At 49.5% G+C, this 61,187-nt stretch overlaps 1 protein-coding gene and 1 long non-coding RNA gene across 4 annotated transcripts; both read left to right on the top strand.

Annotated features, from left to right (window-relative positions):
- Nucleotides 1-1,845: 1,845 nt before the first annotated feature.
- On the top strand, nt 1,846-25,294 carry LOC116596196. Of its 3 annotated transcripts, none has more exons than XR_004288051.1 (3): nt 1,846-2,353; nt 2,882-3,157; nt 25,257-25,294. It is a non-coding gene; the product is annotated as an uncharacterized LOC116596196 (long non-coding RNA). The 3 variants fall into 3 exon arrangements; XR_004288053.1 differs by having other exon boundaries at nt 2,745-3,157; XR_004288052.1 differs by lacking the exon at nt 25,257-25,294 and adding an exon at nt 3,821-4,448 and having other exon boundaries at nt 2,882-3,148.
- A 29,372-nt stretch (nt 25,295-54,666) lies between these two features.
- On the top strand, nt 54,667-57,077 carry KCNF1 (potassium voltage-gated channel modifier subfamily F member 1). Its single transcript, XM_032353312.1, has one exon. The coding sequence runs from the start codon at nt 55,292-55,294 to the stop codon at nt 56,774-56,776; it is 1,485 nt and encodes a 494-aa protein (XP_032209203.1). The 5' UTR covers nt 54,667-55,291; the 3' UTR covers nt 56,777-57,077.
- Nucleotides 57,078-61,187: the final 4,110 nt, after the last annotated feature.

The following is a 61,187-nucleotide window of genomic DNA, read 5'->3' as shown; positions in this document are numbered from 1 at the left end:
ACTTCAAGGCCCAAACTCCTTATCTTATAGGAAAAGGGTGCTCAGGGGATCCCTGGATGTGCACCCCTTCTCCCAAGGTTGTGCTTTAATAAAGGGCAAACCCCACGTCAGAGTCGAGTGCCCCTGACCCCGGAGCCGGGCTGGAATGTAGTGCAGTACTTTTCTCTTCCTTTTCAAACAGGACGGGTTCTGGACCCCAAGGATAGACCGCGGTACAGAAGAGGTTTACGGTGTGCCTGAGGCCCTGGGCTCTGGGCAGGCTCTGTCCCAGAGCAGCCAGGCGATGGGATGGGGGCACCCACGGCTGAGTCTTGAAGGATGGATTGACTGGCTCTGCCCCAATTGGGTGGGCATTCTGGGCTCTCCCAGCAGAGGGCGCAGCATGAGCAAAGGCCCTGGGTCTAACCATAGTTCTGCGCAGGGGAGCTGTAAGAAATTCAGTGTTTCTGGAGTTCTGGGAGCCGGCTAGGGTGGGGGCGGGGAGACGGGCTGGATGAGGGGTGCTCACAAGCCATGCTAGGGAGGGTGGACCGCGTCTTTGGGGTCACGGATAGAGGGAGGGTGTCATTGATTGTTCACCCCAGGACGCCTTGGAGAGTGAAGAGGGGCTTAAAAATAATGATCAGGAGTTAATTGCTCTGAGGCAAGCGTGAACCACGATCGTGGCATACCCCCTGTCACGGCGAGCCCCTGAAGCATTTGAAGCCGGGAGTGACGCAGTCCCGTCTGCACTTTGGAAAGGTCGCTGGCTGTGCGGCCCGGACGGCTCAGCGCTGTTCATCGGCAGAGGTAAGACGTGCGCGACATAAAGCACTCAGGCGGCAAAAAAGAGAACATCGTGGCGAGGCAGTCTCCCCCGGCCCTGTCAGAAGCAATCCCTGGCCTGGGCAGGAGTGTCTCGTTCCAGAGGGAAGGTGACTGTAAGAGCAGGTGTGTCCGTGTCTCCCCTTTGGCACAGTGGTCGCCCTTGGTCCTGTTCTACCCTTGGCTTTTTTTAATCAATAGGCCACGGAAGTCATTCTGCCTCAGTGCCAACAGAGCTGCTTCCGTCTCTTTAAAATGCTCCGTGGATCCAGCATATCGCATTCGACCCGTGCCCTGTGGATGGACGTGGAGGAGGTTTCCGATTTTGGGCTGTTGTAAACGATGCTGGGACTCGTGTCCTCGTACAGAGCAACGTGTGCCGAGAATGAACCGCCCGTGATGGGATCACTGAGTCCGAGGGCGTAGATGCATTTATGATTTTAATAGATGTTGCCAAATCGTCCCTCACCGGAGGGGAGCTCATCGTGTGCACACATCCCGGGGCCCGAGGACGCGAACTGCAGCGAGAACGGGTTGAGTCCCCGGCGACTGGGCGCGGTGGGTCGTCTGAAGGGAGGTGGGGAGTGTGACCGGATGATTGTTGCAAGTGCGAGGGAGAGACATGAGGGTCTCATGTGCGGCCGTCATGGTGGGGGAGGCGGGAAGCAGTGGTTTGGGGAAACACATGAAGAGGTAGAGTCCCCCGACCCAGGTGATGGAGGTGTGTGTGAGGACAACTTCTGCTTCTCTACCTTGTGTGACTGGGAGGTGCAGGGGAGGGAGGTCGCTTCAGAGCAGCTGAGGGCATCCAGGTGGAAACATCCAGAAGAAGTTGGATGCATGGGCCGGAGGCTAGGGAAGAGCCCTAGGGCAAGCCCCAGTAGGGCTGATGGGACAGTCTGGGCCAGCGTGCTCGGGGACCCAGCATCTGAGGGAAGAGCGAGCCAGGGGCCTGGATGCAGTGGCTGCGGGAGGGCCTCCCTCTGGGCCCCCGCTCGGCACTCGTAGGTCGTGAGAACAAAGGCCTCCCTGTTGCTGTCTGGGTCCCTCCCTGTCTCATCTTATGCAGGCCCTGGTCGGGGAGCCTGGGGCTCTGCCCTATGTAAGGGGTGGGCTGCAGGAGAGGCTCATGGATGGAGGAAAGGGGCACAAGGAATATTCTGGAGGCCCAAGACATCAACTCCCGAATCTGGAGGCAACAGGTCTGGCAAGGCAGGGACTCGAAAGTGTCCATTAGAGCAATTAGGAGATCACGAGTGCCCTTAGCGGAGCTGGTTTCAAGCAGAGGCTGGGATTCTTTGAACCCATAATAGAAAGTCAGTGTGTTTACTCATTGGTTGTATCCTAGCAACAGCGTGTTCTCAACCGGGCTAAGTGTTCTAGAAAGCAAGACCAAATTATACAAGAACACAGCGTTCTAGAATGTCTGCATGGGCTTGTCAGCCAATTTCCTCCTTAGAGGGACGCAGGAGATGGGTAAAAACTACCCTCCTTCCCTCCGAATTTCCAGGTAGTCCGCGACCGGCATTTAGTACACGAATAGTACACGGTAAGGGCTTTGCCTGGGTCATCTCCCGGAATTCCAAGTTAACCTGAGGGGGAACGGAAGAGCGGGAAAACGAGCTGTGACTTGGACTTTGCCACCTTTAAGATCAAATGTCACTTCAGCCTTTGTTGTGGGGTCACTGCTGTCCCCGACAAGACTGGCGATGCCTTCCTTCCCTCTCCCTGCGGATCCTCCCATGCGGGGGCGTCCGATTTGACCCATAGCTCACTTCCAGCAGCTTTGAGGGAAGCACGGAAAATACGGATGGCCACGTGACCTCCAAGGCTGCCATTTCCCCGTTGGGCACCACCTCCCAGCCCCTTGCATGGCTCAGGGAGATCATTTGCTTACCTGATGTAGGCAATCTGTTCTCTTCATACCTGTCTTTCCACAGATGGATGGGGAGCGGGTCTGGGAGGCAGAAGCTGGTCTCAGGTGTGTCTTTGTGTAATTCCCTGCCATGGGTAAGGACCCAGGGACTGCTGTGGGCCAGGCTCAGGAGATGAGCAAGGTCTGGTCTCTTCCTCTGAGGTCCCGTGGTTGAGTGCAGGACAGAACCTAGTACACAGATTCCTTGGAGGAAATGCAATGAACCGAAGAGAAACCAGCGTGAGGGGCACCTAACCCAGCACCGAGCAATCTGCAGAGACTTCCTGGAGGAGGCAACACCTGAGCGGGGTCTCATCAACGCGAGGAAGAGTCAGCCTGGTGGAACGTGTGGAAGGATGCTTTGAGCTTTGAGGCAGCCTCTGTGAAACCCGCAGGCGTGGGCTTGCCTGGCAATGCTGGGGCCCAGAGGTGAGACAGGTAGTTTCCTGGCATTGTGCCCACCCCAGGGCAGCCCTGGCAATGCTGTGGAATCAAGAACAACTTGATGGGGACAAGGTCTTTCTTCAGGCAATGCGGGGTGAAGTGCAATGTCACTGTTGCTCTTCTCTTCCCTTGGGATCACAGACCGTAGCCACCGAGCCTGGGTGTGGGGTGAGCACCGAGGGGGTGCAGTCCGCCCGGCCCTGCAGGACCTCGTTCTTACAGAACCGGTCCCACGTGCAAGGCGGAGGGATGACGGCTGCCCCTCTGGCTCTCTTGAGTGTTGCTCAAAATAACATGAAATGGTCTTAGGTGGGGTCGAGCCTCAGGTCTTTCTCACTCGTTCCTTTGTTTTTGTGGTTATGCCTTTGGTTTGTCCAACTTGCTGTTGAGACTGGGAAGCCTGTGGTCATGGAGGTCCTTGTTTCTGAGTGCCCGGGGGAGTGCCCCTGGGCATTTGGCCCAGGAAAAACCACCTGAGTGGCTGGCTTGGTTTTCCGGTTCGGGATGTAGTATGTTTATTTACTGCAGTGATTTGTGAAGTTAGAAATAGTTATTGAAGACACTTCACGAGACAGACAAGGACAAAGGAGAATGTAACTCTCATGTTCCTGATACCCCAAATGAACAGATATTAACAAGTTTTTGTGTTTACTTCAGACCTTTCGGTTTGCTTGTTTTACGGAAATAAAACAAGGCAGATGAAACTGAAGACTTTTCTACTTCATCTCTCCTTGGAGGAAGCCGCCGTTGTGAGTTTGAGAGGCCGCCATGGACGATTTCCTGATTTGTAGGGTCTGCTTCCTTGAGCAATGTGCAATATCATGGAGTGTGTCTAGAAATTTTACGTGTAATTCGTTGACCGTGTTTGCAACTTGCTTTTCCCTCAAACCTTCCATATCTTTGAGGTCTGTGGATGCAGTTGCATATAGGAGCAGTTGGTTTATTTTACCTGCTGTCAACGTGTTAGCTGATGTTTCTCTATTTTTGGTCCTAGGAATCTCTGTCCTGATTTCATAACCGAGTACATGCCCATTAGCTTTCCCTCAGGCATTATCTTTCTACTTTACCTGTGTTTTTCTTTGCTCCGATTTCAAAGAAAAATAGATTTTCAACATTAGAACAGTTCTAAGCTCATAGCAAAGTTGAGGGGATGGTACAGAGATTTTTCAGACACACCCCCGTGCCCACACGTGCACACCCTCCCCCTTATCAACACCCCCCCGACCAGAGGGGACATTTGACACAATCGAGGAATCTGTGTTGACATACCGTCCTCATCCAATGTCCATAATTTGTTTTTTTTTAAAGATATTATTTATTTATTTGACAGACAGAGATCACAAGTAGGCAGAGAGGCAGGCAGAGAGAGAGGGGGAAGCAGGCTCCCTGCCAAGCAGAGACCCTGATTGGGGGCTCAATCCCAGGACCCTGAGAACACCCACTGAGCCACCTAGGCGTCCTCCCCAATGTCCATCATTTACAGTTCACTCTCGGCGGTGTACATCTGTGGGTCTGAACAAATGTATAATAGCACGTCTCTGACATTAGAGCATCATACAGAATAATTTTTACTGCCCTAAAAATCCTCCATGCTCTGCCTGTTCACCCCTTCCTCCCCCTAATCCCTGGCCATCGCTGATCTTTATGCTGTCTCCATTGTTTTGCCTTTTCCAGAACGTCACATGGTGGGAATCACGTAATGCGTTATCTGCTCAGATTGGCTTCTTTAAGTAACATGCATTTAAGTTTCCAGCACAGCTGTTAATGACTTGATCGCTTATTTGCTTTTTGTGCTGAATACTATCCCCTTGTCTGAACGTACTGCAGTTCATTCATTTCGAGAGAGGACATTTTGGCTGCCTCCAACCCTGGGCGATTAGGAATAAAACTGCTGTAAATATCTGTGTGCAGGGTTTTGTGTGGACATGTTTTCAACTCATTTGGGTAAATACCAAGGAATGCACTTGGGTCACATTATAAGACTATGTCAGGGGGCACTGGGCTGGCTCCGATGGGGGCACGTGTGACTCTTAATCCTAGGGTTATGAGTTCAAGTCTCATATTGATAAAATAACAATAATAATGATAATGATAATAATAATGATAAGTAACAATAATAATAAAAATAATGTGTTTAGTTGGTAAGAAACTGCCAAACCGTCTTCCAATGCCCTGATTTTTACATCTATCCACTCTTCACGTTTTTTGGATGCTGGAACGTTATCTCAGATCTTTTTTGGAATGAGGCAGGGGAGAGATGCGAGGAAGCAAGTACGTGAAATCTTATTTCTATCCAGGCTTGGCCGCCGGGGACTCAGGCCAGACCTCTGAGAGGGACTGAAAGAGAAGGCTGGTTTTGAGGTGGGTGCGTCCAGCTCAGACTGCCAGAAAGTGGGTCCCGTCTGCAGACTCCTGTAATGTCCTAGGCTGAGCCCCGAGGACGCAGGGCTAGAGGGAGGCTGCAGACGGGAGGGTTCGGCCAGCGGACACAGGTGTCAGCTGTTCTGTGCCCTGATGCACAGACCCTACGTCTGCTGTCCGTTTTGCTCAGACAGCAGCTCACTGCTGGCTGGGAGGGCACACCGCCCTCTCTCGCTCCTGGTCAGGCCCCCCCCCCGGGTCCAGCCAAGGCTCAGGCGCCAGTGCTGGAACTCAAAGCCGAGACAGAGCACCCGCCGACCCCTCAGTTGACGAGAAGCCTGTTGTTCCCTGGGACGGTCGCAGCCCTTGGGTCCTGCCTCTTTCCAAGTCCTCCAGGCCAGCCCCACCAACGGGTCTCCCCAGAAGTGGTCCTGAAGCGAGTTCCAGAGCACCCTGACGTCCTCTTTCCTGCCATCTTGCTGATGGAACTCTCTGTTCCTTCTCCAGTCCCTTCTCTGCCCCCCCCTCAGAGGAGGGCCCGAGGGCATGGCAGCGTCCTGACCCTGACCCCCAGCTGGGACCCCTTTTCCTACAGCTTGCGGCCACCCTCCCTGTTCCCTCGTTCCCTCACCAGAGGGCGCTCTCCTTAGCACCTGGCAGGGGCCACCAAAGGGTGGGGACACTTAAGAGGGCCTCAGGGCCTGGAGCAGGCCTCTGGTAGGGACTTGGAAAGGAGGATGAATTGAAATAATGGCAACCTGTAAACGTCCAGCCTGTTTTAATATGCAGCTTAAAAAAAATCTTTTCTGGGGCGCCTGGGTGGCTCAGTGGGTTAAGCCGCTGCCTTCGGCTCGGGTCGTGATCTCAGAGTCCTGGGATCGAGTCCCACATCGGGCTCTCTGCTCAGCAGGGAGCCTGCTTCCTCCTCTCTGCCTGCCTCTCTGCCTGCTTGTGATCTCTGTCTGTCAAATAAATAAATAAAATCTTTAAAAAAAAAAAAAAATCTTTTCTTTGCTGTGCTAGAAGGATGGGACGTAATTACCTCCTGCTTTAACCTAGGAGATGAAGCGCTCTCTGTCCCGGAAGAAAGAGGAGCCAATACTGCCGTTGCTCTGGGCTTTAAGGGCCACTAAGAGCTGCTGGCAAAGAGCAAGGTTTTCTTTGCGGGGAGGAGGTGCAGGCTGGCGTCGAGGCCTATGGGAGGTGAGAGGTCTGGTGGTTAGAGGACGAGCCAGACACTCTGGCAGGACCCTCTGAGCTGGTCCCGGGCAGTCACCCAAGACTGGAGATACGCTGAGTGGGCCAGGGAAGCCCCACGTCGAGGGGCCTTGTTGCATTCCTACAGGGGCCTCCAGGGATGAGAAAACCTTCCATGGCCCGCACCTGGGCCCCCTGGCAGCCCCTCCGTTTGGTGCTGGATGGTCTCTATGCCCTGTGTGCAGTGCCCATGGGAGCCGCACTCTGGATGGGGGACCAGGCTGGCTCTGTCTGTCTGGTTCTCAGTCAGGGACCTCCTGATGGCCGGGACGCCGCTGTGTCTGTGAGCGTGTGTGCACCTGTGCCGCACTGAGCGCGCTCCGGTTCCTTGATGTGGGCCAACCACCATCGCCCCTGTGACGCACAGTGTATCAGACGCGACGCTGTGCCTGGGGGCAGCTCACCCCTTCACGGGCACCAGCGGAGGCTTCAAGGGCCGTGCTCACCTGCCTCACCTGTCACGCAGCCAACAGCAAAGCAATAGATCTCGCTCTCGGCAGAATGTGGAGATTAAAGGTTTAACGGCAACTTCCTGATAGCTTTTGGGGACCTCCACGGCCTTTGGCTTAGGATCATTCTCCTCTGTCCTCTGGATGAGCAAGTTCTGGAACCAAGATAAGAGAGCTGCCAGAAAGTTTTATTTGAAATGAGAAATTTAAACACTTTTAATATATTCCGTGAAGGTATTTGAAATGGTAATAGTAATTAAAATACGGGGGGTTCACCGTGTGGCAGCTATGGTTTTAAGCACGATAGCAGAGTTGGCTCATTCCGTCTCCTAGCCGCTGCAGGCCGTGGGAGCCCGACAGGGCCAGCGAACTGTTGGTTTTCTTCCTTAAACAGCGACACCTCCACACTCATAGCCTATGGCTTAGGATGTCCGGAAATGGCATTCCTCATGCACATTTGCGACCCTTTCTGCATAAAGTCATTCTCAGAACCCAGAGAACGTTGACATGTTCTGCAAACAGCCAGGGAGCATTTCTGACCCCGCCTGAGAAGCTTCCCCACCCCTGTATTAGCTTCTTCTTTCAGGCTCACTGGGGGCTGAGTAGGACATAACTCATAGGCAGTCACCTCCAACTCCGGTGGCTAATCTGGGTGAGAATTATCCTGCCGGAAGCTCTTGGCACATTGTCCGGAGAGCCTGGAAAGGAGCTGGGAGAGGCACAAGTCCCACAGGGTGGGAGGTTGTGGCCCTGGGATGGGCAGAACCCCCTGCCTGCCCTGGGCTCAGACCCCAGCCTGGCCGCCACACCGGTGTGGTCCCCACGTGAGAGCGACACGATAATTTATGGCTGTCCTGGATTCTCAGGAGAATAATAAGAGTCAAACTTATGAATCATATTTTGTAAATAAAGTGCCAATGTCAGGAGTGTTACTGTCTTTACTTTCAGTCCCGTGGAGTTGTGTCTCTGGCGTGGTGGAGTCAGGGAAGTTGGATGATGCCTATTTTGATTTTCTAAAACTTTTTGTTATGGTAATTTTCAATACAAATGAAAGTAGATGGAATAGATTGCCAACCTCAACGATTAACAACATCGGGCTGGATTAGTTTTGTTTCATCCATTCCCTGTAAAAAAAAAAAACTTTATGGAGCTATAATTTATATACAAATAATGAACTAAAAAGTGCCTTTCCGGGAATTTAGACGCCCCTGTACCCATCACCACACTGAGATACTTAACATTTCATCACTTTCCAAAGTTGTCCTGGGCCCCTTTCAAGCCAACTGCCCCTCCCCCCGTAGCTCCGGGTCTACAGCAGACCCTCCGCGGGACACACGCATCTTCCTACGGAGGCAGGGACTGCAGGCAGAGTAAGGTCTTGTTCTCAGCGGGAATAGAGAGATGGAAGCATGTTTATCCATAGACATAACATACATATAAACACATAGAACATAAAATTTGCCGTTATAACCATTAAAAAAAAATTCTTTTTTTTTTTTGAGAGAGAGCGAGAGCAAGCTAGCAGGGGGAGGAGCAGAGGGAGAGGGACAACCACACAAGCGGACTCCACGCTGAGCACAGAGCCCGACGTGGAGCGTGACGTGGGGCTCGATCTCACGACTCTGGGATCATGACCAGAGGTGACATCAAGAGTCGAACACTTAACCGACTGAGCCACCCAGGCGCCTATGTTATAACCATTTTTAAGTGTACAGTTCAGGGCATTAAGGCCACTGACATCATTGCACAGCCATGACCATCTATTCCTAGAACTGTTCCATCATCCCAACTGGAACAGTGACTCCCCATTTCCCCTCCATGCTGGCCACCATGTTGTAGCAGGTGCCAGAGTTGCCTTCCTTTGTAAGTCTGGTGACACTCCATATTTTGTGTATCCCGCCATCTGTCAACGGACACTTGGGTTGCTTTGGATATTGTGAAGAATGCTCCTATGAACGTGGGCGTCCCAATATCTTTTGGGGTCCTGGATTTCCATACTTCTGGGTGTGAACTCAAAAGCAGACTTGCTAGATTAAACTGGTAATTCTGGGGCGCCTGGGTGGCTCAGTGGGTTAATGCCTCTGCCTTCGGCTCAGGTCATGATCCCAGGGTCCTGGGATCGAGCCCCGCATCGGGCTCTCTGCTCAGCCAGGAGCCTGCTTCCTCCTCTCTCTGCCTGCCTCTCTGCTTACTTGTGATCTCTCTCTGTCAAATAAATAAATAAAATCTTTAAAAAAATAAATAAATAAATAAATAAATAAACTGGTAATTCTATGACTTATTCAATTCTATGATTCTATATTTCATTTCATTTATTCACCATAGTCTTGTCCAGAGCCGCTGTAGCATTTCACATTTCCACCAGCAAGGCACAGGAGTTCCAGTTGCTCCCTACCCTTGCCAGCACTTGCTCCTTCCTGGACCCACACCCCCACTCTGATAGCTGTCCTGATGAGTGTGAAGTGGTACCTCATAGTGGCTTTGATTTGCATTTTTCTGATGAATAAGGACGCTGAGCATCCCTTCATGGGCTTATTGGTCATTTGTATACTTCGGAGAGCTGTCTCCTTCCTCTTCTTTTTAAAGAATGTTTTCTTATTATTGAAAGTAATTTTGACCAATTCTTTCTTTATCTAAAGTATATTTATTATTATGCCCTTTTACATGTTTCATCCCCTTCTTCCAGATAATTCTGCTTCAGGAGGTATATAATGTTTGACTGTCTTTATTTTGGAGCAGGTGTCTTCTTTGGGAATCTGGTTACTTCAGGACCCCATAACGATGTCAAACAAAGGTCAGGCTGGCATGGATCCCAGAGTCTCATGGGGGAGGGGGATGGAACAGAAGGGATGAGGACATGCCACCCCAAATTTGCTACTTTAACATAAGAATTATTCTGAGCTGAAGGCATTTGGGTTCCTGAAATCCCTAATCTGCCTAAAGCAGTCTTCACCAAAGAAGTCAGTTGTCATGAAGCCCCTTCCAGGAGCATCTCCAGTCAACTCTCGGAGTTGACACCAGGCCCAGACAGACTGTCACAAACTGTCCTATCTTCGTCTCTTTTCCTGAGGGCCCATTTATCTTTCCCCAAAGTCATGCACTTTCTCTAAAAAAGGGGAGATTTCTTTCTCCCTGTCCCTTTCCCCTAAATTAGGTATACAGACCCCAAGTTCTAATCCCCACTTTGAGTTACTTGTCTCTGGGTAAGTGTGATGCCCAAGCTTACAAACTTCTGTTGCTTTTCCTCTTATTAATCTGCCTTTTGTCTGATGCATGGGCCCAGTCAGGGAGAAGGAAAAGAAGATTCCCTTCTCCATGCAACCCAGGGCGTCTGAGGCCCAGATTCCAGAGAATCCCTCCTGGTTGTGGTCTCCCTCCCTGAAACTACTCTGGTAAGGGATGTTTCTCTGGTTCTCAGTGTCTTGGAAGGAGCCAGACTCTCCAGGTCCCTGTGCTGGGGGTTGTTGGGGGTGAAGAGGGAGGATGAGTGGTCTGCCTTCCCTGGTTGGTCTCAAATCCTCCCCACAGCAGGGGTCATGCCGTGCCTAGTGCCCTGACTGCTCCACAGACACGAGCAGCAGTGGTCTGGCCTGACGCTCCAACAGTGACTGTGCTAAGGTTCAAGATGGCGCCCAGAGCAGAACTCCAAGTGCCCTACCCACCCTCTCTACTGTCTTCCATCATCCAAGGCCAGTCTTACTCTGAACTTAATGTAACTGTGTGATTCTTCTCTCTTCATTAACATGACTTCATTTTTCCAGGAGTCTTCAGCCCAGCCTGATTATTGTTATAGAAGTTTCCATAAAGACTCATCAGCTTCTCTGGGGCACCTGGGTGGCTCAGTGGGTAAAAGCCTCTGCCTTTGGCTCAGGTCATGATCCCAGGGTCCTGGGATCGAGCCCCACGTTGGGCTACCTGCTCCACAGGGAGCCTGCTTCCTCTTCTCTCTCTCTCTGCCTGCCTCTCTGCCTACTTGCGATCTTTGTCTGTCAAATAAATAAAATCTTTAAAAAAAAAAGACTCATCAGCTTTTCAATGGAAAGCATCAAGAAACCCTTTGCGCCCTAAGGTTCTTTGAGTTCATTGCTCAGAATCCTTCCTTTCTGTTTCCATCAAACCGGACTGTCCAGCCATGGCCCCACCCAATCCTGATGAAGCTTTCCCCCATCGGAACGACTGCCTTAAATCAAACTTCCAGTTCTCAGTGAATTCTGATGGGGGTGTCTCCTGTCTGAGCCATTGCCAGACCTCTGGGAGGGGATGTTCCTGTTTACCATGGGAAGCAAGGAACTCCGCCGAGTTTTCTCAGCAGGTCGTGTGAGTCCTGCTCGGGAGGCACCGGGCACTGCTTAAGCCAGTCTTTGGTTTTTCCAGCTCTTTTTCATCTCCTCGCTCTTCTTCCTTCCTCTGATCCGTGTTTCTCTCGCTCTGTCATTTCTCCAGGTTGATTTTAGGGGAGGACGCATCAGGCCCCTGGGCGGGACTTCCCTTCCAATCACATTAAAGGGAACTCGCATTGTTACCTTGTAGACTTTTGGAGACAGCATGCCAATTTCAGAGGCTGTCCGCTGCCAGGATCCAGGTTTGTTTAACCCAGCCCCCCAGTTACAGTTTATATTTTCCCATGATTGACCCTGAAATCCAACTGATCTTGATAGGCATTTCAGCTTCAATCCGGAGGGAAGTTTGCTAGTTGTGTGATTAAAACACAATGGTGATCTAATAATGGAGTCATAATGCCAGCTTAATTATTCCTGCTTTTTTGTGACTATTTTAAACATGTAAAGTCTGTAGGCAGAGAATAATTATATACCCATAGATGTTTCAGCGCTTTAAAAATTTCTTATTTTCTAATGCTAGGTATCTGGTTAGTGTAATGGGCATTTTTATTCATATACAATAAAAAAGTTAAGTGTTTATAAAAATTAAATATGGTATCGAAGTCAGGACTGTTTCAACTTATAATTATTGACTGCGACAGCACTAGCAGCTCCAGCCCTGCTAACCCTCCCATCTTCACGTGGTTGCCCCTGGTACTAGGGAAAAGACAGCAGGGTAAAAAGATGACACTCGGGATCTGAAGCCACCTGGACCCAAATTCAAGTCCCAGCTGTGTCACTTACTAGGTCTGATGTTGATCAAGACCGTGACCTTCCTGATTCCCGATCTCCTCAGATGTAAATGAAAATATTTGTGTCTAATAAGATAGTCAGGAGGATGCTTGCTCTTGTTGTTTGCTTGACTGGAATGGATGTCCTGTGACATTGTCGAGGATGATTTACCAAACTCCATGCCACCGAGGGCTTGGACGTCATTCCTTATGGAGTTTATCTCATAATGCATATGGCTGAACAGATCCTTCAAAACAGAAGGAGGGGCATTTGCTCATGAAAAATTACCACGATGGGGAGACGTTGGTGGAAACTGAGTATGGAGAAGATCAGCTCCTGCTGATGTCCTTAAAAACAGAGAATGTGTCCTTAGCCCAGAAGGAAGGGCACAGACTGACTGCAGGCTGGGTGTTAACATGGGAAGGGTCCATGTGTGTCTGGCCAAAGGAGAAGCTTGACAGACAAGCCTAGAACAGCAGGGGTGAGGGAGGCAGGTCTGGTTGGAGGAAGGGAGCTTTGGCCTAGGGCTCCCTCCTCATAGGTCTGTCCCATGGAAGAGGTAGGGGGCCAAGCAGCCACCTCCTTAGTACTGGTGTGTCTCCCTCCTTGGCTCTGGGTTTGCCCACACCATCCAACCCCCTTGCCCTTGGGCTTTTTGTGCAGTGCCGTCCTTTGCTGTGACACGGTTTGCAGGGGGCCACATTCACAGCCTCCGAAGTGGGTGTGCGCAAGATGACTCACTGAGGAGTGGGGACAAATATTAGAACTCCCATTTATATTTATATTTCATCTTGTTCTAACATGCTATTTTCAGTTCACTTGTTAGAGCGCACATAATGTGGTACTTTAATCATAGTCACCATTTATAAAATCTATAAAAGAAAAAAATCTATATAAAAGAAATACGTACATTTACCGAGGGTACACATTTATCGCAGGGCGGCCCATCAGAAAAATTGGGTGATCGCTGCTCTTGATGGCCTGATCCCTGTCATTCTATTTTGAGCTGCAGAGTCACGCTCTGAAATGCTTTCTCATCTTCCCAATCAGCCTCACAAGGACTTGGGGATCAGCTGTTGAGTGATGAGTAAGTTGGAGCTTCTGAGTCTACGAAGTTGAGAACTGGTCTTTCTCTCCCTGGTAAGCCTTGGGCTCTCTGAGCCTTAGCTTTCAAATCCATCAAGTGTCAGAACAGTCGCCATCTTGTCGGCCTCCTGGGGTGTTGTAAAGACAGCTCGTATCCCATCATCTTGAATCTGAAGAATGCCAAAGCCAGGAGCACTGAAAGTAGTAAGAAAAGAGTCAGATTACTCTCAAAGGAATGACAGTTGATATGAAGAGATGTCTTCTCCTTTTCTATCTTTTCTCCTTTTCTTTCTTCTTCTCCTTCCTTCCTTTTACAGATGGTTTATTTAGAATTCACCAGCTGTGCTCTGTTTTGATATGATCCCCCCCAGCCTTGTTGGCCACATCCAGAGCTACAGCCCAGGGAACAATTCCAGTACCTTCTTCTCTCCATTGGGCCACATGAGGGTATGGTCTAGGCCACATGAGCATCGAAGAGCTTCTTTATAGCTAATCTGATCTGCTTTTTATTGGCCTTGACATCTATCCACCTGTCAGGGCACTGCTGTTCTTCATCTTCATGGCTGATGATGAGCTCAGGGGAAAGGTGACGATGGCACGGGGGTCAAGTGGATTATTTGGGTGCCTTCCTCTGAGGATATTTGGGTTGCTTTCAGAGTTGCAGTGTCTTGGGCTGTGGGAATGTAGAACGTGAGGGGCATGAGACAAGCTCTCTCCCTCATCCTTCATCTTTGTTTGTGGCTGTGGACACCTTTTCTGTACTGCCTATTTGCCTCCAAAGCCTTTGCATTGACCTCAGTTTGGCGAAGTGTAAAGGGGGTTTCATGATTTGCTTTTGGCACTATTTGTAAGACGGCAATATAGCAAACTTCTTAATAATAACGATGGAAGTCAGAAAGTGAAGTACGTTCCATGTCCTGGGAGGTATAATCGACAGTCTAGAATTTTACCTGCAGAAAATTTGTTCTACAAGAATAAGGGTAACGAAGATATGTCAAGACAGCAGAGTTTTTCCCAAATACCACCTCACTGAAGGAAGCTTTAAAGGCAGAAGGACCAACCTAATGGAAGGATGAAGAAGCTGACAAACATATGATTAATCTAACAAGCTGCGATTATGCTGAAACATCAACAAGAACAAAAATTGCTAATCTGTGGAGATTAAACAAGTAAGATAGAATGAACATACCAGAAATCTTAGCACTTCAAATTGTAAAGTTCTTCTTTGTTGGGAAGGAAGATAAAATTTATTAAGTATGCATGTAGGTTACCTACTGTAGGTTACCAAACCGGTAAAGGGACTAAGTGGGATAAGGATAAAACACCACCTTAACTAATCCATATAAAGGCAAAGAAGAAGGAAAATAAAAAATGCAGAAAAAAGCATGGACAGACTATGGTAAGGAAAGAAATCCAAATATATCAGAGATCACAATACATGTAAATGGACTAACATTCCATTCAAAAGATAAAATTTAGACTGGACAGAAAAACAAAGATGGCTTTCTGCTGTTTATAAGACACATCTAAAATATAAGGGCTGGGATTTGCTTCAGAATAGGTAGATGAGTGGTTAGGTGTAGATAAACCGATGGCAGTGTGGGCAGCATGAGAGTGGACATTTATCGTTGCTGGGACTATAATGAGTGTAAGAGATATATTATACGATTCTATCTATTCTTGTACATGTATGGACTCTCTAATAAAAAGCAAATGCAAATATCAAACAAAACAGACAAACCATAAGCATATAGAATTGTTAGAAGTCAAGTATAGAAAAATATAAGGCAAATATTAATCAAAAGTAGATGTAGTTATAAACTTGGGCACCTGGGTGGCTCAGTTGATAAGCATCTGACTTCTGCTCAGGTCATGATCTCAGCCCTGTGTGGGGCTCCCTGCTGAGTGGGGAGTCTGGCTTGTCCCGCCCCCTCTGCTCACCCCCTTCCCCGCCCGTGCTCATGCTCTCTCTCTCTCTTTCAAATACATAAAATATTTTTTAAAAAGTAGGTCTGCATGATAATGAAAACACTCAATTCATCATAAAGTTATAAGAATTCTAAACTTGCATTTACCTAGTAATATAGCCTTGAAATATATAAAGCAAAAGTTCATTTAAGAAAATAACTATAAGAGGAAATTGACAAATCCCATCAAATTGGGAGAATTTAAATACAATTTTTCACTAATCCAGAGGGAAAACAAATAAAAAATTCAGTTTAGATACAGAAAATTTGAAAAATATATTTAATAAGCATTGATGAGGTACATATATCAATATATAGAACATCTTAACCCATGAATGAATGACATTCTTTCCTTTTAGTCTAAAATTTTAAAAAAAGGTTTTATACTATGGGAAATTTGTAATGTGTATGGAAGTGGAGATAATAGTCGGATAAAGTCCCAGGTGTACATCAGCAACTTAAATGATCTATTAGCACGTGAAACAAGGCACGCCTGTTTCACCCACTCCCCCCTCCTCTATCCTGGATTATCTTTTAAGCAAATTCCAGACATCACACAGTTTTACCCATAAGCATCTCAGTATGTATCTTTAAAAGATAGAGACATTCCTGCATCTCCCTTTCCCACTCCCCCTGCTTTTGCTCTCTCTCTCTGTCAAATTAAAAAAAAAGATACATTCTAAAAACAGAATCGTAATACCACGCTCACACCTAAAAACAGATGTTAACAATGAATCCTTAATATACATTCAGACTTCATATTTCTCCAATTCTTATATATACACTTCGTTTGAATCATGAACTGGCTCGTTAGCCTGTCTCTTGTGTCTCTTGTAATCTGTAGATTCTTCTCCATGTTTTTAAATTTTCATTTTCCTCTGCAATTTCTTTGTTGAAAAAAACTGGGTTGTTTATTGTTGACTGTGTCCATTATGTGTCCATGGTGTCATTTAATGTGTCCTGTTCTCTGTTCTTCCTGTACATTTTGGATTCTATCTAAAGACTTGATCGATTTTAGATTGCGTTTTTTTTTTTTTTTTTTTTTTTTTTTTTTAGGGGAGTCTGCTTCAGAGGGTGTTTGTAAGTTCTTTAACCAAGAGGAGTGAAATAACTGGTTCTTTATCTTTTGGGAATGTCAGCAAGTGTTAGCGATCATTAATGATAACCATGAATCCCTCAGGCATTGTAACAGGGTGACAGTCTAATTCTATAACTCCTTCATTTAAGCTAGACTATTAAAGATCTTTTTTAAAAGATTTTATTTGCTTGTCAGAGAGAGAGCACAAGCAGGGGGAGCTGCAGGCAGAGGCAGAGGGTGAAGCAGGCTCCCTGCTGAGCAAGGAGCCCAACACAGGACTTGATCCCAGGGCCCCAGGATCATGACCTGAGTCAAAGGCAGATGCTTAACTGACTGAGCCACCCAGGCATCCCTAAGCTAGATTATTGATGCCAAAATAATCATGTCCTTATCAACTCGTGTGTTACCCAGAGATATAGTTTGTAGAGAAAGAAGGGACAAAGTCAAATGCACTTTAATATTCAAACAGCCAGTTAAAATATTATAAATATCATTTACAATATCATAAATAAAATTAAATTCATAGAAATAAATTTAGAAGTATGTAATACCAAGGTTGAGAAAATGATACAATTTTTACAGAGAAACATTAAAAAATAAATGGCAAAATATGTCAGGTTCATGGATACAAAATTTCCAGAATCGTACAGGCGTTAATTCTTTCTAAGCCATTGCACACATTCAGTTCTATGGGACTCTAAGCACCAATGTTTTTGTACGTAGAATTTGACAAGTTGGTCCCAAAAATGTACCGAGAAGAGCAATTTGCCAAGTTTAATTAAAATACTCCAGAAGAAGAAGGTGGGGACTAGCCCTGAAAGATAATGGTAATTAGTGAAAAGTTGCAGTGATGGTGCGGCACTGGGGCAGGGGTGTGAAAACAAACCAATGGAATAAAATGATTGAAATTGACCAGGCATACATAGAAACTTGATTTATGACAAAACAAAGCGGTATAAGCTAGTGGGGGAAATGTACTTATCATTAATATTGCTGAGATACGAATAACCACATAGAAAGAAAAACACTAAATAGGATCCTTCCTTATGCCATTTATGAATATCAATCCCAGGCCAATTAAAGACCAGGCTCCAAACGTCAAAATTATAAAACTTTAAGAAGATAATATTGTGTTCATCTTTACGACCTAAAGTTAAGGAAGAAGCTCTTGGATGAGGTACAAAGGATTATGGGTCACAAAGGTAAAGATGGAGAAATATGATAATATTAAAATGAAGAATTCTTGTTCGTTAATGAGATATGAAGAGAATTCATGAATCTGTTTACTGCTGATGTAAATGGGCACATTACTTGAAAAACACAATGTGGCCTGACCTGGCAAAGCTGAGGGCGCCCGCGGGGGGGGGGGGGGGGGGTAGGGTGCTGCGCGGCAAGCCCTGAACTCCTGGGAGTCTATTCTAATGGAAATCTTACCAAGGATGCTCAGAGCCACACTGTTCCTGCTGGCATCAAATTGGAAACAACCAAAGGGTTCACTGGCGGGAGAAGGGATGAGAGAGGTTTTGGGGTATTCACACAATGGAATGCTAAATAAAAGAGGGAGTAGAAGAATGAGTCGGTACCATTTCTTTTATGTGAAGTTCAAAAACATGCAAAACTAAATACCTTTCCAGGGATGCAAACACAGCGAGACTATGAAGCACAGCAAGGAAATGTAGGCACAATTCATGAGAGCGGTGCTGGGACATGGTGGGGGTGGGGAGGGCGGAGGGCGGGGCGGGTGCCGGGGCCGCAAGGATGCTGCCATGTTCTGGTCCACACCTGGGCTGTGGGTGTAAGGGCGCCTGGAGCAAGTGGTGGTCTTTGCACCCTACGCGCTGGTTATAAAGATCTGTACCTATTTATATCTACCTATATTTCTACATCTACCCAGTAGACACCCTGCTTCAAACCCTTTGGGTTTCCAGGGGAGCATAATTGTTGCACCTCCTTGGGAGCCCTGCGTGCACCTGAGAGCTGCTCCATGTGTTTGTGATCGTTAACCAGGTGTCCTATATACAATCCCGACTCCAGCACTCCGTGTCTGTGGACGCTGGCCAGCTGGAGTGGGGCTGGGCTGGCGCAAAGGACCACGAGAAAGAGGGAGGCAGAAAGCGAGCTCCTTGGAGGGCACCCTGCTCCTTCCAGGGTGACTTCAGGAGGAGGGCGTCATCTGCGTCCTTTAAGAGCTCATCTGGACCATTCCGTCTAGGGGTAGTTTGGGCAGACCAGCACCAGGTTCTGCCTAGCCCTGGGAGGACGCCTCGTCTGACAAAGAGATCACCAGATACAAGCTTTGTCGGGGTTGGGGGGGAGCTAGGAATGGAACACAGAAAGTCGATGCGCCACTATCCTGTCTTACCTATGGTTGTCAAGGTTACCAGAGCCTCGGGTTTCTTAGTAACCACTCCTCCCAAAATAGCCTCCATTGGTGCCAGCCGGCGAACTGCATCCTGTCTCCCAGTCATATTTTACATGGTTCTGAGGAGACAAGGAGGCCCCTTGGCACAGAGTAAGGTTAGAGATAAGGTTACACGGAGCCTACACAGCTGTTGCCCATTCGATCTTTACCGTGGTGGAGCGAAGCCTTATAATCCCCAGTTTTCAGAGGAGAAAACAGGCTCGGATGACTCACAAGACTCAGAACGGAACAGAAAAATCTAGATTTTTCTGAGGCCGTTGACGCTGCCTCTCGTGAGATGTTTGGTCACACCACAGGAGAGGTCGTGTTGGACCAGCAGTCCACTCTGAAGGTTGAGTAGGTCAGGCTGAGGTTTTGCCTTAGTGACTGATACGGCCACTGTCCCCCACCTTTCTTCCTTGCCAACAAAACCCCTATTTTGTTCCCATGTGAGGGGCTCTATGCTCTGGGGAACCCTCCCTCCCCCGCTCCCGGGAGTGCAGCTTGACTCTCTGTGACCACGATTCTATTCCTCTTGTTGGGATTGTTTAAATGTGAAACGTGGCCCCATCTTGGCCAGTGGAGGTGGGTTGCATCTGCCCTGGGAAGTGATTCTGGGAAAGAGGTTTCTCTCAAAAAAAGAAATTCCCAGGGGGAAGTGCCCCTCCTGGAGGACGAGCCCATTTGCATGTGGAAGAGCCTCTTTGTGGCCGCAGGGAAGGGCATTGCTGATGATGACCAAGCAGGAGAGTGGAAAGCCTTTGGGTCCCACTCTGCGCTCCCTCTATCTTGTCGCGTCTTGCTGGCTCCCCTTGGACTGCACTTTGGCTTTTGGCTCCCAGGCAGAGATCTCTGCGGGTGGGGGTTCCAGTTGCACCCGCCTGTGTGCTCCCCGGGGGGGCTGGGCATTTGTCCCGTAAATGCCCCCTCCCCCACTCCAGTCTTTACCTGGTAGAAGATGTTGGGGGGGGGGCTCGAGGTGTCTGGACCTCATGTGTGGGGGGCTCCTTGGTGACTGCAGAAGGTCCTTGGCTTGGGTCCTCCTTACGGTTAATGCACAAGTATTGTCTTTACTCAACATTCTAGCAGGTAGGTTTTTTTTTTTTTTTTAAGATTTTATTTATTTATTTGACAGAGAGAAATCACAAGTAGATGGAGAGGCAGGCAGAGAGAGAGAGAGGGAAGCAGGCTCCCTGCTGAGCAGAGAGCCCGATGCGGGACTCGATCCCAGGACCCTGAGATCACGACCTGAGCCGAAGGCAGCGGCTTAACCCACTGAGCCACCCAGGCGCCCCTAGCAGGTAGGTTTTATTTGGAAACTCCTTCCATAAAAAATCCTTCACAGTCTAGGCAAGGACCACCGTGACAATTCGGAGGGAGTTTAGTTAATCTGCAGAGAATGAGAATTCTCAACAAGGACTACCGCCTCACTCACCCATTCTACCTTTATGGGTTCCTGGATTGTTGAACGTCTGGTGTGTGCTAAGCATTGAGCCCCAAAGGAAACTTACACAAAAAGGAGTTCAGATGTGGCTCTCCGGCCCCACCCCTATCCCCAGAGCGCCCAGGCCCGCAGAGGGAGCTCTGCCAGGTAGCTCTAGGCCATGCGTGCCGAGAGAGGGTCCCTGGCGCTGTGCTCTAGCAGCGTGTGGAGGGCGGGGAGAGGCTGGCGGGCGGGTTGAGTTGGAAGGGAATGAGACTGCAAGAGGTGGAGAGCAGATGGGCTTGCGGGGTTTTTGTCGGAAGTAGTGGGAAGGGGAGGGTGAGCATGTCCTCCAATGCCAGGCGGAAGCTTTGGGACCTTGTTTGGAAGACACTGAGGGGTGGAGTTGGGAGAGAGATGTTACTGTGGAGACTGTGGTTTGATGGGGGGGATTGAGGGAGGCAGGCAGGAGGCGGTGGTCATCCCTGGGACAGCTCCTGGAAGTCAAGCAGGTGCCACTTGGAGGGAAGGGAGGACGCATCCGTCACCCAGGGGAGGTAGAGGTGGGGGCACCGAGCTGGGAAACATGGATCCTAGACCTGGTTTGGCCTCTCGGTTGATGTCGCCTTGGTCAAGTCATGCCTCCTCTTTGGGTTCCTGTTTTCTCAATGCAAACAAAGGGGGACCCACCCCCTGGGATCTCTGTGGTTCTTGGGCTCTCTATGCGTGATGCACCTGTGTAGGAATCTGAGCTGCTCGTGGTTGCAGACCGGATGTAGGGGCGGGAGGAGGAAGGTCTCCTGGCTCCTGTCCTTCACTATTCAGGAGGTGGTGGCCCTTTCCTTCGCTGTAGGAAGAAAGCAGGAGAGAAGCGTCACAGGACAGCTGCGTCTCTGTAAGGAAGGGCAGGGGCGGCTTGGGAGGAGCAGGCATTAGAACCCACAAGGATTTAGAACTCAAGCATGCACCTGTCCATCATGGCTTGTTTTTCTAGCTCTCCTTTAATTTTTTTTGCTTGATTCCCAAGCATGTATCAGAGTTAATGAAGCAATTCTATTATTAAACCACATAGAAATTTAGAAGACAATGTACTTGGGTTTGAATGGAATAATTAGATGTGGGGGGGGGGGAAACATCAGTAAGAGAATTACTTGTAAATCTCACATATTACCCCTTTGTACCACATCCATGAAAAAAATAGGATCACTTAAAAAACTCAGAAACAAGCTATTTTGTGAGTTTTGGTAAAAAGCAAAAGCATTTCTATTTCCGGTGAAATGCTTTACAAAGCACTTCAAAATGTAGATCTGAAACTCCATTTCTGGTTTGACATCTATGGAGAAGGCTAGAATCACTTTTCACTTTTGAAGAAGCATGTGATGATGTTGAAAGCCATCAGGATTTTCTCTGGCAGAACCCGTACCTGCTAAGATGCCAGGGCACCATTCTTCTTTGCTGTGAATCATCAGACATAGTTTAAATTATATTTTTGTTGATGGAGAGGTGGAGGCTTTAGGATATGGGGGGATGTGGCAGAGACTGTGTAGGGGGGTGTCAGCCAGGCAGTCTAGAGAAAGCCTGAGGAGCCTGTCCAGTGTGAACTTGGGGTCCCTGTCCTATTTCCTGCTGGGGACAAGCAAGCAACCTTGACCTTGGCGTTGACCCACATTGGCCGAGTTCATCGATTGACAGGGCTCATTCTCAGGCATCACTTCCCTGGTTTCAGATTCCTTTCAGAAACAGGTGCAAATAGTTTCCTTCAAAGGGCACACTTAGCTCACACTCTCAGAATGCGGGCAAATTTGTGTGCAGCCCCAAGCTTGTATGGACCCTGCCAAGTTAGACATACATGTGTGTAAATGGGATGTCGGCTGTGGCACGGGGAGCAGTTTTGAAGGGTGGAAAGTGCACTGGATGTGGAGCCGGGAAGTCTGAGTTCAAAGCATGGCTTGGTCTCTTACTGGTTACTTGACCTTGGGCAAGTTAATCAGCCTCTCTGAAGCTTATTTTTCTCTTCTGTAGAAAGGAGCTCGTCACAGCACCTTCCTCTCAAGGGTATTGTGAGGCCTACATAGGATGAGCGTCGGGGAGGCATTTTGTGAGTGATGAAGCATCCCCAAAACCCTCAGACTTGGGGTTCATCAGCAAACCTGGCATGTCCCCAGAAGGGTGTGATCAGAGCATCAGAGGACCCGGAAATCATGTCACATGTTTAGGGTGACAGAGCCTGGCATCATGCCTTCCACTCTCAGGGCCTGCTTTGCTGAGCACAACTTAGCGGTGATGTGACAAGGGTCAGGTACCCTCCAGGGGACTTGCCCGAGCCATCCCTGGGACTTAGCCCTGACCTGCGCCTGGCCCATGGCCTCCATCAGTGACACCTGGACCATGGAGTTGGGTGGCAGTCTCTAGGACCGAGGTCAACAAGAGAGAGGGAAAATGCCCGTCTCCCCCCTCTCCCTCCTCCTCCTCCTCATTTTTGTGTTATTTCTCTCGGCTGGCAAAGTATTCAAAGAGCTCTAATTATTTAGTTGTCAGCTTGCATGTAATTGTTTGCCCATAAATTGATTCACTTAACAAAATTTATTCAAATGTACTTCTTTGCATTGTACTTAAATTGAGAACATTTAGCAAAGGGCGGCTGAGGCGGCGCCGTGGGGACTGTGGTTTTCCTGTCGGAATGCTGGGGGTGGAGTTCAAGGACGGCTGTCATCAGCAAGTCAGGGCCCCCCCACCCTAACCCCAGTTTCCTTTGCGGGAAATTGGGGTGGTGGCAACTCCTTCCTCAGTGCTCTGGCTCAGATCCCGTGGGGTGGATGTGGCTATGAGGGATCCCTGGCAGAGCAGATGCCCTCTAGGGAGAACAGCCCACTCCGGAGCGGTGACAAGGGCCAGGCCTTTATAAGACGGGATCTTCCAACTGGGAAGAATTGCTTTAGGGGATTCTGGAAGCTTCTTGGGGAGTCTTGGTTGACCACGAATTCTTTATAAGGAAATTAAGCCAGCAGGTCCTGGCCCTAAGACAACTCTCAGTTCCTCTAGAAAATCTATGATGGCCCCAGGGCGATATGAAACCAATTTTCTCCCTAAAATACAGAACAGTGGGGAAAGGAGTCCTTACGCGTTCCTTGGTGTTTGAAAGATCTTTTTTTGTTCCGCTTGGGTGGCCGTAAAAAATACCCTAGACACAGACAGAGGGACTTAAGCAATGCAGGTGAGCTTTTTCGCAGATGCAGCTCAGGAGGCCGTCGTGGCCGGGTTCTGGTGAGGGCCCCCAGCTGGCGGGTGGCCGGCCACCTTCTTGCTGTGTTCTCACCGGGTCTGGCCTCCCCTCCTCTTTCTGTGAGGGCGTGGGTCCTGTCCCCTCAGGCGCCGCCCTCATGACCTCATTTACCTTAATCACCTCCTTGGAGGCCCCGATTCTAATACCGTCATGTTGGTGGAAGGGCGGTGACATGTAAATTTGGGGGGACACAAGTGGGTCCACAGCAAAACTCAGGTGTGGAACGGGCAGAAGTTGCCGGGGCGGTGGGGGGGTGCGGGTAGCAGTCAGGCCGACCTGGGTTCGAATCCTGCCGCAGAGGGATGCGGGCAAGTGATCACCTCTCCCAGCCTACATCCTCTTCTGTGAGGTGGGACGGCGCGGCCACAGCACCCAGGGCCTGTGTAAGGCTCAGTCCAGGGGGCGAGTGGGAAGCACTGGCAACAACAGCTGGCGCCCCCCCATCTCCAGGGACCTCCAACTCCTTCCTGTTCTGCCCTCCCAGGAGATTCCAGCCCTCGGTGCCTTGTGCTTTCGATGATGAAGAGGTTGAGCTGCCTTTAGGGTCTGCTTTAGCTCCTTGGTCCTGGAAGTGTGTCATCTTGAGACCAGAGCACCGTGCAGAGGAGGGGCTCTGTGTGCCCCAGGGAGGGTAATAACACCTAGCTCTCGAGGTTCTTCCTGTGAACTAGGATCCCCTATGGGGAAAGACCTAATTCAGCCCTTGGCCAGTGGCAGATGATGAACCTTGCACTATGGCTCCAGGTGAGGCCTGAGTCAGGAGGATTCACTGAGCACTTACTATGTGCCAGGCCCTAGGGGTACAGCCTGGTCCCTGCTCTTATGGGCCTTGGAGTCTCCGGGGAGAAGACCAGCATTAACCAGGTTACAAAGGCTCCTGGCTGCAGTCTTGGGTCCATGTCCACCTGACAGCTGGCATCTCACTGCTGCCCAGCAGACGTCCTCGGGAGGGGCCGGCCCCTGACCCTGAGGGTGATGTGCTCTGGGAGAGGTGCTCTGGGAGGGAGAGCACAGGAATTCCTTCCCTAAGTCCCTGGCGTCTCCTCAAATGCCAGCTCAGCCCGCAGCTATGCACTCCTTCTTAGCCATGTCCTGTTTTGGTGTCCTCTGGGCAGCCCCTCCGAGTGTCCATGAGTCACAGAGCCGCTCCTTAAACTCCCTGGTCCTGGTCACGGAGAAGAGCTTTCCGTTTTTAACAAACAGATTCCAGGGAATGGAGGCGCGGGGCTGTGAGTGTGCCCACGAATGATGGCTGGGGCCGCGCGCCGGGGCTCCGTCCCTCCTGGTCCTCCCTCGCGGTCCCAGCTGTGCCAGGGACTTGCGGGGGGACACGGGCGAACCCTTGCCCGCTGGGTCAGGTGTGGAGGGCGGCATCAGGTGCAAAACTCATGGTGGGGGTTAGGTGGCACGAGGAGGCCCGCTTGGGTTTAAACCGCACCCTGATTTGGCAGCCGTTAGAATGGAGGGACAGAGGTTTGTCCCCTTGACCACCTGCTGTGGTAGATACCTACCTTCGCAGCGGGCTTCATGGAGTAGACCTCTGAGCCTGTCGTCTGGAGAGTTTATCGAAGGCCTTCCTGCATTGTTCTATGACTCTCTTACCAATAATGGACAGTTAGCAACAAACAGATTTTATCCTTTCTTTTTTTCCTAATATTTTATTTATTTATTTGGTAGAGAGAGAGAGACTGAGAAGAAGCAGGGGAGCAGCAGGCAGAGGCAGAGGGAGAAGCAGACTCCGGGCTGGGCAGGGAGCCCGACGTGGGGCCCGATCCCAGGACCCCAGGATCATGACCTGTGCTGAAGGCAGACGCTTAACCGACGAGCCACGCAGGCACCCCAGATTTTTTTCTTTAAAAGAAATATAAAGCCCTGGAACCGGAGAGCTTTTTATTATGACTGTTATTATTTTGGACATTCAGTTGGTTTATCTCTGCAAAGACCTGAACGTAGCTGTTTAGGGCGAGATTGCTAACTGCCCTTCTTCCTTTTGGCAACAGGAGCCCCTGAATTTTAGCCTGGCACATAATGAACCATCACAGACCACATTTCGTGGTCTCCCTTCCAGCTAACTGTGCCTGTACGATTAAGTCTGGCCAACAGGGTCAGAGGAAGTGTTGTATGCCATTTCTGAATTATTTGTCTAAGTACCTCAGTTGCGTGTTCTGCTGACCCTCTTTCTTTCCCCGGGTCGAGATATGGAGGTGACTCTGGAGCCAGTGTCTACCATGTGGACAGTGGTGACAGCACAGGGACGGCAAGGCAACAGGGCGGAAGAAACTTGGATCCCTAAATGACCTCACCGAGCAGAGACACCTGCCAGCCTTTGGCCCACTGCCCATAGTCAGAGTGTTCCGTGAAAGACAAACACATTTCTATATTAAGTCCTTGTATCTGGGGGCCTCTGACATAACGGATTAGCCTAAACCCTAAGTAATATATGTGTGATCTCACAGAAGGTGTGGTTAGGTATCTAATTATCTGTAATATGGTTTCATGCTTTATTCTGTATGGATTTATGTTATTTATTGCTACCCCCAATTTAACATAGATTGCTAAGACTTTTCAGGATTTTATAGCAGACATATGCTAGCCCTTTTGCTTATAATTTTGAATTCCTTTAGATTTTAAAACCAAGTATATGGGAGACAACATTTATGGAAGATATCACTCTTGACAAGCTTGACTTATTTATATCAGGCAGTGACAGTTACGTAATCTGGTGGGTTTCCTTTATGCTTTAACTTCCAGGAAAGTTAGAGTCGTGTCAATTTAATGCTTACTATCAGAAACTTGTATTCACCATAGACTTTCTTTTAATTGTGTTTCTTTCCCTATATATACGTCACATTTGTGTTTTTGGGAAGAGATCCACTGCCCCTATTGTCACACCCCTCAGTGTCTGCCTGTCTGTTCCTCCCCCTGTGCACTACAGAGCTCCTTCTTTCTTGATGACTCAGTGAACATGTTTTTTCTGTGTACCTGTAGCCTTCCATAGGGAGCACACCTCCTGGACTTTTTTTTTTTTTTTTTTTTTTAAGATTTTAAAAATTTATTTGACAGAGAGAAAACGAGAGAGAGAGAGCAAGCAGGGGGAGCAGAGGAGGGAGAAGCAGGCTCCCTGCAACACTGGGGTCATGACCTGAGCTGAAGGCAGACCCTTAACCGACTGAGCCACCCAGGCACCCCTCCTTCTGGACTTCAGTTAGAACTTGGAGCATACTGTATTAGCTTTAGCACCTGGATGTCACTGCTGGAGTGCGAGCCTATTGTGACCCTCCCTGCGGATTGTGCCCCTTACAGGTAAGGGTGGATTTGTCCAAGACCAGTTCCCTATAAGTTGGTCTCTTGCCACGTGTCTCCCTGGAGACACAGTAAACCCAAGAGCTTGAAGCAGTCAATTCTAGAAGATTCCTAAGGTGGCCTGAAGTGGTAATGGGAGGACTTTCAGTCTAGCCCTTGATAACGACATACATAGGAGGTGTTCTTCAAACCACGGACGCTGAGATGGTAGGGCTGAGTTGGAGTCAATCTCCAGCCATGCCATACGGATGTTGGATTCTAACCTCTGATCAGTCTAGTGGAGGAGCCTGTGTCCCAGTAACGATCCAGCTAAAAAGCCTCAGAGCCCAAGGGCAGAGTCCATCCCTCTCTCAGATTCTGATGTCTTGTGCTGCCACTCCATGAGTGCCCTCAGTAAACAGGCTTCAACAGGCCAGGTCTGGTTATTTATCCTGCCTGTGTGACACCCTGGGATCCAGTCTCCCCTTTTCCCTCTTAGTAATAGAGCTGTGTCGGTGTTTGCCCGGGAGGGAATTTCCCCCAGCTACTCTTACAGCCCCTCGGAGCCTATGACTAGGAGTTAGCCAAAGGAGTGTGGACAGAAGTGATATGTGCATTTCCAGATCACATTTTTTTTTTTTTTAATTAGGAAATCACGTGCCTGTCCTCCATCCCCATCCCACCCCCTTTTCCGGACTGGAGTGTGAAGATGACAAAGGAATGAATTTTGATCATGGCAATAAGATAACACCCTTGGGTATGGCAAACAAGACAGGAAGACCTTGAGTGCTGGGAATGTTCTGCTCCCTTGATCTGGATGGTAGTTTCACAGACGTGTACATACATAAAAGATAATTGAGCCACCCTCTGACTATTTCTGAGCTGTATTATACACAAGTTATGCCACAGGAAGTAAAGGAAAGAAGAACCTGGTTCCCTGAATGACCCTGTGGAGTCGAATTTTCCTCTGGGCTGTTGCAAAAGAGAAAAATAAACTCCTTTATGGTTTGGGCCATTGTATTGGGGGAATTTCTGTCCTAGCCATTTAGCATGTACCTTCAGTAATATATTTCTTTTCTTTTCTTCTTCTTCTTCTTCTTCTTCTTTTTTTTTTTAAAGTAGGTTCTGTGTTCAAGGTGGATCCCAATGCGGGGCTCAAACTCACCACCTGGGATCAAGACCTGAGCTGAGATCAAGAGGCTGATGCTTAACTGACTGAACCACCCAGGTGCCCCTTAACTAATATATTTCTTAAGTGTAGGAAGTTTCCATTTTTATTTTGTCCTGTTCTTTTGACAGAGCTTGGTAACTAGAAAGTGCTTGCTATCTGTTTGATGAGTGCCTGTTTTTGTACATGGCTTTTATCCGTTTATGGGGACATCTAGTACAAGTAAACCCAGAATACAGGAAGGGTCACAACATGCCCCTGCCCTGAGGGCTCTGCCCTCCCCCTCCCCTGCTCTGTCCCTGCCCAGACCAGATGCCTTGGAGCTGCTAGTGCAGCTTCTTAGCCCCCTGCTCTCCAGGCCCTCCCTTCCCGCGAGCACTGCTGTAGTATCTTCAGCTTGCTTCTGGAAAGGACAAGGACTTTTGAGAAGAAGGACAGGGGGACAACGTTGTCCCTGGGGGTAGGGGAGGGAGAATGGACATTTTAATCTGGTCTCACCAAAGCCCTGGGTGTGCGTGGGGTGAGGCAGCAGTGGGAGAGGCCAGAGAGGCAAGCAAATGTTTGTGATGCCTCACTTTGACATTGAACCCCTGAAAGAGGAGGGTCAGCCATCCGTCAGTTGACATGGCTGCCAATCATGGGACCTTGTTCATTTATTTGTTCTTAAACTGAACAGGAACCAGGTCATCTGTGGGGTCTGGTGGTGGGCTTGTGGGAGGGAGCACCCTCCCTGGAGGGTCTCCCAGGCTCTGTGGACTCTGCTCGGCCTGTTCTCTGTCATCTCCCTGAGGTACCAGAGATAAATCCTGAAAATCCCCATTTCCCAAAGATCATTTCACGGAGCACTAATTTTTTTTTTTTTTTAAGGAAAAAATTTCTGTGGTAAAATAAATTGAGAAAGTGGGGCTTATGCCCCCCTCCTTGGAAATTCTTGCAGGTTAGCTCATTAAAACCTCTGCGAAGTAAAGAGTATGCTGAATTTCGTGTCTGAGTTTCCCAGGGCTGTCATAACAAAGTACTAAAAACCCTGTGGTTTAAAACAGAAATGTGTTCTCTCCTAGTTCTGGAGGCTGGAGGTCCCAAACGAAGGTGTCAGTGGGGCCACACTCCTTGAGACACCCACGGGGGAGACTCCTCCCTCGCCTCGTCCAGCTTCTATGTGGCCAGCGATCCCTGGCATTCTTTGGCCTGAAGCTGAGCCCCTTAGTCTTTGCCTCCTGCTGTCATGCCATGACTTTCTTCCCCCTCCACATGTCTCTCTCCTCTTCTTATAAGGACACCAGTCATATTGGATTAAGGACCCAGTCTACTCCCGCGTGACCTCATCTTGACTAATTACATCTGCGGTGAGCCTATTTCCAAATAAGGTCACGTTCTGAGGTACTGGGGGTTAGGACGTCCACATATCTTTTGGGGGGACACAACTCACCCCATGACACTTTGTTTAGCTCAGAATTTCCTAAGAACTTATTTTTATTCCTCAGAATTCTTTTCAAAATGCTCCCCGATGATCCGTCTGAGCTGGTGGCGAGAGCAACTCACTTTGGGAAATGCTACCTGGGAAGAACAAGATGGGGGAGCCAACCAAGGGATGAAGTGACCACAGAGGAGACCGCCCAGGGCTGGAAGAGGATTTGGAGTCCTCCCTGAGGCCCTGGATTGGACGGGGGGCAGGGAGGACCACAGGACAGTGAAGCAGGAGTTGGCCTTTCCAGGACCACACCACAGAAGGCTTTCTGGCCTGCCCTGGGGAGGACGGGGCTCTGGGACAAGCCATCCTGGGGCCTGAGGCTGCTTGCCTGGCTAAGACACCACAGCGACCGTGGGGTGCAGGGGAACTTGGGCCCAGTCGTCCATCTCCACTTCAGAACCCGTCAGAGCAAGGGAGCCATAGAAGGGCAGCATCTGGTGTGTCCCCACTGCTGTCACACCTGGGCTCTGCTGCCTCAGGCTCCCAGCGCTGAGATGTGGGTGGCGTTTTCACACCTACTGAGCTAGTTTGTGGAAAGCACCCAAAATAAACCACAGGGTCTATAAACAAGTTTTCTTCCTGCCTATCCACTTTCCCTCAACTGGGCTTGCGAAGATGGACATGGCGCCCACCCCACACTTCTCACTTTGCGGCATCTGGGGAGAAGAAGGAGAATCCAGTTCTCTCTGTGGTAAAAGGACATGGATTCAAGTCCAGGGTTTGCCATGGACCTGCTGTGTGATCTTTGGCACGCATTCTAACTTCATCTTTGCATTTATAAAATGGAAGCAATTACACCAGCCCTGCTTACATCAGGGCTGTGGCTACTAACTATCTCTCCTTCCTTGTCGTTATTCTGTGCCAGGGACTATTATAGAAGCAGTGGTTCTAAAAGTTTCCTGTTGGGTGCGATGTACATAACATGCTATGTGAGCATGTTATCTATATTTATTTATAGCACTATGCAAAAATATGTAGTCATGTATTAATCTCAAGAAAGTAGCATAAATAATGTTCCCTTTCTCTCTCTTAATGACGAACTTTTGCTAAAAAAAAAAAAGAAAACGTTTCCTCGTTATGGTAATAATAAAACATCTTTTAAATCAGGTTTATTGAGATGTAAATGACATAAAATAGAGGTGCGTCATTTTGTGAGATTTGCCAAATGTATATAATCATGCAAACATTGTTTTGATCAGGACAGAGTGTTCACATCCTCTCCAAAGAAGACTGTGTCCCCTTCTGAAGCCCGTCACTCCTTTCTCCCCCAGCCTTAGGGAACTTCAGACTGGGTTTCTGTCCTTAGGGTTTTGCCTTTCTAAATAGCATGTACGTGGAATCATACAGTAGCTCTTCCTGTCTGACTGCTGTCTCTTCACGTAATGTTTTTAAGATTCTTCTGTGTTGTTGACTATGTCAGGGGTTTATGGCCGTGGTATGGATGTGAGCACGATTTGTTTTTCCATTCACTCACTGAAGGACATGTGGGTTATTTCCAGTTTGGAGTTATTACAAAGACAGCTCCGTGAGCATCCTTGTACACCTCTTTCTGTGGACTTCCTTTCCTTTCTTTTGAATAGATACCTAGATGGGGAGTGGCTGGATCGTCCGGTGGGAGTTGTGTTTAACTTTTCGACATGCTGCCAAACTGTTCTCCACAGCGACTACCCACCAGCATGTGTGAGTTCTGATTGCTTTGTGTCTTTCTGAGGACTTGATATTGTCAAGATATATATGTTTAATGATAGCCATTCTAGCAGGTGTGTGCTGACATCTCATTGTAGTTTTCATTTGTATTTTCATAATGACTAGTGATATTGAACATCTTTTCACGGGCTTGTTTACCATCCATATTTCTTCTTCACTGAAGTGTCTGTTCAAATATTTTGCCTAATTTTAAAATTGGCTTGTTTTGTTGAATTTTGAGACTTTAGAAGTATTTTGGATATGGCTTGTGTTTTATTATATGTGTTTTGAAAATATTTTTTTCAGTCTATGATTTTTTTTCATTTTTTAAGTGTCATTCAAGGAGCAGTTTTTAATTTTGAAGAAGTTCGATTTTTTCCTGTTTCAATGATTACTTTTTGTGTCTTATGTAAAATAAAAGCACACAAATATTTACCTAATTTTAGAAGGATTTCCTTTAGTGTTTTCTTATAGTTTTACTGTTTTAGACTTTACCTTTAAGTCTATGATGTATTTTGAGTTAATTTTTGTATATGGTGTGAGGTAGGGGTTGAGATTCTTTTCTTTCCTTCTTTCTTTTTTAAAAAGATTTTGTTTATTTATTTATTTGTCAGAGAGAGAGAGTGCGCGAGCATGCACAAGGCTGGCAGAGTGGCAGGCAGAGGCAGAGAGAGAAGCAGGCTCCTCACCAAGCAAGGATCCTGATGCGGAACTCAATCCCAGGACCCTGGGATCATGACCCCAGCCAAAGGCTTAACCGTCTGAGCCACCCAGGCATCCCATTTCTCTCTCTCTCTCTCTCTTTCTTTCTTTTTGCATAGGGATAACCCATTGTTCTCACACCATTTTTTGAAAAAATTGAATCTCTCTTCACAAATGTTCTTTTCACCTCAGTAAAACATCTCTGCACCATACCTGTTCAGCTCTTTCTCTGCATTCTCTATTTTGTTCCATTGATCTATATGGCTCTTCTTTCATCAGTACCACACTGTCTTAATTACTGTGGCTTTACATTAAATTTTGAAATTCAAATTGTGTGATTCCTCCAGCTTTGTTCTTCTTTCTCAAAATTCTTAGACCACTTTAATTTTTTTCTTTGTAGTTTCCTACAAATTTTTGGTTGATTTCTACAAAAGAGCCTGTTGGGATTTGAATTAGTATTACCTAGAATCTATAGATAGATCAATTTTAGGAGTATTGACATATTAATAAAATTGAGTCTTCTGATCTATGAACATGACACATCTCTCCATTTATTTCAGTCTGTTCTGATTTCACTTAGTGTTTTGTGGTTTTCAGCATATGGAAAACTACATATATTAAAAATTTTATTTTTAAATACTTCATGCTTTTGATCCTAATCTAAATAAATATATTTATTTATATTATAGATGAATATATATTCTTATTTCTGATTATTTAGTGCTGGCACATAGAAATATAATTGACTTTTGTACATTGATCTTGTGACCTGTGATCTTGCTAAACTAGTAGCTTTTGGTGTAGACTCTGTGGTTTTCTGCATGGACGATCCTATCATCTCTAAATAGAGGCAATTTACTTCCTTACCATTGTGTATGTCTTTCTTCTCCTCTACCCTTCTTCATTTTTTCCCCTCATTGCATTGGCTTGGTCTTCTTGAATGTGAGCAGTAGCAGTGAACATCCTCACCTTGTCCTAAGTCCTTGGGAGAAGGCACTCCATCTCTCACCATTAAGTAGGGTGTTGACTTTAGGCTTTTCATAGATACCCTTTATCAGTTTGAGACATCTCTTCAATTCCTAGTTTGCTGATTTATTTATTTTCTCAGATTTTTTTAAAAAAGGCTATTAAAGTATTTATTTATTTATTCATTCATTTTTTAAAGATTTAAATTATTTATTTGACAGAGAGAGAGAACACAAGTAGGCAGAGAGAGAGAGAGGAAAGCAGGCTCCCCGCTGAGCAGAGAGCCAGATGCGAGGCTCGATCCCAGGACCCTGAGATCACAACCTGAGCTGAAGGCAGAGGCTTAACCCACTGAGCCACCCAGGTGCCCCCCCAAATATTTATTTGTTATTTTAATGTTTTTAGAAGCTTGAATTGACTTTATTATGTGATTCCTGAATTGACCAGCATCCCAACCTACCATGTAGAGGAGAACTCATAAGACTTTTTTTAAAAGAGTAGTTTCAAGTTTACAACTAACTTGAGGAGACACTACAAAGATTTTCCCTATACTCTCTGTTCCCACACGTGTTCAGCCTTCCCCATTATCAAGACCACTCACCAGAATAGAATTTTTTTTTCACCAACGAAGAACCTACATGTTGACATGCTGTAATTACCTGAAGTTTCATAGTTTATCTTAGGATTTGCTCTTGGTGTTTCACATTCTATGAGTTTGGGCAAATGTATAGGAATATATATTCATCATTATATCATATAGAGTATTTTCATCCTAAAAATCTTCTATTTTCTGCCAATTCATGTCTCCTGCCTTGCCCTTGGCAACCACCGATCTTTGCAGTGTCTTCATTGTTTTGCCTTTTCCAGAATGTCACACAGTTGGGATGATACAATGTGTGGCCTTTCAGATGGACTTCTTTTACTTAGCAATATACGTTTACGGTCCCTCCCTGTCTTTTCATGGCTTGATAGCTCATTTCTTTTTAATGCTAAATAATATTCCTTTGTCTGTATGAACCACAGTCCTCCACTCACCTACTTAAGAACATCTTGGTTGCTTCCAAGTTTTGATGATTATGAGTAAAAATGCTATAAATATCCACATGCAGGTTTTATGTGGACATGTGTTTTCAACTCCTTTGGGTAAATACCAAGGAACACAATTGCTGGATCATAGGGTAAGAATATATTTAGTTTGTACTACCAAACTGTCTTCCAAAAATAACTGTGCCATTTTGCATTCCCAGCAGCAATGAATACAAATTCCTGTTTCTCTGCATCTTTACCAGCATTTGATGTTGTTCGTGTTTTGGATTTTGGCCTTTCTAATTCGTGTAGTGGTATCTCACTGTGGTTTTAACTTAAAATTCTTTAATGACATATTATGTTGAGAATCTTTTCTTTTGTTTATTTGCCATCTGTGTATCTTCTTTGGTGAGGTGTCTGTTTAGGTCTTTTGCTCACAAGTTTGCATGGACTCCAGCGTTGCTTGGGGGGCACCAGGGAGTTCTTTCAGGCCCAGAAGACCTGGTGTGAGGATGATACACCAGAGGAGGCCTGGGTCTGGGCCTGAAGAGGAGGCTGTGTGGTGTGTGGCCTGCCTGAAGCAGGAACCCATGGGTGCCAGGTTGTGAAGCTTGAGAAAAGGTGTCCACCTTCTCCTTCCTAGGCACCAGATGTGACTCGAGCTGCCTTCACACACAGATGTCCTCCTAGGGAGGATAAGGGGAAAGGGAAGAATCTGAATTTGACTAAATATCCAGAAGAATCAAAATTGAAAATCAGAAGTGATTAGGTGAAGTTAAAGTTGAATTTCTCCCACTGTCATCAACAGAAAAGACTGGGGCCACACTAGCACTTTCAGAGTGAGGGCCACACTCACTCTGAAAGTGCTAGGGATGGATGTCTTCCAGGCTTCTCTCCCAGCCTCTGGCAGCCTCAGATGTTCCTTGCCCTCGAGATGCCTGGTTCCCATCCTCTGTCTTCACAGAGGCCTTTCCTCTCTGTGTGTCTGACAAATTTCCATGTGCTATAAGGTTACCACTTATATTGCAGTAGGGACACCCCAGGGACCTTCATCATCACTTTGTAAAATCTATGAAGATCTATTTCTAAATAAGGTTAGGAAGGTTTAGGAAGTCCTAAATATGGACTGGGGAAGGGGACTTCAACATCCCTTATTTGGGGATTGCATTTGGACCCATAGCACATTGCATGGACTTATGGCTCTCGGGACGCTCACTGAATAATGCTGCCCTGCACATCAGATCATTGGGATTCCAACTACATTTGCACACCCACAGCACACAGCCATCAAAAGAGGCATCTGTGAAAATGTACAAGGAGCTCCGGCCATAGGGAAGTCTGGCACACTCAGGCCCAAGTCCTGGCTTTGCCACATAGCAACTGGGTGGGCTCAGGCAGGTTGTGTTGTCTATCGCACTTGTTTTTATTACTTGGAACATGGAGTAATTCTTTTCTGTCTTAATCTGCTTGGGTTGCTCTCACAAAATACTATATAGACCTAGAGGGCTTAAACAACAGGATTAGTTTTTTCACAGTTGCAGAGCCTGCAAGTCCAAGATCAAGGTGCTGTAGAGATGGTTTCTGCTGAGTGCACTCTCCTTGGTTTGCTGGCTGCCACCTCCTTGCTGTGTCTTGTCGTGGGGAGTGGGTAGGGGAGGAGAGAGAGCAAGCTCTTTGGTGTCTCATCCGATAAGAGCACTAATTCTATTGGATCAGCACCCCACCTTTATGACCTTATTTAACCTTAATTACTTCCTTAGAAGCCCCATCTCCAAAGGTAGCCACACTGGGAGTTAGGACTTCAACATAGGGATCGGAGGTGGGGAGTGGGGAACACAAATATTCAACATAACCTGTCCTCTTCCAGCATTGTTAAAAGGACTAAAGTAGATACTTCAAGTGACTATGAGAGTCTCTTAGGGGCCCAAGGATGGAGAGAGAGTCTCTCAGGAGACTAGGAAAACAGCATTGCCTTCCTTGGATTGTAGAGGCTTATTTCCCTCTCCTGTGACTGGATCTTTGGAGTCGGTGCGCCCATACCCTAAAACATGCGTGGAGATTGCTGAGAAAGGAACAGAGCCACAGAGCCACCAGGAGCTGCAGAAGCTGCTACTGACTTGGGAAATACCAAAAGGACGTTACTTACACCCTTAGTGACATCCACTGCGCGTCTGGGAATGCGTGGCTAAGACACGGGGAGAGTGGAGTGCTTTGGGCAGAAGAACAGAATTTTCAGGGAAGACGTAAGAGATCTTGCCCAATCCCGTCGGGATCTGTTATATCCCCCGTCTTCACTTTGCATCCTCTAGACCTGTATGAAGCTCGTAGCCATCATCTCATGGAAAGGAGAATGGGAATGAATATTTATTGAGGACCTCCTGTGTGCTCAGAGATTTCACACACACGGTCATTTCCAGTTTCAGTTACTTGACGTGGAAGTTTGCTGGTGAGAAATCGGAGGCTTGCGAAGCTGGTGAGCGGCAGAGCTGGGCTTCGAACCTGGGTCCGTCCGACTTCACAGTGCTTTGGAGCCAGCGATCCAGCCGCAGTTTTAAGCAGACTGCTCTACCTTCAGGGTGTCTCTGTGAGGTCCTGGATGGTAGGGATCTCATCAGATTCCTTGACCCCTTCTCAACAGCACCTAGCACAGGACGAGGAGCGTGGTGGGGGGCTCCCAGAAATGTTCAGCGGAGCCATGGTGGATGGGTGATGATTGGGTCAATATCAAAGTACACATCTAGATGCTATATCATTATCCCGCTATGAGAGTCCTGCCAGCAGCCTTTGCCCGCCAAGAGCCCCCACGGCCACATCTGGACCACATACCTAAGTGCTCAGTCTTCTTCCCTTTGGATGTGTGAAAGGTAAGAGGAGGGCTGGAACACTGGCTTTCCTGGTGTCCCTTGAGTGCTGGATCAGAAGCTGCCCCGTCCCAGCTTCCCAGGCCCTGAGTCTGCCCTTGACCAGTCTGACCGCCACGCCCCCCCCCCCCCCATTTTTTCTTGTGCCTACTGGCATCAGAAAGGTGAGTCTGAGGATGTCCAGAAACCCCTTCAGGGACTGATGCGGCTGAGTCAGAGAAGCTCACTCCTCTGCCTTGTCCTGCTTAAAGAGATTCGCGTGTTTGGCTGGTTCTTTGAAAAAGCCTGTGTACCCCAGGAGGTGGGGAACAGAGTGCTCTAGAGCTCAAAGGGCTGATTTTTGCACAAGTCAGACGCTGGGTAAATCAACACCGCTCCCATTTAAAAACCATCAAAGTCAAGGTCTATTTGTTGAGCTGTTTATTTGGTACAGATGGCTGTCAAGGCCACGAAGGAAACGTTTGTGCCTGCTGATGGCTTTCAGAGGCCAATCAGCCTTCCCACCTCTCAGAATGCCCTGGTTTCACCCCTCGTCCTTCCTCGCTGCTCTGTTGCCTTTTCCTTTTCAGCCTTGAACGTTTCTTAGAGCATTGCGGGGCCCAATGGGCTAGTGGGGTGACGGCTTCATTAGAGATGAAGCTGTCTGAGCGATGAGCTCTTCCGTGGGGCTCGTGTTAGTTAACTCTCGCTGTGCAAAGTCGTTTTTCACATATTTACACGCTCCCTTACCCAGAGGACTGTCCTGGCTTGAGGGCAGGCATTGTGTTTTATCAGGCTTCCACTGCCTTGCACACAGTGTCTCGTGAATATTTGTGGTTTGAGGGTGTGTGTGCAAATGAGCACGTGTGCCCGCCTGCGTGTGTGCACACGTGTACGTCTACCGGGATGGAACAGTTAAGGAGCCAACAACCCCAGGAAGGCAGTCAGCAGACGGTTTTAAGGCCCAGCTGCCTGGGGGGTGGTGGGGGTGGTTGATAATGGGAAAAAGTAAACAATTACCATTTAAGGGACTTTTTGTAATGGGGGAACTTTTGGAGAATCAGCCCAGATGTCATTTTGCTTCTAAACCCCCCATCAAGATTCTCACAGTGGCTGCCCAGAGAAGAAAGGTGCCCATTTGTATGGGCGGAGGCTTTCTTTGCAGACATTTATCCAAGGGCGGAAAAAGGGCTGTCGGGGATAAGAAAGTCAGCCAGTGGAAGATGGTACTAGAGGAAGATGCGGAGAAGTCTTACAGCATTTCAGCTCGGGGCACTGAGATATTCCCTGTGGATCTTCCCGAGACAAAGAAGTAGATTTGCGGTTAATGCCAAAAACAGCAGCAAGGAAGAGGAACAGGACATGGCAGACCGGTCAGCGGCGGAGAGAAGAGCTGTAAACTGGGCATCGCTACTTGCGGTGCTACACTGATAGCTCAGCAGGTTCTGCTCATTCTGTGTTGTGGGTTCAGCGTTCCCCAACTGTCCCTATTTCTTTGGTTTCTTTTCTTTTCTTTTTTTTAAAGAATTATTTATTTTAGAAGGAGAGGGAGAGAGAGAGAATTCAAGTAGTCTCCCTGTTGAGCTCATGAACTGAGCCGAAATCAAGAGTTGGACGTTCAACCAGCTCCTAAGTGAGCCCCCCAGGTCTCCCCACCCCCAGCCCTGCCCTTGGTTGGTCTGCATGACACTGTGTTCAGGTGAAAAGAACCTCAGGTATCGCTGACCAGGTAGAGCCCGCGGACATTCACAGGACTTGGGCTCTTGCGCTGGGCCACCCCAGTCCGGCCCACAGGCTGCACCTCGAACCGCTCTGGGTTCCAGAGATACAAGGGGAGCCTGTCCGTTTGCTGAGGATGGGGAGCCACAGTGATGGGGAACCTGAGGCTGGTTCCCGAGTGGCCATGGAGGCTCGAGCATTCTCACTTCCGCTGCCTGCTGAGCTGCAAATTGCTGAACCTGAGGATGTTTCTTTCCCATCAAGGGTGTAATTAACACCTGTCCACGCAGGGGGCGAGAACGGGAGGGGGATTCCGTGTCCGTGGCAAGAGCCGTCGTCAGGAAGTGCTTAGTTCCAGGAAGCACATTTCCTTCCAACTTGGAGGGATTCAGAAGCTGTCCGAGAAAATGAAGAGGCAGGTGGTGTTTATCTGGGCTAATGTCTCTGGGTTTACATGCTTGATTTCAGCATGCGGGCTGACAGCTGCCTGATGAGCCGCGGAAGCTCGCTTGGTAATGGACCCAGAGCCGCGTGTGTGTTAGTGCCAAACCTGGGCACGGCATTCCTCGGAGCTTCCTGTGTACTGTTAAGTTAGTTTTATCTCCAAAGCTATTTCCTACAAAGCAAAACAATGAACAGGTAGCCTTAGGAGCTCTGTGGATGACAAACTATTTCAGGAACTCTGTAGTCTGTTAAACACCCAGTGGTCAAGGAGTTGCAGAGAAAGTCATGGTCATACGGGACACAGTTGCGCACGCCACCGGGTTATCGTCCCAACCTTGAAGTGCCAAGTTGGTCTTACACAGATAGGTTGATGTGGTCAGAAGGATAACATAATGAAGAATGCTGTGTGGCACCTTTGTTTTATTTTTTGGGTTTTCTTTTTTTTAGAGTGAGTGAGCAGGGGCGGGGCAGGGCAGAGGAGGAGAGAGAGAGAAAGAGAGAGAGAGAAACTCAAGCAGGCTCCTGCCCAGTGCAGAGCCCTACATGGGGCTCCTTCTCATGACCTTGAAATCATGACCTGAGCCGAAATCCAGAGTCCGATGCTTAACCGATGGAGGCACCCAGGCGCCCCAGCACCTTTGCACATTCATCAGCTCCTCTGTATCTCACAACATCCTTAGATGGACTTTTTAAATATATATATATATATTTAACAGATTTTATTTATTTATTTGACAGATCACAAGTAGGCAGAGAGGCAGGCAGAGAGAGAGAGAGGGAAGCAGACTCCCCACTGAGCAGAGAGCCCAATGTGGGGCTCAATCCCAGGACCTTGGGATCATGACCTGAGCCGAAGGTAGAGGCTTTAACCCACTGAGCCATCCAGGCGCCCCTTAGATGTACCTTCTATTCTGATCTGTGCAGTTTATAGACTTGTGTACCGATCAGACTGGTTAAATAACTCGGACAGAAGCAGGGAAGGAACAGATAATGAGAGCCACACACTGTCCCGGAGAGCAGTCTCCTATCCTGCTGCCCTGAGCGGTGGTGGTAGGGATGGGGACATGCACCTTACAAGGACACCAGTCATGCTGGATAAGTGTGCAGCATAAATCATAATTCAACTCACAGTAAAATAAGGTCACTTATATTTTTGGTCTTTGCCCCATTCTTGGCATAGAGCTCCTCAAACCCTTAGAATTTTGTAAACGGTGAGAGCAATAAAAGTGTCTTGTTGTGTTAATGGGGTGACTTTGGGAAACTCCTAAGGAGGAGGGTTTGTTGCCAGGGAAACCAACCATGTGATGACGGGGTTGGCACTTTTATCCTCTGGGAGGGAAGAGGGGCTGGTGATTGGGTTCGATCACCAAGGGTCAGTGATTTCATCCATTGTGTCTGTGTAATGAAGCAGCATAAAAACCTAGAAGGGGAGGAAGGGTTTGGAGGGCTTCCGGGTCGAGGAACACATGGAGCCCTAGGAGAGCCATACACCTGGTGATGGCAGGGGGGCTTTCTCATACCTGACCCTGGGCATCTCTTCTGCCTGGCTATTGCTGAGTTATATCCTTTTATTATAATCTGGCAATCTAGGGAGTCAAATGTTTCTCTGAGTTCTGTGAGCTGCTCTAGCAAATGGATTGAACCCAAGGAAGGGGTGGTCGAATCTCTAGTCTTTGGGCTGTTGGTCAGAAGACAGGTGACCCCCAGACCTGCAGCTAGCACCCGAGTGGTCGCTGAGACCGTGGAGCCCTCGCCCCGTGGGGGTGGACGCGCTCCCCAGGTTGCCCCATTCGTGTTGGAATGGAGTCGAATTGTAGGACACCCAGCTTTAGCTCTGTCTAGGAATAGCTCCGCGTTAGCCCAGATTCTCTGGAAAACAGAGCCTGCAGCAAGACTTTCTGGGGAGGGAAGGAGATCCTGTAATTTCAGGGAAGCAAAAGGATGCGGGGAAAGGAAGGGAGACAAGAACGTGGGGAGGTAAACACGAGGTGATGTGAGAGAAGTGCCTTGGAGAGCCATACACCCCGCCGAAGCACCCCCATGAGAAAGGAGCCGATTTCAAAGTCACTTGATAGATCTGAAGAAGCCACGTGAACCACGGCACCACAGAACAATCCATCTCGGTGGGGGGTTTCTAGGGAGGGCAAGGAAGTCATCAGCCAGCCAGTCCGCTCCTGTCTCCCAGGGTTAAATGTACCTTCATGGCTTCTGACTCTTTCCCAGTTCTGGGTCACATCATTGAGCCTAGAACCCACCACCGGGGAAACCACAACTCTGCTCCCTCTGAACCCAGGGGTGGGAGGGGGAGTTAGGTGGGTGTGGCTGGGCCCACAGTGGGCTCAGGCAGTGACTGGGATAGAGGACAAGTCCAGACGGTACGGTATAGGGCTGGCGTCCTGTGGCCATGCCCGTGGCCTCCCTGGGGGAGGTGTGGCTGAGACGGGACGATGGTGGGGAGTAGGGCCCGATTGCAGCCCTACAGTTGGTCTAGAACTAGAGGCTAGGCCAATCTCGAGGGACAGATCTGGACTGATTCGGTCTCTAAATGTCTTGACTAGTTTGAAAAGCCTCCTGCAGGTGGTTAACATCTCACAGTTATTAATCTGTGGGTATTTTGCAAGTGGGGAAGTCCATCCCAGGGGTTATGGGAAACACGAGCTGCACGGTGAGGGCTCAGACCGACCACGCCCCCTGCTTTGCCTCCCGATGAGCGTGCAGGTGCATGGAAGCCACTCGCTCTTTGAAGCAGCCCCCATTCCCCGAGGCCTGTACCCAGTGTCCCAGGGGACAGACAGTCTCTGCCAAGTGCATGCTTGCCTTTCCTGGAGACCGAAGCACAGACCTGTAGTTTTAAAGCCCTAAAGGACAGAGCCGTGATGCCATTGCCCTTATTTGGCTCAAAAGCTGGGTGAAATGAATCTTCCTTAAAAAGATCAGGGACCTGGCAATTCCTCAGCTCCATGGAGGCCCGGGAGCTGCGCCACTCTGGTCCCCGGCCAGCAAGGGCTGTGGCTGCAGCTGTCCGCTCTTTCCCGGGCCCGCTGCCGCTATGGAGAACCACTTCAGCCCAGGGCGTCCCCTTCCCAGGACTGTCCACTTACAGTGACTGATCAAGGAGGGGCTTCAGAATCTGGCCATCCTGCCCTATTCTGCAGGCCGAATAGACCGCAGGGCTCTCCACAGGGCTTGGCCTCTCCCTGTGCCCTCCCTAGAGGGTCCTTGGGTGTCCCTCTCTACCTGACCTCTGGCACAGCGAGTCCCCCAGGGGCAGCCGCCTCCAGAGAACATGATGGGCACCATGCTGTCACAGGTCCTCCTCCTGTGACATGCCAGACATGGAAGGGGCGATGACACTGGCCAGCCCTTGTCAAAGGAGCGAGTTAGTGATGATAGCAGTGCAAGCAGCCTCGGTTGGGGACCCCGGGTGGGGAGGAGGGGCTGTCTGCCAGGAACAGTGCTGTCTGAAGTGAATGCTGGTCCAACGTGCTGCTGACCGCAGGGAGGTCCAGCCAGAGATGACAGGGCATCCCTGTGGATCGGGCTGTCACAGGCCGGGGAGGCACGACAGCAGGTAGGCAGCCACCGGGAAGGCTGTGGAGGCAGGGCTTCAGATTCTGGACCTGGGGCTTAAGTGGTCCTCTGCAGCAATGAATTTGAACTTTAAGAGTCGTCTCTGGCACCACGAGTCCAGAGAGACTTTATGCCAATTAGGAGAAGGCACCGCCCAGATGGACCCCGTCCCCCCCCCCCCCCAGCAGGCATGTAGCTTGGAAGGAAGGAAAATGGCACCCCAACCCATAGGCAGAAGCAGCCCTGGCCAGGGAGCGTCGCTTTGCCAGGGGAACCTGCCTGCCCTGGGTTTCAGCTCCCACTCAGCAACTCGGCCAGGAGCCTTGGTTGTGGGCTTGGGATGCAACCCTGATTCCAGACTTTGCTTGGAATGTTAGTGCACACTTGGCCTTGGAGAGCATTGGAGCAAATAGACATAGGGCAGCTCAGGTGGCAACCTTGGGCCACCCAGCCCTCAGGGCCCTTCCTTTGCCGCCTGTAAACCATAGGGCCACACATGCACATGTCCCTTTCAGAGTGATTTCCTCCTATCCTTGTAGGACACTCCGAGGTGGGACATGAGGACTAGAAAGTTCAGAGAGGATGGGCAATTCCTTCAGTCAGGGGTGGGGCAGCTCTCTGTCTTCCAGAAACCCTATGCTGGTGTGATGGATTTCACAATCAGCATTCCAGAGCAAAGAAGACCAGGCTGGGTCATCCAGTCCAACGATGCCTGTGAGAAATCTCCACTGTGGGGAGCTTTTGTGACTTGTCTGAGATCACATGGTGGCTTAATGAAAGAGGCACATTCGGAACCAGGTTTCTGCCTGCCTGGGCTACTGCCCTCCTGTTCGTTTCCCATGCTGCGGTCATGGTGATTCCCTTGCCAGAGACTGTGGAGAAGAGCCTTATGCTGTTTTTCATTGTGGGATGTCTTCCGCATGCCATGCAAGGAAGAATTGTCTATGTACTTTCCACTTCCCTATCTGCATAGTCCCTCAAAATCGGACTCTTTGGCATTGCTCCACTCATCAAACATCCATCTACCTACATAACCATTCATCCGTCCATTCACCATCCATCCATCCATCCACCTACCCATCCATTCCATCCATCCATCCATCCATCCATCCATCCATCCATCCATCCATTCCTTCACTCTTCAAACATTCTCTAGATCTTATTCTGGGTGCTGAGGACACAAAGACAAAATGGAGGGCATCTGTCCTCAAATAGCTCACTGTCTAGAGAAGGAGACAGACACATGTATAACCAACGATTGCCCCAGGTCAAAGAGGCCCAGTGAATCAGGGAGAGATACCCTATGTCTTGGGGATCAGACAAAGGTCCATGGAGATGAAGTTCAGGTTTGCAGGTTGAAGGGCAATCAGACGGGCATCTAACAGAGAGGTCAGGAAGGCTATGCAGGAAAGACGTGGGGGCCAGGAACTGCACCCAGTTTGGGAGCCAAGGTTTGGTGGGGCCTTGAGAGCAACACTGAGGGTCTTGAACTTGACTCAGAGGACAGCAGAGAGCTACCGAAGGCTTCAGAGTAGGGGTGCCACCAAAGTCTTGAATTTTGGGGCACCTGGGTGGTTCAGTCAGTTAATCATTGGCCTTGGGCTCAGGTCATGATCCTGGGGATTGAGTCCTGCATCAGGGTCTCTGCTCAGCGGGGAGCCTTGTTTCTCCCTCTGTCTGGCGCTCCCCCTGCTTAGGCTCTCCCTCTCTTTCTCTCGCTGACAAATAAATAAATAAAATCTTAGAAAACACACACACACACAGACTTGAATTTTCAAAGCAGTTTGGTAAGTGGAGGATGAACCAGAGTGCCTGGCCTGGGTGACTGGGAGATAGGGATTCAGGAGCGGGTGACAATGAATCTGACTTTGGACATGTGGAAGCTATGACCGGAGGCCACTCCTCAGAGGACAACACCCTCTGAGTCTCAGCCTTTCTTTCTTCCTGAACCAAAATAATGTCCCTTCTCACTGCCTCTCCAAACTGTGTTTCCATGGGAGAGTGGGGTGGGAGTCTGATGGCTGTATGAAGCCTGGAGGCTTTTCATAGGTGTAAATATGCAGATTATTTGTAGGCACATCCATAGGAATATATATATATATATATATATATATAGTGTGTGTGTGTGTGTGTGTGTGTGTGTATATATATATATATATATATATATATATATATATATATATATATATAAAATGGGTTTTTTTGAGCCTTCTCTTCATCTGCTCTGTCTGCCGTTTCCCTGCATACATGACTGGAAATATTTGGTGTAATTTATAGACACGCATGAATGCTTTTGTGGATTTTAGATCTGTATACTTTTTGCCCAAAAGTGGTTTTCCTTAAGGTTCCTAATTGGGTGGGGACCAGGGAGAGAGGCCAGCAGACACTGCGGTTAATGGGACAAGACACTGTGGTTAAAGGGACAAGACACCTCTGTTACTGGGACAAGGCTCCAGGGAAGAGACTCCGCCCTCATTCTCCCGGCTCCACTCCCTTGGCGGTCAACGTCTTGGGCTCTGGGCACCGCACAACATGGTCATGTTGCTTGGGACAAGGAGCTTTGCATGGGTAGTAATTCCCCTAGCCACCCCCTCCCCACCAGGTCCACATCAAAGGGACAGTTGTGTCCTCTTGCTGGGCTTTCTTTGTCTAGATCCCTTGCCTACCCCACTTCCTGCTGCCCATGCTGTCCTTCCCTTGACCTTCCAGCCACCACCTGCTTGTTTGCTTCTCCCACTTGGAGCCATACTCCTTCTCTCACAGTTAGCATGCACCTTGCTCCTGGCCCCTCCCACCAGGTCTGAGCATTCCATCCTGCTTTTGCCCTTGGGGCCCTCAGCGAATACCCTGAGCCAACATTTTCAGCTTGATCAGCAAGAGCTGTGTTCTTGCCCACTAGCAGCCCTGGGCTGGATTGTAGGCAAATTGGTCAGAGATTATTTCCTGGCTACTGGGTTTTACTCTTTGAAGTCCTTTCTTGTCTTTCTGGATCCTTCTAGTGGGCTTTCTCTATTTTTTTCCTGTCCAGGCTCAGGCTCATTCCCATTTAGTCCTCTCCACCTCCCATCACATCCCACCCAGCAAAACCTGATCTAAGATCACCTGTGGACAATTAGGTTGGCTGCCTGGCTCCAAGTTATACCAGTGGCCACGTCCATGACATTTCTTTTGTCCCCAGCCCTGTCCAATGGGTCCAAGAAGCAGCAGCAGCAGCACAGGACCCAAATGGATCCTCTCTTCTGCTATACTTCCTGCCCCCAGTTAAGAAGAATTTTTAAGACACTCTGACTTCTCCAGCTCTGAAAAGCTCCAGATTCCTGGGTCTTCAGCTCTTTGGATAGCAGTCTAGTTTTGCTAAAAGAGCAGAGAAGTCCTTCCTTAGCAAAGTTACATTTTCTCTCTTGCTTTCTGCTTCCAGATGGGTCCCCCTCAGCCCTAGCCTTGTCTCCTTGAAGGACCCCATGGAAGGCTGTAAGAAGCTACTGCCCGCCTCAGTGTCTATGCTACAGCCTTGGTAAAACATGGTCTGTATCCCAAGGAACCACAGGTCACTGCTAAACACCCATTTTGCATGTGCAAACCACAAATACCAACATACCAACCCCAAATCCTATCTACTTGCTAGCTTCCAGTCAACCAACTGCCGATCGTAAGTCTCATGTAATGATTACATTTCTTTGTACAAAATTTGGCAATTGTGATGTTGAAATTTGCAACCTAAAGTGGTTTAAGCAATAAAAGAGCCTATTGACTCCCTCGACTAAAATTAAAAAAAAAAAAAAATCAAGACCAGTTCTGGCTTCAGGATCAGTTTGATCTAGTGTTTCAATGCTGCAAGGACATTCGTGTCTGTTTCTCCATTCCATCTTTGACCGTGTCCACTTCATCTGAAGTCCAGCAGTTCTCAAGGTTGCAAGAGGAATGCCATCAGATTTCAGAAAACTATTCTTGCAGGTTCGGATCCAGAAGGAGAGGGAGCTCCTCTTGCCTCAGCCATCCAACAAACATCTTTTGCTCTACTTTGATTGGAGCAACTTCCATCCTGTCCACTCCTCATCCCCATGACCAAGGAAATACTGTGAGAGATTTGAAGCTGGGCCACTTACCTTTCCCTAGAGCATTCATGGGGGCAAGGGAGATATATTTGTCAAGGGGTGATTTTATTGGCTCAGACTGATGGGGATCCCATTGAAGCTGGAGTGGGAGTCATCCTACCTGGACTCCAAGGCTACTCCATGCTGCGGGGCAGTGGAACAAAACCTGGCAAGGTGTACCCAGTGGGCAATGTTGTGTTAGTGCACTCACAACACACCAGAAAAAAATATGGGTGTGAGCATCTTGCCAATACCCAACCTCTTTCTGCTTCCTTTTCCATCTGACTGTTAGCATGTTTTTACAGACAAGGACTTTAGAGCTTACGTATATATTGCCCTGCAAAGCAAAGAAGTTTGAGTCTGATTACTTAGGTCTCATTTCAACTCCAATATTGTAAAAAATGGTTGCAATGATAGCAACTCTTTGCATCATAATTCACAATGTGCTTCCTTGATTGTTCAAAATAACCATCTGATGTGAGTCTAGTCAGTATTATTTCTATACTGTAGAAGAGGCAACAGAGACTCAAGGACGCAAAGTGACTTGTCCAAGTTCACACATCTAGTCCATGGCAGAGGTGGGACTCAAAGCTTAATTTACGACTAGAGATCCAACCTGTCTAGAAAGATATGGCCTTTGTGACCTCAGAATGTGGAATGGCTTCACCATCAGGAAGTAGACCAAGGCTTCTTTTCTTCCTCAGAGTATTGTGTTGTATCACTCCCTATTCCCTTCATGGGATGAGCTCCCCATCTCTAGAGGCATCCAAGTTGAGACTGAGTGCCTGCTAGGAGGGATACGGTGGGTGAAAAATTGACCTAAATGGTCTATTTCCTTCCAGTTCTAAAGTCCTGGGGCTCCAAGTTTTCTGGAAACTTGGCATCTCCCAGGATCTGGCTGTACACCTGGGAAGTCCTATTTGATTGCTATAATTATATGAGGAAGTGACTTCTGCTCCCTGCAGGGTTCTGCTTGTGCAGCCCATGGCGTGACTAATGAACAGGAGGCTCCCGAAGACACTGACACCATATACATCGATGACTGGATGCTGATTTGGGGGAAAGGCACTGAGCTCATGACATCATAATTATTTGGTTCTCTTGCACTGAAACATCCCACAAATGACAGTAATTATCAAGTCCTGCCTGACATGACATTTTCTTCAAAACATGAGAAGACATTCCTGAATTTTCTCTCTTTATTTCCATCTACCTTCCCTCCCTCTATTTGTCCCCCCTCCCACTCTGCTTCTCTGCTCCCGGTTCAACCTACGCCACTTTCCTCTTTCCACACCATGCCCTTTCTTTCCTCCTCTGACCCATCATGGCTCCTGCCTTCCCATTTTCTGGCCAGGAACAGATCCAGAGCTGGGGACACAGAGAGAAAAGCATTGGTCGAACGCTTCCCAGGGTGGGACCCTGAGAAGCTCTGAAGTTGCATTAACATCAGGGGCTGAGCCCACATGTTTGGTGAGCCCTTTGCCAAATCCATGGGGTATCAGGAAGTGCTGGCTGTCTCCATGTCTAAGTTCCCTTTCCCCTGTGCTGAGCTGGAGTTGGGGTTTCCTATGTGGCAGCTAATCTTCAGGGAAGCCACTGGACTTGGACATACATACCTGCATAGATTTGTTTTAAAATCATTACTTCCTTAAAAAAATTTATAAACTTAATTTTTTAAGGCAGTTGTAGATTTGTAACAAAATTGAGTAGAAAGTATATAATTCTCATTTACCCCATTTTTAAATCAGGTTATTCATTTTCTTATAATTGAGTTTTAAAGAGTTCTTGGTATATTTTGAATAACAGTCCTTTATCAAACGTGTTTTTTGCAAATATATTTCTCGCAATCTGTGGCTCCTCTTCTAATTCTTTTGACATTGTCTTTTTCAGAGCAGAAGTTCTTAGTTTTAGTTAAGTTCAATTTATTGGTTATTTCTTTCATGGATTGTGTTTTTGGTGTTCTATCTTTAAAGGCACCACTATACCTAAGGCCATCTAGGTTTTCTACTGCGCTATCTTCCAGGAGTTTTATTTTGTGTTTTACAGTTAAATCTGTGATCAATTTTGAGTTAATTTTTGTGAGGAGTGTAAAGTCTGTGTCTAGATTCATTTTTTCGCATGTGGGTGTTTAGTTGTTCCAGCACTATTTGTTGAAAAGACCAATCTTTGATTTTTATTGCCTTTGCTCTTTGGTCAAACAACAGATGCCTGTGGTTATGTGGGTCTATTGCTGGGTTCTCTAATCTATTCCGCTGATACATTTGTTGATGCTTTTTCTACTGCCACACTGTCTTGATTACTGTTACTTTATAGTAAATCTTAAAGTCAGGTAGTATCAGTCCTCTGACTTTGTTCTTCTCCTCCAATATTGAGTTGGCTATTGTGAACCTTTTGCCTCTCCATATAAACTCCAGAATGATTTTGTCAATATCTACTAAATAACTTCCTGGGATTTTGATTGGGATTGCATTGAATTTATAGATCAAGTTGGGAAGAATTGATATCTTGACAAAAATGAATCTTCTTATCCATGAACATGGGATAACTTTCCATATATTTAATTCATCAGAGTTTTGTAGTTCTCCTCATACAAAACTTGTTTAAATTTTGTCAGATTTATACCTAAGTATTTCTTTTGGGTGGGGGGCTAAGTAAATAATAATGTAATATTGTATCTTTGAGTTAATTAAATGATGATTCTTCTGGGTGGGCCTGGTCTAATTAGGTAAGCCTCTTGAAAGAGGAGTTAGATCTTCACTGAGGTCAAAGAGATTCTGTTGCTGGCCTCAAAGAAGATTAAGCCTCCATGAGTCCTATAGTTGCAAGGAAATTTTACCACATGAGCAGGAAAGAATGGCTTTAACTTCAGACGAGACCCCAGCTCCAACCAACACTTTGCAGCCTTGTGAGACCTTGATCAGGGGACCCAGCTAAGCCTCCACAAGGCTTATGGAAACTATAAGATAATAAAAGTTTGTCATTTTAAATTGCCAAGTTTGTCATAATTCATTACACAGGAACAGAAAACTAATAGGCTATGTACAACACTGACCCCTGGGGAATAGGCAGTTGGGGAATGCAAATATGGCATTTCCCATTTTCCAAATTTTTACAATGAGTATATATTAAATTTTCAATTAAAAGGAAAACGCTGATGGACTTGTTTATAAAAGAGTTTTCAGGGAGCCTGGGTGGCTCAGGTGGTTAAGCATCTGACTGGTGATTTCAGCTCAGGTCTTGATCTCCTGGGCTCCAGACCCTGCCCCCCCCACTCCAACCCTGTGCCCCTGTGTTGGGTTTTGCACTCAGCGGGAAATCTGTTAACAATTCTCTCTCTCTCTCCATCTTCCTCTCTCCTTCCCCCGACACATGTTCTCTCTCTCAAATAAATAAATCTTTTAAAAAAAGTTTTCTTTTATACTCCCAGTGTGCTTTAAAAGCAAGTTCAAAAGCAAACAGCATCCATCCCTCTCCTGGGGACTGCTTTACTCTGAATTGGTGGTGCCTGAAGAATGAGAGTCCCCCCATTGTCTGTTTTCTAAATGTGCTTTTCTTTTAAGAAAGTCAGAGCAACTGAATCTCAGGCCCATAGGAGTTACTACCTGCCAGCCTCTAGGGCAGCTGTCCTCGCCCAGCATCGCTGACATCTTTGTACATATCTGGGATGTGCGGTGGCCTGTCATGTGCAGAGTCCTCCCACTCACGACCTGAGCTGGATGAGTCACAGTAATGGAGCCAGCAAGGAAGAAGTGTGTGGGTGTGAAGGCACATGCCCACAGCGGGACTGGCATCCAAGAAGTTCAAATCCCTACCTCCTTCCCCCCTTTGCCCTCACATGTTCAGCATCTTATAGCTCATGAAGCCCAGGCAGACCCTGGGCTTATTTCACTTGTTCCTTAAAAAATCTTGCACTCAGGAAAGAATGCTCACTAGTTCCATTTTGCAGATGAAAAGACTGAGGCATAGAAAAGAAAAAAAGCAGCTCAGGAGCCTGGACAAAACTGACATTACCTGATGATTCAGTTTTACATCATTCTCTCCTCTACCCCTGTTCTTGATCCAACACCCCTCCCACCTAACCATCCTACTGCACTGGGCCCTCAGGGACAGCTTATTCAGACAGAAGTCGGTGGGTTTCTGGTCAACCAATTCTTTGGGGCCCCAGGGGCAGCTCACTGCATGGAGAGTTGCATAGCCAATAATGAAATGTAAATTTCCAGTGGAGCACAGAAGTGAATCCTAATGAAAGGTATTATTAAATTCAGAAAAACACAAAGAATTTTCAACTGAACAGAACTGATTATTCCATAAAAAGGGAGTAGATTACAGCTTGCATCATTTGTTGTCTAGACAAATCACTTAGATACACATGTGCTGGTTTTAATTAGCGCCATGGAAATTGAGCATTCCGTAGCCTAAAATGTTATTGTTCAACAAATAAAAAAATGCATATTTAATAAAGAAAACTATAGCTCAAACAATCACTCCCCATAATGCTTAAATAGACCGTGGGGGTTTTTTTCCTGTCCCTATTTAAATGAAAAGCCTATGTGAGTCAAAATTGCTGTTGCTTCTTATGCCTAATGGAAGGTTTTGTGTTCCCCACCCCCCTTGATATCACAAAATGTACAATTCTAATAGAAGTCATATGCAGGTCTGAATATACCACAGCATGATCCTTTCTAATTTTAGTCGTAAAGTCCAGACTTTTTTTCCCCTGGTTTGATCCTTCAGCAAATTCTTGATGGATCTAGCCTCCTGCTCAAGTTTCTACACATCAGTGACCCTTGATGAGAAGACAGCCAATGAGTTTTTCTTTTTAACCTATGACATTTCAGTCTAACCCTCCACGCAAAATCCAGACAGGGTCTAGGGGTTGAATGAGGAAACACCCGTGTCTGCAGCTGTGGAGATGGGGAAGCTCTAAGACAGACGTGACAGGTGTGAGGGAGCAGGAGGCACATCTCAATGAGCTTGCACTGCTGTAACAAAACCCTTCTGGCAGCAGGAAGGCCAAGATCAAGGTCCTGTTACTGTTTCTGGTGAGGACTCCCTTCCTGGCTTGTAGATGGCCGCCTTCTTGCTGCGTCTTCACATAGATTTCCTGTGTGTGAAGGGGGAGGGAGCTCTCTGGTGTCTTTTCTTAAAGGACACTAATCCTTTACTAGGATTGCTGTCCTTAGACTAGGGCTTCACTTTTTTGACCTGCATTCTGTCCTGAAACGCCCCATCTCCAAATACAGTCACACTGGGGGTTAAGATTTCAACACATAAATTTGGGGGTTGGGGGGGAACAATTCAGCTCCTGGTAGAGGAGGTGGTACAGGCCCGGGGAGAGCACCTGGTGGGGAGGAATCCAGAAACTTCACCTGCAATTGCCTCTCAGGCCAGGTGTGTGGACAGGGCCCTGGTGGGTGCGGGGGCAGAGAGGGGTGCAGGGTGCGTGAGGCTTGGTTGGGGGAGAAGGGAGGGCAGTCTGTGCTCGGGCCTGTCGACAGCCAAGGCTTTGAAGCTTGCTAGGCTTCGGGAAGATTAAGAGGCTGGTGCGTTGGGGCCTGCAGGTTTGGACAGGTGAGAGCAGGCAGCCTCTGCTCCCCTCTCTGAGATGCTGGGGCTGCCCCCACACAGGCAGGGTTTAGGTGCCTGCCTCACCTCTCCCTTCTTCCAAGTTCTGGCTTCTGGCCAGAGGGAACACCTGTGCTCCACCAGCATCTTGGACCTAGAGACCCCACCGAGAAGATGGCTGGGGTGGGGGGACTCTACCTGTCTGAGGTTCACCATCCCACACCCCACATGCACCCCTTAGCCTAGCAAACACCCTGAGCAAACGCAACTTCTTCCTACCTCTTCCCAGGATTTCCAAGGGTGGGTTGGGGGAGGTGCACCCCTCTGCGCCCCCTGTAGGAAAATTCAGGAACCACCACTCATCAGTTACACTGATGACAGCCAACTAATTATTAGTTACAAAAAAACATATTCTCTACTAGAGTATGAACCCAGCTCCCACACCCGGGGTGGGGTGTGTGTGTGTGTGTGTGTGTGTGTGTGTGTGTGCTTTCCACTGGAGCTCAATAAATATGTGAATAAATGAATGGGAGTTTTAAGGCCCATTAAGCTTACACTAACATGCAATTTGAAGGAACTGCTGCAGGTTAACTATGGAATCGCTGAGAAGGGCAGTGATGTGAGTGGGGATCGGAACACCCATATGGGGTGTGTGGAGGAGGGAGCATGGGACAGCGATTTGGCCTGAGCTCCTGGCAAGCCTCAGTTTAAAGCTCAGCCCCGTGGTTACTAGTTGTGTGACCAGAATATGCGACATGAAGGCTGTGGGCTGGGGCAGCAGGCTATGGGGGTTCAGACCCCCAACTTTGCCACCTGCTGGCTGAGCGATCTTGGTGCGTTACCTGATGTCTTATTTCCTCCGAGAGTCGCATATGAGAATTTCACGTGCCAAGTGCAAAGCGCTCAGAAAGCACTTGGCTCATGGTGCACTTAAAATAAATATTATTATTACTCAACCTTTCTGAATCTCCCCTCCTTCCACTGTAGTAACAGGCTGCAGGCTGATTTTTCCTTCTTTATTTCAGAGTGGTTTTAGGTCACAGAAAAACTGAGCAGGAAGTAGAGACTTTCTGCATACCCCGGGCTCTGCTCCGGCTCAGCTTCCCCCACGGTCAATATCCCGCACCAGAATGGTCCATTGGTTATCTTCGATGAACCTACAGTGACACAGCATTAGCGCCCAAAGTCCGTAGTTTACGTTGGAGTTCACTCTAGCTGTTGTACCTTCTGTGGGTTTGACAAATGTAAAATGAAACATATCCACCATTACGATATATCATCAGAATAGTCTCACTGCCCTAAAAATCCGCTGGGCTATCCTAGTCACCTCTCCCTCTAGAATATATTTTTAAAAGACTTTATGTATTTGTTTGACAGAGAGAGAGAGCATGTGCACAAACAGGGGGAGCAGCAGACAGAGGGAGAAGCGGGTTCCCCACTGAGCAGGCAGCTGGAGTTGTGAGGCTCCATTCCAGGACCCTGGCATCATGACCTGAGCCAAAGGCAGGTGATTTACAGACTGAGCCACCCAGGTGTCCTTAGAATTTTTTTTTTTTTTTTTTTTTAGATTTTACTTATTCATTTGAGAGAGACAGAGAGAGAAAGACAGAGAGCACAAGCAAGGGAGAGGCGGAGGGAGAAACAGACTCCCCGCTGAGCTGGGAGCCCCAGGTGGGGCTCCATCTGAGGACCTGGAGATTGTGACCTGAGTCAAAGGCAGACGCTTCACCATCAGAACCACCAAGGCATCCCTAGAATATTTTTTTAAACACAGTCTCTGGGTCACAGATGATGCTCAGTAATTTGTAGTGTAGATCACGCTGCAAGCTAGTGCAAAGGTTCAGGCATATGAGCGGCTGAAAGACAGCTGTGGCCAGGGGCCTGGTGGAGAGGGGAGGGTGTGGGAAGGGCATGCAGGCCGTGGGGGACGCAGGAGCTTGGGGCTTCAAGGGCTCTGGAAGCTAGTGGTGGCAGTGGGCTGCAGAGAAATAGGAAGCTGTGGACAGCAAGGATTTTGAGGCAGAATTTCAATCTGTTAGCCCAGCGTGGATCCATCCCCCAGGACCGCAGGAACCTCTCTGGATGAAGCGGTGGCCCATCTGGGCTCTACTTCCATTGCACTGTGTGACCTTGGGCAAGTCCCTTCTCTCCTACAGGGGCTGGACTGGATGTTCTACCCTGTGAAGGCGACAAGGTGCCGCTCACAGACAAGCTCACGATGTAGGGAACCTTCAAGGACAAGGACAGATGAGGGGGACGGGGGTGGTCTGAGGCGAGGAGGGACCAGGGACGCAGGCTGGAGCGGTCTCCGGAGGGAGGGGCTTTCTTGGGCCCTTATTCCCGCCCGGGCAACAGGCGGCCGTGCTCCTTCCACATCTTCCCCATCGGTCTTCTCTAACTTTCCACCCGGAGCCGTCAGCCGCTTTAAAGCCTGGCCTCCTGGCCCCCCGGTGACCCTCTGCGTCCAGGGGTGGGTGGGGGCGGTCGTGCGCTGCTGGCGGCGGCGGCGGCGGTGGCGGCTGGGCCGGTCCGCCCAAGGGTTAACCCGTTCCCCGCAGCTGCCGCGCGTGCCTTGCAGAATTTCACCAGAAGAGGGTACAGTTGGAAAAGCTCTTGACGTCAGGCTGGAATTCCTATTGTGTTTAGAAACGGCTTGGGCAAAGCAAGCCCAAGTTCGCTCTCCGCACACCTCGGCGGACTGCGTGGGTCCGGCCGCGCCGCGACTCGGCCCGCGCGGGAGGCGCCTGCGGGGACCCGCGCGGCTCCGGGACCTGCCCGCCGCTGCCCGCGCGCCCCGGGGCGGAGGACCGCCGCCCGCCAGGGGACCCCGGTCCCGTAGGAAGCCGAGCCGAAGCGGCGGGTCGCGCCGCCGCAGGGAGCCGGGTGAGTGCCCGGGGCGAGGCCGGCGGCAGCCAGAGCCCCGCCGCCCCCCGCCCGCGCGCCCCGGCGCCCGCATGCCCCGGAGACCAGCCGCCGCCGCCGGGTGCATGCCTCCCCCGCGGCGCGCCCCTGCCGCCTGCCGCCCGCTCTGAGCGCCCCTCCAGGCAGGCGGGCGCCGGCGGGCTTCCCCGAGGGCGGCGCGCGGCTGGGACCCGCCGGACCCCCGGCTGGCGGCGGCGGCGGCGGCGGCGGCGGCGGGGCGCGGAGCCGAGGAGGCTGAGCGGGCGCTCGCCGGGAGGATGGAGGCGGCCGGGGAGAGCAGCCTCCCGGAGCCGGGCAGCCAGGACTCCCGGGCCGGAGACGACATCGAGATCGTCGTCAACGTGGGGGGCGTGCGGCAGGTGCTGTACGGGGACCTCCTGAGCCAGTACCCGGAGACCCGGCTGGCCGAGCTCATGGGCTGCTTGGCGGGGGGCTACGACACCATCTTCTCTCTGTGCGACGACTACGACCCCGGGAAGCGCGAGTTCTACTTCGACAGGGACCCGGACGCCTTCAAGTGTGTCATCGAGGTGTACTACTTCGGCGAGGTCCACATGAAGAAGGGCATCTGCCCCATCTGCTTCAAGAACGAGATGGACTTCTGGAAGGTGGACCTCAAGTTTCTGGACGACTGCTGCAAGAGCCACCTGAGCGAGAAGCGCGAGGAGCTGGAGGAGATCGCGCGCCGCGTGCAGCTCATCCTGGACGACCTGGGTGTGGACTCGGCCGAGGGCCGCTGGCGGCGCTGCCAGAAGTGCGTGTGGAAGTTTCTGGAGAAGCCCGAGTCGTCGTGCCCGGCGCGCGTGGTGGCCGTGCTGTCCTTCCTGCTCATCCTCATCTCGTCGGTGGTCATGTGCATGGGCACCATCCCCGAGCTGCAGGTGCTGGACGCCGACGGCAACCGCGTGGAGCACCCGACGCTAGAGAACGTGGAGACGGCGTGCATCGGCTGGTTCACGCTGGAGTACCTGCTGCGCCTCTTCTCCTCGCCCAACAAGCTGCACTTCGCGCTGTCCTTCATGAACATCGTGGACGTGCTGGCCATCCTGCCCTTCTACGTGAGCCTCACGCTCACGCACCTGGGCGCGCGCATGATGGAGCTGACCAACGTGCAGCAGGCGGTCCAGGCCCTGCGGATCATGCGCATCGCGCGCATCTTCAAGCTGGCACGCCACTCGTCCGGCCTGCAGACCCTCACTTACGCGCTCAAGCGCAGCTTCAAGGAGCTGGGGCTGCTGCTCATGTATCTGGCCGTGGGCATCTTTGTCTTCTCAGCCCTGGGCTACACCATGGAGCAGAGCCACCCCGAGACCCTGTTCAAGAGCATCCCCCAGTCCTTCTGGTGGGCCATCATCACCATGACCACCGTGGGCTACGGTGACATCTACCCCAAGACCACTCTGGGCAAGCTCAATGCGGCCATCAGCTTCTTGTGTGGGGTCATAGCCATAGCCCTGCCCATTCACCCCATCATCAACAACTTCGTCAGGTACTACAACAAGCAGCGGGTCCTGGAGACAGCCGCCAAGCACGAGCTGGAGCTAATGGAGCTCAACTCCAGCGGTGCGGGCGAGGGCAAAGTGGGGTGCTCCCGCAGTGACCTGGACAGCCTGCCGCCGGAGCCCGCCGGGGAGGAGGGGCCGAGCTGGAGCAGCCGGCTGAAGATCTCCCACAGCGACACCTTCATCCCTCTCCTGACCGAGGAGAAGCACCATAGGACCCGGCTGCAGAGTTGCAAGTGACCAGGGTCTTCCGGGCACAGACTTGGCCAGTGGACGGAGGGACGGGTGTGACGGGCCTGCCAGTGACTTCCTGGGAGGGGCTGTCCTTTGTCCCCTCAATTGTCTCCTGAACAGAACTCTGAAGGCCCCCTCGGGCACCTCTGGTGAGGCTGGGTAAGACCCCCTTTAGGTTGCCGGCTGTCAGGAGCCTGTGGGGTAAGACGGGTGTCCAGGAGTCCCGGGCAGTGTGGGGTGTCGGAGGCCATGGTCTGGCTGATGGCTGGTTCTGTATCTCCTTCAATAAAGCCTCCTGCTCTGTGCACCCCCCTGCGTTGGAGGTTCTGTCCCAGGCTGGCTGTCCCCCACCTCGACCCCAGCTCTCAGATGTGGTGCAGGTGCACCCAGCACCCAGCGGGAAGTAGGTGTGCAGCCCGGGGGAGGGGGGGGCTATTTTTAGTTGATAGCTTATTACAGAAGGGTTCACACACAGGGTCAGCGCCAAGGAGCCTTGCCACATTCCAGGAGGCTCTGTGCTGGCGACTCCTTCATTCTGTTTCCTTCTGAGGAAAAGCTTGCTCCTGGGAGGGGAAGAGTTCACCGAGCTAGAAACAGCAAGTGGCGGGGACACCACTTCTGTATCACCTGTGGGAGGCCCTTCTCACAGCTTGTTTCCGTTCCTTCCAGCAACCCTGCCAGATAGGTATTCCCATTTGACAGATGAAGAAACTGAGGCCCGGGACCACACAGAGCAGGGGGATTCAGTCCCAGGTGTGAAGAAGATCCCGAAGCCTGTCCTTTCTCTCTGTTTTGAGGTGGCCTTGGGACAGAGGCGTGCTTGGGCCTGCAAGGGAGGGAGGATCTTTAGATAGGAGAAGAGCTGAGCTTGCTCAGGGAGGAAGTGCCTGTCCTCCAGCCCATCCTTCCTTCTAGAACCAGGACCTCTGCTGTATCCGCTGAAAGGACAAACCTGAGTGTGTTCGGGCGGCCCGCTTCCAGGATGGTCTGGGAATCCCCGAGGAAGAGAGACAATTCCCTAGGTTTGCAGCCCAGGGAATGAGGAAGATATCTCTGAGATGTCCTCCGGCTAAAATACTTTTCTCGGACATTTTTCTCTCTGGCACTTTTCTTTCCCCCACCACTCCCTCGTAGATGTGTGGTCTCAGGCCTCTCTGATCCTCACTGTGGTCACATTAAAGGGGGTTATTAGAATTATCCCAGATAACCATGGTGCTTAACACAGTGCCTGGCATGTAGTAGCTGCTCAGTAAATGGCCGCCATCTCTGTCTGTGTGCTGAGAGGGAGGTGAGGCCCACAGCTGTCCACTCTGGCCTCCAGGGTCTGGGCTGAGCTTGTGCAGCGGCAAGGGGGAGGGGCCAGGGCCCCTGCCGTGCTGTTTGTAGTCAAAGGCTGTCCCCTTGGCACAGTGCTGGTCCCGGCAGGCCCTTCTCCCTGACTATCTATCTATCTTCCAGGAGCCCTGGCCCTCTGTTCTTCCTTCCCTGGCTAAGGCAGCTGATGCCCAGGGAAGAGCCATGGTGGGGAAGTAGGGTGGGGACCCCCCCCCCTCCCGTCTATCCTCTTCCCTGGGTCCTGGTTTTCCTACATGCATCCAGGGGATGGTTTCTCTGGGATTTCAAAGCCTAAGGTGTGTTGTGTTGAGGGCTCTAGGGGGTGGGAGGCTGCCCTGTGGTAAGGGGACTTGGAAGGGAGGCCTGGAGAGAGTCAGGCTGTCCCCATGGGGAGCAAGGCCCTGTGGCAATATTGTGTGCCTCTCCCCCGAGAGTTTCATCAGGGAAATACTGGGTCAGGTGACAAAGGGAGGTGGGGCTGGGGCTGTGGGACTCAGTGGGGGTGGAGGGGGCAGAGGAGGGGGTTGTTGCTTAGTCTATGTGGGCCTTGGTTCAGTGGGGGGCTCTGAAGCCTAAGTGGGGGGGGAGGTTCCTGGTTGGGGAGAAGCTAGGAGGACCCCAGATCAGGAGCGCCTTCCCTTTGGTTCACCTGGGGGTTAGGAGAGAGTGTTTTAGAGCTGCAGAAGCATCTCACAGTCCAGCTCATCTGCTGGATGCAGAGAGACTGTGTGCAGAGAGGTTGAGCGATTTGTCTGAGAACCTTCACGAATTAGGGTTAGACGGTGTCGCAGTGTCAGAGGAGCTCCGAGTGGGACAGGCTGGCTGTGGAGGGGTGACCAGGCGGCTGTGAGAGCCAGGTGGGGTGGGGGAGCCCTCTCTCCCTGGGGAATCTTTCTAGGGCACTTTAGAACCTCCTGGGAACTGTGCAAGATCCTGGTGGGCAACCGGCACCTGCAGCCGTTACATGAGAATCCTAGGGTGATACTCAGGCACCCCTCAGAATTTTTTTTTTTTAAAGATTTTATTTATTTAACAGACAGAGATCACAGGTAGGCAGAGAGGCAGGCAGAGAGAGAGGAGGAAGCAGGCTCCCTGCGGAGCAGAGAGCCCGAGGGGGGGCTCGATCCCAGGACCCTGGGATCAGGACCTGAGCCGAAGGCAGAGGCTTTAACCCACTGAGCCACCCAGGCGCCCCACCCCTCAGAATTTTTAAAAACTTTCAAGTGCACACGAGTCATCTGGTGCTCTTGCTAAAATGCTAATATTTTAATCAGTAGATCTGCCTGGGACCCTGAAATGCTGCATTTCTAACAACTTCCAGGTACAGCCACTACCTTCCAGGAACGCTGGGGCTGGTCCAGAAGCCACACTTGGGAGAGGATCAAGAGGCTAGAACAGGAGCTGGCAAGCTGCGGCCGGGGGCCCAAATGTAGTCTGCCGTTTGCGCTGTCCGCGAGCTAAGAAGGCTTTTTACGCTTTAAAATGGTTAAGAAAACAATCAGAGAAATCATAATATTTTGTGACATGTGAAAATTATCTGCAATTCAAATCAAGTCTTAGTGGGACAGAGCCACGCCCATTTCTCAGATGGTCTCTGGCTGTTCTCTGCTGCAAGAGCGGGGGTGAGTGGTTGTGAAGCAGGTCACATGGTCCTCAGAGCCCAAAATATTTCTTATCTGGCCCTTCACAGTGACAGTGTGCCAACCCGGGTGTGGGAAATGAGATCTCTTAGGCCTTGAAGAATGAGTAGGAGCTCTCCTGGAAGCAGAAAGGGCTGTGCACACCCCAGGAACATCATGAGCAAAGACCCAGCAGCAGGGTAGGGGCGGCTCACTTCCGAGGAGTTGGGATTTGGGTCCCTCTCAGTGTCCCTGGTTGGGTAGGGGGTCACAGAGGCCCTCCTTTCTTTCTTTCTGAGAATCCCCAAGTTCTGGCTTCCTATATCGGGATCTCGGCAAGCCCAGATTCCTCCTTTGCAAGCCAGTCCCTCCCTCCCTTCCTGACCTCCCCTCTATGGTGTCACGGAATCTCCCCTCTCCTGGGACCAGAGCCTAAACAGCCTTTTCTCTGACTTTGGTGATTCTGGCAAACTTCTTGGGACTCGTTAGATTCTGAGCGAGGAGGAAAGAAAGATAGGTTTCACGGAATCGCAGCACATCCGAGTTAAAAGGAAAATAGGCATCATCTGGTCCAGCTCTTCTCCAATGAACTGATGGGAAAATGTGTTGCCAAATCCCATGCAGTCAAGCGAGGTGGGGGCGGGGGGGGGTGCTCATTAAAGGCCTGCAGTCCACAGCTGGATTGAGGGGCCCCCTTATTCTCACCACCTTGGGAGCACTGTGCCATTTTTGAAAGCAGAATTGTGAGTGCAAGTCCGTGTGTGTGTGTGCGTGTGTGTAAAACCAAATCATGCAGTGAATTAATTATGCTTAGTTTTACAGATAAGGGAACAGGCTGGTGGCTGTGTGCCACTCCTCGGTGGCGAGGGAGAAGCCGTGCCCATGGCCTGCCGCCCGCCGTTACCCACGCCTGGCCACGGTGCTGCTCTCCAGTCTCCATCAGAACCCAGGCCACCGCCCGCCCCCGCCCCAGTGTGTGCCCCTGAGCTTCCTAATGGTGCAAGATGCTGTCATCTGATCTCTTGGAAAGCCACCATTCCAGATGGACTGGGTCTGGTGGTGGTGTTTTTTTAAGGAAAGATTGAGAAGGAAAACACATTTCCTTGAGCAAGCCGCTTTGGACCAGATGCTCGGGCCGTGCACGGTTCAGGATCCGTGCTGGCGAGGGTAGGAGGTGTCTGGAGTATAAAACTTGCCATCTGGGGCTGGGAGGTACCACAGAAAACAATGAAACAAAATACCCAGGAAATGGGGGGTGGGTGGAAATCTGTGAAAATGGCAAGACCTGAAATTCTTTCACACACACTTCCTGAGAACCCCTGACAGGCGGGTGAGATAGTCGCCTGGGGCTTCGGGACTGGGTGCTGATTGCTGGATTGAAAGGGGAGTTCCGGCGGGGGATGGGCCCGGGAGGGGAATGCCTGGGGCACAGGGGGGCCCTTGCCTGTCCTTGGCCCAGGCAG

Source organism: Mustela erminea, chromosome 7 (assembly GCF_009829155.1).
Source record: "Mustela erminea isolate mMusErm1 chromosome 7, mMusErm1.Pri, whole genome shotgun sequence".
Lineage (NCBI taxonomy): Eukaryota > Metazoa > Chordata > Mammalia > Carnivora > Mustelidae > Mustela > Mustela erminea.
This window is presented reverse-complemented; position numbering and strand designations above follow the sequence as displayed.

Bases quoted from the DNA above. Each gene is read 5' to 3' on its own strand.
- KCNF1 (XM_032353312.1), top strand. From the start codon at position 55,292: ATGGAGGCGGCCGGGGAGAGCAGCCTCCCGGAGCCGGGCAGCCAGGAC.